Source organism: Phaseolus vulgaris, chromosome 1, assembly GCF_051622355.1.
Source record: "Phaseolus vulgaris cultivar YP4 chromosome 1, ASM5162235v1, whole genome shotgun sequence".
Classification (NCBI taxonomy): Eukaryota; Viridiplantae; Streptophyta; class Magnoliopsida; order Fabales; family Fabaceae; genus Phaseolus; species Phaseolus vulgaris.
In genome coordinates, this window is record NC_143498.1 from 3,337,723 (window position 1) to 3,409,811 (window position 72,089).

The 72,089-nt window shown below is 31.7% G+C and overlaps 7 protein-coding genes across 11 annotated transcripts; 4 read left to right on the forward strand and 3 right to left on the reverse strand.

Annotated features, from left to right (window-relative positions):
* Positions 1-5,237: 5,237 nt before the first annotated feature.
* LOC137816520 (kinesin-like protein KIN-4A) lies at positions 5,238-15,893 on the forward strand. 4 transcript variants are annotated; one of them, XM_068619691.1, is made up of 26 exons: positions 5,238-5,590; positions 6,685-6,831; positions 6,912-7,061; positions 7,200-7,453; positions 7,970-8,151; positions 8,237-8,361; positions 8,838-8,874; positions 9,402-9,493; positions 9,608-9,715; positions 9,927-10,040; positions 10,239-10,326; positions 10,486-10,598; positions 10,846-10,944; positions 11,024-11,137; positions 11,236-11,352; positions 11,431-11,511; positions 11,860-11,931; positions 12,288-12,381; positions 12,605-12,636; positions 12,713-12,810; positions 12,891-12,989; positions 13,137-13,358; positions 14,106-14,268; positions 14,630-14,785; positions 14,867-15,193; positions 15,399-15,893. In XM_068619691.1, exons 1-25 carry the CDS (start codon positions 5,471-5,473, stop codon positions 15,080-15,082), a joined length of 3,093 nt encoding a protein of 1,030 aa, XP_068475792.1. In that variant the 5' UTR covers positions 5,238-5,470; the 3' UTR covers positions 15,083-15,193; positions 15,399-15,893. The 4 variants fall into 4 exon arrangements, with proteins under 4 accessions (XP_068475792.1, XP_068475793.1, XP_068475794.1 ...); XM_068619692.1 differs by having other exon boundaries at positions 15,405-15,893; XM_068619693.1 differs by having other exon boundaries at positions 10,489-10,598.
* A 793-nt stretch (positions 15,894-16,686) lies between these two features.
* Positions 16,687-19,511, reverse strand: LOC137816521 (uncharacterized). Its single transcript, XM_068619696.2, has 2 exons — positions 19,108-19,511; positions 16,687-17,418 (listed from the first exon to the last, which is right to left on the reverse strand). The coding sequence occupies exons 1-2, from the start codon at positions 19,264-19,266 to the stop codon at positions 17,053-17,055; spliced, it is 525 nt and encodes a 174-aa protein (XP_068475797.1). The 5' UTR covers positions 19,267-19,511; the 3' UTR covers positions 16,687-17,052.
* Positions 19,512-22,371: 2,860 nt separating this feature from the next.
* On the reverse strand, positions 22,372-23,906 carry LOC137816522 (uncharacterized protein At4g06744). The gene has a single exon (XM_068619697.2). It carries the CDS (start codon positions 23,766-23,768, stop codon positions 22,485-22,487), a length of 1,284 nt encoding a protein of 427 aa, XP_068475798.1. The 5' UTR covers positions 23,769-23,906; the 3' UTR covers positions 22,372-22,484.
* Positions 23,907-41,953: 18,047 nt separating this feature from the next.
* On the forward strand, positions 41,954-45,788 carry LOC137816524 (cysteine proteinase mucunain). The gene is made up of 5 exons (XM_068619699.2): positions 41,954-42,466; positions 43,545-43,780; positions 43,888-44,028; positions 44,479-44,931; positions 45,387-45,788. Exons 1-5 carry the CDS (start codon positions 41,989-41,991, stop codon positions 45,477-45,479), a joined length of 1,401 nt encoding a protein of 466 aa, XP_068475800.1. The 5' UTR covers positions 41,954-41,988; the 3' UTR covers positions 45,480-45,788.
* A 1,578-nt stretch (positions 45,789-47,366) lies between these two features.
* Positions 47,367-53,252, forward strand: LOC137816525 (mannose-P-dolichol utilization defect 1 protein homolog 2-like). Its single transcript, XM_068619700.1, is given in 9 exon segments — positions 47,367-47,720; positions 47,938-48,091; positions 49,482-49,554; positions 49,652-49,718; positions 50,485-50,544; positions 51,018-51,078; positions 51,161-51,202; positions 52,866-52,873; positions 52,875-53,252. Coding segments are annotated over 9 exon segments (651 nt in total). The 5' UTR covers positions 47,367-47,573; the 3' UTR covers positions 52,914-53,252.
* Positions 53,253-56,573: 3,321 nt separating this feature from the next.
* Positions 56,574-58,882, reverse strand: LOC137816526 (F-box protein At1g47056). The gene has a single exon (XM_068619701.2). It carries the CDS (start codon positions 58,392-58,394, stop codon positions 56,727-56,729), a length of 1,668 nt encoding a protein of 555 aa, XP_068475802.1. The 5' UTR covers positions 58,395-58,882; the 3' UTR covers positions 56,574-56,726.
* Positions 58,883-64,008: 5,126 nt separating this feature from the next.
* LOC137816527 (protein DCL homolog, chloroplastic) lies at positions 64,009-68,753 on the forward strand. Of its 2 annotated transcripts, none has more exons than XM_068619702.2 (3): positions 64,009-64,414; positions 64,509-64,623; positions 68,346-68,753. In XM_068619702.2, the coding sequence occupies exons 1-3, from the start codon at positions 64,152-64,154 to the stop codon at positions 68,529-68,531; spliced, it is 564 nt and encodes a 187-aa protein (XP_068475803.1). In that variant the 5' UTR covers positions 64,009-64,151; the 3' UTR covers positions 68,532-68,753. The 2 variants fall into 2 exon arrangements, with proteins under 2 accessions (XP_068475803.1, XP_068475805.1); XM_068619704.2 differs by lacking the exon at positions 68,346-68,753 and adding an exon at positions 67,044-67,666 and having other exon boundaries at positions 64,039-64,414.
* Positions 68,754-72,089: the final 3,336 nt, after the last annotated feature.

The window sequence follows — 72,089 nt, forward strand, 5'->3', positions numbered from 1 at the left end:
TGTGTTCTTATTTTTCGAATTAAAAGTTAACTATTCAATAAAAATGGTAATTAGAAGTAAGTATTTGACTTTTGAAAAAAATAGATACCCATGATCTTGCAAAGAGTGAAATTATGCATATATATATATATATATATATATATACACTTTGAATGTGACAAATCTTAATGGTAAAGATATTATAAATTAAAATTTTGTTGTGTAGTTAACATTTTCATACATTAAAAAATCAAAGAAATAAAAGGAAACATATAATTGAGTGACGTGTATGTAAAATATAAAAGAAAAGGGAATTTCTATTAATTATTATTTTAAATTAAAACTAAAGTATTCTTATCTAGTAGATCATGGGATTTTAAAATTCATTTGATGTACAAAATATGATAAAATAATTATCATATCTTATTGTAATATATTTGTTGATTGTGTGAAGATGATATATATGAATGATGATGTTATTTTATCATTTATAATATCTTTTAGTCTAATGTATTTTATTTATTTTAATAATACGAAGTTCAGTTAAATTCAAATAAGATAAAATATATGTATATACAATGTCAATATTTATATTTAAACTATTAGGACAATTAAAATTAAAATTTTCTTATCCAGATATTTAGAAAAATACTTGATTCATAATACTAAATTTACAACAAAAAGTTATATTTATAACTTTAAAAATAATTAATCATATAAACAAAATGTATTTTTGTTAATATTAATTTATATAATAGCTTATATTAGCATGTTTTTACTTAATATAATATATTATATCATCTGTATTTATATTTACAATTATCGTGACACATAAATTTAAATAATTTTATTTACTAAAATATTAAAAATAAATAATAACTATTTAAATATTAATTCCAATTTTAAAACCTTATATAGATGTTTTTTAATATAAAAAGTAGTTTTATAAATAAAATATAATTTTCATAATTTAGTTAAAATTCATTTTTTCATAATTGAGTCGAGTTTCGTATTAAAAGTCAAAGAAAGAAACAATTGGTTGAACCCTTTTTAATATAATTTTAGGATCAAAATGGATTCTTTTAGAGAGTTTTTAAAGAGATTTCTGATTACTGACACACATGTGACAGAAAATAACTGAGTGTTCGTGCATAGAAGTTGATCTGTATTCCAATGTACTGTACATTAAATACTAACACTATGGTCCTTTTTCATATGAATGCTGCCACTCTTATCTTATGGTACAAAATTTATTTCCATAACCCTGTACTTTTAAACCAACCTTTGTATCAACCAACGAAATAAATTGTTTTTAATGGAACTTAATTTATTGCACCCAACATATACCCAACAAAACTCAGTGGATCAAAGAGTAAATTTTGCAGAGAGATTGTAAGCTGCACTTGTATCTATTAAGGTCTCAACAGTTGACTTTAACTCTATAGGTGGTACTGTTTCTTTCTATTTAATAGTTTTTTTTACTGTTTATGAATCTCATATTGACGGTTGAAGATCCACACATCTACCATATATTAAGATATATATTTCATAATTTATATAAAAATTGAGTTAGGTTTAAAGTTCACTTCTTAATATGATATCAAATATAATAAATGTTTGTTAACTTTATCAAGGCCACCTACTATCAGACTGTTATTGTCTCACGCACGAGTTGATGGTCTCATTGTGAGAGAAGTGTGCTGGAGATATCACATCAACTAGAAATTATGACATTTTATAATCTACAAGTCAGTGCAAATCTTACCTTATAAATCTGATTTTATAAAGTTGAGTTAGACTTAAAATTTACTTCTTATTATTTTTATCAGGGTTACCAAAAACATTTGGAATTCCTCTCAACGAGGAGTACTACTTTAGTTCAACAATGAACCCAAGTGTTTCAAATTTTTCCAATATTCAAATTGTTACATAACACAAGAAATTTTTTCTAATATAAAAGGTGGTAGTGTACGGTCCCATAACCTTTGGTAGGAATAAAACCGAGTTGTTTGACCCATTAGGTATACTATATGGCCGATCGAGCATTCCTGACCTTGAGCATGGGTTCGACCGAGCTCTATTGACCATGAAAACAAGCATGGATCCAACCAAAGCTGGTCTAACATATGACAGATTAGCGACCATAATAACAGGAGGGATCCCACATTGTCACCGAAGTAACTTAACTTTCACATGCCACAAATACTTGCATAAGTATTATTGATTATGTCTCATAAATACTCTAATTTACTTGCATGATGATTAGTCATTACTTTTTTTTTAATAATTTTATTATTTTTTATATTATATATATATATTATGTGTGTTTACAAATGTATTTAATTACATATAGTTAATAATTTAAATGATAATATTAATATATATTTGTGTTTTCCGAACAACATAGTACAAAAATCTTAATATGAATCTAAATGAATGTTCTTTAATAAGACAATTTAAATTTATTGGATTTTAATTTTTTTAGATAAAATATTTCAATTACTATTTTATAATTTTATTTTAATGTTAAATGTATTTGTATGGACAAAATGAGTCTAGATAGTACATGAATTTGTCTATAACAATTGTTGTGGTGTTGATCGTTTGATCACTCCATTGATCTTCCGTGCTTTAAAGTTACGAGTTGCATACTGCATTATTTATTTGTCCTATAGATTAGGGATGACAGTGAGGAACATCTGGTTATCTTATAATAAAATTCTATTCATATCCCTATTTCATATTCAATAAGTACGAATTTTTTATATCATCTCTATCCATATCGAACAACATGTATATCCATACTTCCTTACTCTTTTAAATGTTAATTAAATATTTTTTTTATAAAAATAAAAATTACAGTGAAAAATATGATATTATAATATATATATATAATACACATTTTCTTTTATAATATATATAAAAAAATTATAACTAAAAAAATATTAAATGAAAATCGATTAAATAAATGTCAAATAATTATAAAAAATTAAATAAATTAAATATATAACCTATAAAAAATTATAAAAAAATATTATAATTTTTTTAAATTATATAATAAATTAAAAATATTTTAGTAATTTAAAACAAAAATAAATATGAAAACAATAGATATATACTTAACTATCTACATGCCCACCCCATTTAAAAAATCTATATCCATACTTATATTAAGGGAAATTCTCAAACAAATTAAAATAAATTCAAACAATATTTTAGATTATGAATCCACCCTAAATATATTTCTGGAGAGAATTAGAATGACGCATTTTGATTCGTAACGCTCCTATAAAAACTGCACACGTTTTTTCAATGAAAATGACATGGATATTCCACTTTTCAAGGTCACGTCACTCAATTACATTTCAAATATATCAAAAGAATTATGGGATATATGTATAGTTATTTTCACTTTATAATTATCAAATAATGTCATTCCATGCTGGTTAACTCCATTTACATATTTTAATAATTAAAAGATGAAATTAGTATCAGATTAATAAAAATATCTGATTATAGAGTGTAAATATAAAAGGTTTTACATAAAAGTCATGCACATGTTATAAAAAGTAATTAAAAAAAACTAAAGTGTGTATGTATATTATAAAAGAGATGGGTTCCACCATATGATGGAAACTAAGTTGCATTTGCATGTGAAGTAAGAGAGCAACCAGCTGGATATGTCCAGTGGAGACAAAGTGGGTCTCTATACTAATTTTCTTTTAGCCTTAGTTTATCCAATGCCATAAACTCTTTTTTAATTATTAATTTTCAATTCTATGAATTACTTATTTCAACACTCTCATTTTGGTTTCTTAAGTATTTATGCAAATTTGAGGTAAAATTTACCACTAATTTGTGAAATGTTAGAAAATAATTTGTATATAATCTCACGTTTAGGTTAATGATAATTTCAAATGCATCTTATTCTTATAATTTACTGAGATGTTTTTTAAGGATTTTCAAAACAGACAATACTTCAGATACAATGATTAATCCTAATTATGCTAGTTATTAGATTTGAGGTCGAAATAATTTACTAGGTTAATTTATTAAAATAATTGGATTAAGAACCATTTTTTTGATTGATTCAGTTTTTTCATCTTTGAGGGACTTTTTTACTTTGTACAAATTGGGTAAAGTGTGAATGGGATGTTAAAAGTATGAATGAAAATTGAGTAGTATTAGAAGGAAATGTGCATGGGGAAGTGGCATATTACATAAGCATATGATAGAGAAGAGGAGTGTGTTGGTGAAGATAGCATGAAAAGTGGTATGGCACCTGTGAAATGTGAACGTGTGTGATAAGGACGGTGTAACTTCAAAGCTTCCCTCCCTCCCATAATGCTCTATCACGTGGCTTTCTGCGCTGTCTCTTATTCCTTCTTTTCTTCTTCTCAAATCTACACTCCATTCTCACACCTCCTATTTCTCTTTCACTTTTGCTTCTTTATTTAATTAAAATATATATATTTCCATCTCAAATTTCTTAATAAGTTTTGGAGTTTGAAATTCTCTCTCAATTTTATCTTTCAAAGAGTTTTTTTATGAATTAAGAGAGAAAAATATATTTAAACTGTCATTAATCTAGTCTTTTAAGCTTCGAAATTATGTAAGAGTTTTTTCTTTAAAAATGTTTCTTAATAAATTAAGGTAAAAAAGTATATTTAAATTCTTATTGACTTCGATTCCTAAACTTCGAAATTCTGTCACAATTTTATCTTTAAAAGGATTCTTCATGGATTAAGGAAATAATGCATATTTAAACTATAATTAATCTCGTAAGTGATGTAAGACTTTATTGATGAAACAGAAAAGAAATATTTTGAGATAAATTATATTTAGATTTGAGATGTGTACTAATTCTAAAGAAATATTGTCTAAGATTATCTAGTGTGATTGAATATATGGTCTCTCATGAGGAATACATGATTGTCTTTGGAAGAATTTTGGTGCCTAAAATTGTATTGAAGTAAGGAGGTAAATGTTTTTTTAAAGAAAAATAAATGTTGGGGGCAGAGTGGTAATTAAGCAGGAAGTAGAGGTTTTTATGGTGAAGCAGGTGGCCGTTGTGAAAAAGAGAGGGGCAAAATGGTAAACGGAGATTATAAGAAAAAGGGTAGAGAATGGAAAGGGGAAATGATAATAGTTGTTGTCCTTACAGTTACCTCCAATACCTTAGTTGAAATTTCCCAAACTACCCTTCCCTCTCTCTCTCCTCCTCCAACTATAACTACTCTCTCTCCTGCTCCTGTTCTACTCACTCACTGCATCAACACCAACAAAGACAACTACAACAACAGGCTTTCTTTTTCTTTCTCTTTCTGTTTACTCCGCACACAATGTGCGAATGAACACAATGCGCGAAAGAGCCAATTGAATTGAATTGAATTGAATTGAAAAATTGAATTGATCTCTTTCGCATTCAGCTCGAAAACACCACGCACTACTCTGAGTTGAGGTGTGTTCGGTGTTTCGTTTGTTTGCTGTGATGGTGGAAGCAGGTGAGGATTGTTGCGTGAAGGTGGCGGTCCACGTGCGACCGCTCATCGGCGAGGAGAAGGTTCAGGGATGCAAGGACTGCGTGAGCGTCGTTGCAGGGAAGCCTCAGGTGCATTTACTCAACGCAATGTGTCACTGATCACTGTGTAATTATGAGCAACAGCTTCCAGTTGTTGCTTGCATTGTTTGTTTTCCTTTTCCTTTTTAAGAATTGGTGAATCTTGCAATCGGAGATCTGGATCCGAGATTGCTTTGCAGAATTAATTTAGAGAGAGTTTGTTTGCCAATTTGAAGTTGCTTTCATGATCTGATTATATGCTTGCTTGATTGGGAAGTGTTTGTTTCACGTCTTTCTATTTCGGACTTCACCAGCACATTTTGCGAACTGGCTCGGTTTGTAAAATCTGAGTCAATCTTGTTTAAACACTCTAAGGCACCAATTATGGACACCTTTTTCAGTAGGATTCGAGTCTTGGTTTGTCACGTTATGGGAGAGTTACTCCTTCTGCTAGACCACTCCTGTTGGTTGCGAAACATTATTTGTGAACTTAGTTATTGATGGAATCCTTAAACTCGTATCCTTATTGAAGATAGTAACTCTTTGTCTGTGTGTTTCGTTTTACTGGTTACATTTTACATTGGTGATGTGAAGTGTGAACATCTTGATAAAAATGGGGGACGATGAGCTAGTGAAGGGTTGAACCTCCGACTTAGAGAGACTGCAAGCTGGTCTCAATTGAGCTACAAGCTCGTTGGCTGAATGATTTTTTTTTTCTAGAGATTGTGAGCGCGTTCTGAATGATATGATGGTGTTAGTGAATTAACGCAGTGGTTTTTCTTGTGCCATTTAGACTATGGCTTATTTGGTTTGTGCATTAGTGGGAAAACACTTACTTTTGAATCATGTCAATGTTCTACTTCTGTATTTGGTAAGGATATAACAGACGACTTTATTTTTATTTTTAAATTGTAGTAGGTTAAAGTGACGAACATATCTCATATCTGTATATGTTGTTGGTTCAAAAGTATTACTCATTTTCTCACTTTAAGGAAATTTATCACACCGTATATTTTTCTATGTAGATTAATGCGTGGATGAACATTATTTAGTTAGATACTCCCTCTCAGATAGCATAGTGCAGTAGTATCCTAAGTAACTTCAAAATTTTGGTCGAGTTATATGCTACTGTGACTATGATACAGGTACAAATTGGTGCCCATTCCTTTACATTTGATCATGTTTATGGGAGCACTGGTTCTCCCTCATCTGCCATGTTCGGTGAATGTGTTGCTTCCCTTGTCGATGGTTTGTTCCAAGGATATAATGCTACTGTTCTCGCATATGGTCAGGTATAGTTACAGTTCCAAGTTACATGCCATTACATTACACCTGTTCCTCTTTGGTATGTGACATTTTCACTCCATTGCAGACAGGTTCTGGGAAAACCTACACCATGGGAACTGGCATTAAAGATGGTTGCCAAGAGGGAATAATACCCCTAGTTATGAGTTCCTTGTTTGACAAAATTGAGACCTTAAAGCATCAGATCGAATTTCAGTTGCATGTTTCCTTTATCGAGGTCAGTTGATCGCTTTGATAAGATGTACAGCCTAGGTTGTCAAAGTTAAATTCTGCCGTAATATCTGAAATTAAAATTTTTCATATTTGTGAAATTGTTTAGATTAAGCATCTAACAAAGAATTTTAATTGTTAAAAGATTCTTAAAGAAGAAGTAAGGGACTTGCTGGACCCATCATCTATGAACAAACCAGAAACTGCAAATGGACATGCAGGGAAAGTGACTATTCCTGGGAAACCACCAATACAAATTCGTGAGTCATCAAATGGAGTAATTACTCTAGCAGGATCTACTGAAGTCAGTGTTACAACTCTAAAAGAAATGGCTGCTTGCCTAGAACAAGGATCATTGAGTAGAGCAACTGGGAGCACAAATATGAACAACCAATCCAGGTTGCTTATAGATTTCCTTCTCATCTTTTAAATGCATAAATTCATTTCTGATTAAATATTTGTTTTATCTCTTTTTGGATCTTTAAACTAATTTTGGATAAATATGCTCGAAAAATATCATTGGAGCATGAGCTGTACACTGACATTTAGATTATAAAGCAAGAGCTAACAGAATACATGGTTTGTAAATTACTTGTTGATTTTAAACTCTTCATATGGCTTAAATCAATCTGAGCTTTCAATTGTTTCCTTTAAAGCAGTTCCATATCAAATATATTGTATTTCTTTGTAGTTAAGGGAATGACTAATAATTGAAACTTTTGGCATTGCAATCTGTAAGAATGCTTGCAGTCAGCTACACTAGTAATATTTTCCAATGAATCATTCAGAAATTTATCAGTTGGCATCAATTCAGCCTCCATAGTTTAAATCCGTGCGTCAAAATGCTGTTATATTTATTTTTCTGGAGTGCACTTCTATTACTTTATTCTTCTTATGTGTTATGTGTTCAACCAGTCGTTCACATGCTATCTTCACCATCACTTTAGAGCAAATGCGGAAGTTCAGTAGTCCCGGTGAGGTCAGTTTAAGTGATACAATGAATGAAGAATATCTTTGTGCCAAGTTGCACTTGGTAGATCTGGCTGGATCAGAACGAGCTAAAAGAACAGGGTCTGATGGTCTGCGTTTTAAGGAAGGTTAGGCAGTGACATTTTCACTAGTATCTTCTAAACTTGCTTCTGATCATCATGAATTCTCTAATAATATCTTTCTTTCAAACAGGAGTTCACATTAACAAAGGCCTTCTAGCACTTGGTAATGTTATTAGTGCACTTGGTGATGAAAAGAAGAGAAAAGAAGGAGTTCATGTTCCTTATCGGGACAGTAAACTTACTAGGCTTTTGCAGGTTTGAGATCTATATATATTCCGTCTTGCATTATGTTGACTAAATTTTCACACAGGCCTTTATGTAAATTACGATTTATTTTGATAGTTACTGTTTCCTAGAAGAAGAAATTTATGATTTATTTTGATAGTTACTGTTTCCTAGAAGAAAAGAAACAAATATTATTGTATAAGAAGAAAAAGGGTTAAATTATTAAGTAGGCCCGAATTATTTGTGAATTTTCAAATGGTAGTGTTAATAAACCTAGGGAGTCAATTAAAAAAAATCACATGATCAAAGACCGATTAAAAAAAATAGTTCAGACCTATTTGAAATTTTCCAAACAATTTAGGGACCTACATAGTAATTTAACCAAGAAAAACAGATAAAACAGAAACATGCTTATAAGAATTTATATTCAAGTTTTCTTTCTTTGATTTTTTTAATTTAATTATTTTTTATTTTTTATTTATGGATGAAGTTAAATTGTTTTGCAGGATTCACTTGGCGGTAACAGCAGAACCGTCATGATAGGTTGGCTGTTTTCCCTGCATCTATACCAATCAATTTTACTTTTCCCCCTCTCTCTATCATTGGCCTTCAAACGATAAGCTTCAAATAAACATTTCTAACATGGAGCTCATGCTTAATATTTCATATGGTTTTTTCTAATTTCTTCCTGTATTCGATATTCAAGTTCATAAACTCAGTTGTGTCTTCGGTCTGAACATTATGTACCAGGGAAGAAATATTAGAAACCAATTAAACCATGCCTAGAAGTTCAGAGTGTGTGGATTTTGTATTCTCAAATACTTTTTTTTCCAATCTCTGGGAATGATTTTAAGAAGATTTGAACCTCTGGTAGCTTCTCAGTTAATGATTGATGACAAATATTGAAATGCTGTACAATGTGTTCTGGTTCCCTCCCCCATCTTTGTCGGGGTGCATATTAGAGAAACTGTTGTTAAATGTATAACTTTTCTTCTTACTAAAGAAGTATTTTTGTCCAAGATGTTAACTTTATAATTTTTCTTATTACTTGAAAAATATTTTTGTCCCAGCCTGCATAAGTCCTGCTGATATTAATGCCGAGGAAACCCTCAACACTTTGAAGTATGCAAATCGTGCACGCAACATCCAAAACAAGCCTGTTGTAAGTCTCTGTCTAACCTTTATGTTCATTTTCATTCATCTCACAAAATTGAGAAAATTATTGGTTGCCTTTACAAAAGACACTGATGGTCATCTTTGGTTTATTCTTCTATAGGTCAATAGAGATCCCATGTCCAATGAAATGTTAAAAATGCGACAACAACTTGAGTATTTGCAAGCAGAACTTTGTGCTCGCTCTGGTGGCTCTTCTGAGGAAGTTCAGGTAGTTCGTTTGTGTTAATTTTAATTTATTTCCTATGATGGGGTAGTGGTAAGTAACATTGACTGGACATAATTTATGGTGCACAGTTGGAGACCAATCAATGCTCATCATATTGGTCTTTTAAAAGAAAAAATACTATCCTTAACTGTACCTGGGTGATGGGCTTCGTTGTACATGCACTTCAATATATAATCATTTTATAATTGATTAGGTCCTCAAGGAAAGGATTTCTTGGCTTGAAGCAGCTAATGAGGATCTTCGTTGTGAACTTCATGAACACCGCAGTAGATGCTCTGTTGTAGAACAATGTGAAAAGGATGCTTATGTATGCCTCTGATTCTTCTGTTGATAATCTTACTCAATAATTTCCTCACAAATTTTCAGTGTTTAAATGTGTTCTTCATCTTGGTATTTGCATTCCACTACTTCAAATTATTTCTGTTATCAATAGCCACGAGCGAAAGTAAATTCAGGATATGAGCTGTTATGGCCGTACGTTAATTTTTAAAATTTCATATTTCAGGATAATAGCACATGTAATGCAAAGGCGGATGGTCTTAAGAGGGGCTTACCTATAACAACCTCTGATTATCCAATGAGTGAAACAACAGGTCAGCATCTTCTTTGGCCAGGATTTAATAATGTTAATATTGCCTATTTTGAAGCTGCAACTTCCTTCATCCTGTTCTGTAACACTGTCTACTACTTTTTAAATTTAGCCAAGTGTGATTATTAAACTTCTATGATCCGGATTACAATTGCCAATTTAGCAGGCGATTCAAGGGAAATCGAAGAAGTAGCAAAAGAGTGGGAGCATACTCTTCTCCAAAATAGTATGGATAGAGAGTTACATGAATTGAATAAACGCTTGGAGCAAAAAGAGGTAGTAACACTACTTATATATAATTAAAGACACAGTGTGACATATTATGCATCAATAAATGATGACATTTAAATCAACTGAATTATGGGGGGTAACTTCTGTCATGTAATTTTATTAAATTAAATTAACCGCGAGAAGTTTTTTTCTTGGATTGATCCAAAGTCAAATAGTAATCATGACAGAAGCATTGAATGGTTTTCTTCTCTCTTTTGTATATTAATCTACGTATTGGGATTGATGTTCACAGTCTGAGATGAAGCTTTTTGGAATATCCGATGCTGAAGCACTCAAGCATCACTTTGGAAAGAAGATAGTGGAACTGGAGGATGAGAAAAGAGCTGTTCAGGTTCAATAGGAGTTCTGCAAAGTTATTTTGCTCCTACATAAAATTCACATTTATATATGCACCTGATTTATGTATGCAGCGAGAGAGGGACCATCTTCTGGCCGAAGTTGAAAATCTTGCTGCCAATTCTGATGGACAAATGCAGAAATCAGAGGATATCCATGCCCAAAAATTGAAAACACTTGAAGCCCAGGTGAGGAGACTTTTCTATTTCCATTTATTTTTCATTTAAAATATTAGGATTCAAACAGTTCTAAATCGCTAATATAATTTCAAAACATTTATTGCTAGATTCTTGATCTGAAGAAGAAACAGGAGAGTCAGGTCCAGCTTCTGAAGCAAAAGCAAAAAAGTGATGAAGCAACGAAGCGATTGCAAGATGAAATACAATCCATAAAGGCCCAGAAGGTTGACTTTTCTACTTTTTCATACCATAGTTTGGATCACTCAATATACTCTTTATTATACATTGAATAATGATTGCAGGTTCAACTGCAACATAGGATAAAACAAGAGGCTGAACAGTTTAGACAATGGAAGGCTTCTAGAGAAAAAGAGCTCCTGCAAGTATGTCGAGCCCTCTTTTTTATTTTTTATTTAATATGTCATTTACCTCACCTTTATTTTATGGTATAGAAAGTTTGGCAGTTACTATTTCTCCTAAATGAAATATTACTTATAGTTCAATCTTTCTTTATGAAAATGTAAACATGAAATAATATTTAACTTATTAGTTTAAGTCCAAATGGTGTGTGCTGCTTCAAGATTTTGAATGACTTCAAATTCAAGAGGTAGAATTAGTGATAGGCAGTGTGATGGTTGATCATGACTAATCAATCTCTTAAACATGATTTACTCATCTGTACTGCACTTGTATTCTATGATTTTGTATTAAATATATGTTTGCAAATACAGTTAAAGAAGGAAGGAAGGAGAAATGAGTTTGAACGGCATAAGCTGCAAGCTTTAAATCAGCGCCAGAAAATGGTGAGTATTGATAAGTTGTTTTACAAATTACTTGTTTATCAAGATTAATCGTACAGGTTTATTTGTGTTGGGTTAAGCAGTTTAATCACCAGTGCATAACTATGTGGAAAATATCAATGAATATGGAACGAATGATGCCTTCATTATTTAGATATTCCTTTAGAGATTAATATTCATTCATGCTCATGCAATGAACTAAAACAGTGTTTTATGATGAGGTTTTAAAAAGCCAAATGAAAATGAAATCTCATTATTGCATTTGTTTTATTTAATTGCTACCCAACACGCATAACCATCAATGCTGTGATAATTTTCTTAATGAATTGTTATATTTAACAACTGCATATTTCCTTTAGGTCCTTCAGAGGAAGACTGAAGAAGCAGCAATGGCCACCAAGAGGTTAAAGGAGTTGCTAGAAGCTCGTAAATCTTCTGGCCGAGACACTTTGGGTATGATTTGCTTTTGGCACAGAATATGCTCATTTTTAATGATTTGCAATTTGGCATGTCTTCCATGAGACATGGAAAATTTTACCAGGTCGTTTCAAATGGATATATCTTTTAAAATGCCTCAAGTATAGGAAACTCTCTTTTAGTTAAGAGCGTGTGGATTTTAGTGCAATAACTCTTCCCTTTTACTCTTATCAAATTCTAATCACATTTCATTTTCCAGTTGCATTGAATGGAAGTGGAATGAATGGACAGGTAATAAACTTTCATCTCCTTAAATTTGCTTGATTATCTATTCCATTCATAAAGTAAGTTTGAGTTTATTGTTTAGAGCAATGAGAAGCCCTTACAACGGTGGCTTGATCAAGAGCTGGAGGTCATGGTAAAAGAGCATGAAGTTCGATTTGAGTATGAGAAGCAAAGTGAAGTGTAAGCAATCTATATTCCTAAATTATCTTTCTTATTGATTGATCTGCATTGTAATATTTAATATCGTGATATTGCTACAGGCGAGCTGCCCTTGCGGAGGAGTTGGCCATGTTAAAGCAAGTAAACGGGTTTGCTGCCAAGGGTCTCAGTCCTCCAAGAGGAAAGAACGGATTTGCTAGGTCTGATTCTTAAATAAATATTATTAAGTTTATTAATGCTTATCTCGTTAGTTTTGATTTTTTTTGGCTCTTCCAAATGGTAACATGCATTATAAAAGGACTATTTCTCTCTTCATGATTTCTTTTAACACCTGTCATTCTTCTCAGAGCATCCTCCATGTCACCAAATGCAAGAATGGCCAGAATAGCTTCACTTGAGAGCATGTTAAGCATATCATCTAATTCACTAGTGGCAATGGCTTCTCAACTTTCTGAGGCAGAAGAACGTGAACGGGCCTTCACTAACCGAGGACGCTGGAACCAGTTGCGCTCAATGGGAGAAGCCAAGAATTTGCTTCAGTATTTGTTCAATTCTGTTGGAGATGCTAGGTGCTTTGTTTAACCCAAACACTTTTAATATTTTATCTCTCAAAGAAGAGAAATGTAAATGTCAGTGGCCGAAATTTGCATGTTTTATGTCCACATCTGATTTAATTCATCAAACACTAGGATCAGTAATTCATGTAAAAAAAATAACAACAAAAGCCTTTTCCCACAAGGATCAGAAATTCATGTAAAACACTAGAAAAATAATCTGCCATCTTTTGTCCACTTTTTTTATTAATGGAATAAAGCAGAGATAGAGGAGATAAACTCCAAGATGCACATACAATTTTTTTTTAACGATGTGTACCATATATGTGAGTTTCTTCTTTTGCATATGCATATATCTGGCTCTGTTATCTTGCTAATTCGATGATTCTTTTGCACTAAATATTTACGTGATAGAATTGAAACGATACCTTTAATGACAAGATTCCCTTAGCGCCTGGAATCTTGTTGCTGGTTTGATACTTTGATCTCCATTAACATGATTTTTACTAGAGCTTGATAAGCAATAAACTAGCAGGAAAATAATTGTTTTGAATGGTCTATGGTCGTTTTCCCTTTCCTGCTGAAGGTCTGAATATTTAACATGTGAGGTGTGATTTATTTTACATAAAGCTACAAAATGAGTGGAATGTATATGAATATTGGTCAGGTTAAATTACAATATACAATCACTTGTTTTACTGTGTTTCATATGACATTATTTTCTATACTGTGGAAAATTGAAGTGTTAGATGCTAACTACAGGTGCCAACTGTGGGAGAAAGACACCGAGATCAGGGAAATGAAAGATCAAATCAAAGAACTTGTAGGTCTATTACGGCAAAGTGAAATCAAGAGAAAGGAAGCTGAGAAGGAACTAAGAGTGAGAGAGCAAGCTATTGCAACCACATTGGCTACGCAAATTTCTGTAAGATCTTATCTGCTTAAGATTCATGCTAAAAACAACTAAAAATTTAAAAAATAAAAATAGCTGTAGTGCTGCTGCCGAAAAGGTCAGATTAGTCTCTTGTTTTAGACAAAAGTTAGGCTTCTAAACAGAAGAAATTGGCTTTCTTCTCGCTTAAATCATAAAAAGCTTATGATTCTATGGTTTTATATAGCTTTATAGTGATTATCTCCTTTAATGGGGATTTTGTATATTATTGTCTTCGTGTGATCTATGTGACTAACTTTTGATAGGATATCTTTACTTTTGTGAGTCATTGTAATTGTCAACAATTTATAACTTTCATTTTCAGTTGTTAATTATCATCGCTCTCTGCCAACAGGAAAACTCTCCAAATTCGTTGAAACACTGTGCAGAAGACATCAAGGAACCTTTATCTCCGGAGTCTGTGCCAGTACAGAAACAGCGCAAATATATGCCAGGCATCACTAATGGCCAAGTGAGGGAGTCGGCAGCATTTATAGATCAGAGTAGAAGGGTAATTTATTCATTCTCCATTTACATTAAATTTATACCCATTTTCATTGGGCTAACGATGTGAGATTTGCTGCCAATGCAGATGGTACCCATTGGGCAACTGTCAATGAAAAAACTAGCAATTGTAGGACAAAGTTCTGGCAAGCTATGGAGGTGGAAAAGAAGCCACCATCAGTGGCTACTACAATTCAAATGGAAGTGGCAGAAACCATGGAAACTTTCTGAATGGATTCGACACAGCGATGAGACAATCATGAGAGCAAGGCCACGCTCACAGGCTTTGCCGTATATCATGTGAATCTGAAAGCTATGCATTGATCATCCATTTGCTGTTGGCTCAGTTCATTTTTTAACCTACAAGAATAATCCTAGACATAAGGCATTGCAAAAAGCCAAAATCTAGGTGCAGGTAATTACCCTTCATACTTTTTTTACACAACATCAAACCAACCCCTGTGCTATACAACCTTCCAAAATTATATATAATTTATTTGTTGGTTAATTTTATGCTAATTATCATGGATGACTTCATTGTAACTATACAAAAAATTTCTTAGTTTCTTTTACCACTAAATAGAGATGCATTGATCTGAGATTACTTGTTTTGTTTGTAGTTGCAGGGTAATAATTAATGGTTGCTGACAATAACATTATATATACTGCCCGAATGTTGGAAATGTTTCCGTTGTTTGCTGCATATGGAGCATCTTGTGAGGTGTGTAAAAATGTTGCCGAAGGCCTCCCAAATAATCAAGAATAGGATATGAGTTGCTTGCTTCGAGGCATTTGCGAAGATCTTGGAATATTGTGTGTGTAACCTGTCTTGGAAAAGGAAGGGGAGAAAAGGAAATATTATTTTGTCCAGTATTCGAAATGTGCATTGAGGGCCTTCTATTTCTTACTTATATAAGTTGTAAGTTACCATGGTCTTACTGTGTTTGTCAGTCATTGATTTTTTGTTGATAGATATACTGTAGTCTTCTCTGTCACAAAGCAACAGAAGGAAACTCTTCTGTTTTACCTAGGTCTTGTGTGTAAAGAACATTAACTATATTGAAAGAGATTGTAATTTACCATACCAGAGTTTGTAGCAAGGAAATTTTTAATCAGTTTTCCCCCCTTTTAATCATTCGTATATCCCAGGCAATATATTTGTTTTGTACTGCACCTTCAGTACTCGTTTAGAAGAACTTATTTATAAAAACTGTTTTCAACTTACATAAAAACAACTTATTGGTAATTATTCAAAAAGACCTTAATTAAGATATTTGCCCAAACAACAGACACAAGCTGCTTACATATATTTTAGCTTTCTAAATTTTACTGCTAGCAAAATCCAAACTAAGATAACTGATAACTCTTCCCTTATTCTCTATACAAAGGAATAAGTCTTCCCTCATTCTCTATATAAAGGGAATTTATAAGAAAAAAAAAGTAAGCAACTTAGAAGAGTAAAAGAGAGTTGATATCAAGCATAGTATGAGATTAGAAATGCTAGACAGTCATTCTTGTTGGATGATATTGAGTGTTATCCTCATAGAATGAAAGAAACAAATATTGTAATCTTACGTTTATAATATATTGTAATCTTACGTTTATAATTGAGACATTTTCTAAATTAGATCCCGTGTCAAAGAAAATTTTTTCACTTCAAAAATTCTCGTGTAATTATTCTACTTAACTTTATTTTCTATTAAGTACCCAGTAATTTATAACAATTAAATTTTAAGTTACTATCAGTTTATCCATCAGAAAGGCGTCCAACAATTCACTCTTTACGTCTTCAATCGTTCTAAATTTATAAAATATTTAAAACTTGATTAGAACTTTCAATAATTACAACGCATTTCATATTTCCAATATAATGTCAGGAAATGGTGAAAACAGATTACTTTCTCCACATGAAAAAAAAGTATTATTTTTGCTATTATTACTCGAACATACAACTCTAAGTGGTCGCAAAAAATATGTAGTAAAGATTACACAAGGTACTGTTGGGGCAAACAGTAATAGTGAACACGTTGGAGTCAACATAGACATCCCAAGTTTACTGAAGAAAATTCTCTATGGGTATGGTTTACAGCATTGAAGTCTTCAAAAGGACACAGTTTGGCAATTCACTCCACTATGACAGCAGAATGACTTTTCCAAAGATAAAAGATTAAGGCACTCAGAAGTTGGCTCATTCCACCGGTTCCATCTTAAAGATGCACAAAAAAAGTAGCATCAGCATAGCAGACAGCAAACCTTAGCCACAGCACAAAGAGATTAACAACACCAGTATGCATAATGCTCCTCTTTCCTATGGTTACTAACAAGGCCTCCACATTTCAAACAGATGAAGCTGCTTCCATCAGAAACTGCATCCAACACTACTTGCATCCTCCCACTCTCTGCCAGTATGGAAGTCCCATTAGCATCTGGGTCTGCTGTAATTGATGGGCTGGTCATGTTATTAGCAGGTGCTTCATTCACTACTGGTTGAGCTTCGGCAATAGCACACTCAGCAAACAAAGAAGCCAGCTGATCAACTGCAGCATTCTCTTGCAGTCTACTTCTGTACAACTCTCGAGCACGATGCAAGGACTGAAAAACAGCTTCATCACCACCTCTAGTCCTCATTGCTGCAACAACCTGTTCCAGTTATAGTTCAACATCAGTCACCCAAAAGATGAGTGGATTTAGGGAGTGTTTGGTTCGTATCTGTTTTTCACTTACAGTTCATATACGTTCGCTATTTCTTACAAGAATATTACATTGTTATCATTTAGTTTCGTGTTACCTAAATTTTAAATGGGAATACAAGTTAGTCATTTTCACTATTTGCTTTACAAAACTATGAAACAGATAAACTATAAATGAATCAGATAACAAACCTAACACCCTCAACTATTGAAATTGGATAACAACCAAACACCCTCTTAGATTTTGGCCTTTTTTTCACATTTGGCAAGTATATAGCACTTTCTACGAACATGGTTCATGTTTCATGCATCACAACAGGAAAATTCTCTATGCATATGGAATGTTTGATTGAATGGATGATTTCACATCACTTTTTATTATCTAGGTTTTAGAGACATCGGAAACAAAGATGAAACTTTCATGTCACCAAGCCATCATAATATTGGAAAATTGAACTGTGTTTGTTTATATGACCAACACATTATATGAACAGAGACATTTATTGTCCTAAAAGTTTGATAATGTAAAAACTGGAGAGAGTAGGAAATGGAGCGGAAATTTTCTCATTAAGAAAAGCCATGACTTCATTAAACACTCTAAGATGTAACAATAACTCCACTTTGATGATGCAAGCAAAGAAATTTTTAAAAGGTATGAACTTATGTTTCAGTGCTATGTGCCTCACAAAAATCATGTAAATGGCTATTTGGGCCATGCTAACTGAGTACTTTAGGGTAAATTGGGAGTTGGGAGAGGAAGGAAGAAGGAAGAATCTAATCAAACTGAAGGGAGAAAGGAAATGGACACAGATTAAGTTAACTGGCCATTGTTTAGATGTTTAAAATCCTCCAATGTCCTACAAATTGGGGAACTTTAAAATGTTTATAAAATTTAGCAGAGACTTTGGGGAGTTGAATGATAAATTGATAATACCCCATTTTCATCATATCCGTAATTCGGTATACATGGTGAGTTCTTTTGAGATTTAAGCACATGTCACAGATACATAACACTGGTCTTTTCCACTCATACAAGAATTTGAAACGTCCAAGCAGAAGTCCAGAAGGAGAGTAACTAGCACACACAAGTGCAAGAAACACTTTTATTTTTATTCATGAACTCAGACACTATGAACATAAGATTTGATTTTATGATAAAATCTAACACACCCTAAAGCAAAACTTTCAACAGTTATGGCACACAAGACAAGTGAGTTATCCCGGAATCAAAATTCAAAACTCCCCCAAATGCTTGATGCAACAAATTTATAACTCCTTTAGCACCAAACTACCACTTCACAGCAAATTGTGAAAATGTGAATTCAAATCGAGACTATCTTAGTGGAAAACACCAGCTCATAAAATATCCCTAATGTTTTCCACCCCAGAAAAAAAAAATCCCTAATTTTTCTCAATTCCATTCATTTAGCAGCTTATAAAACAGTGAATCATTCCACGGGAAGTTTTCTTTCCAACCCTAGAGCCTTTTTTTCAGAGTTGGTTCAGATGAAAATTTACAGCCCAGAACACAAATTAACAAAGAAAAGAATCAAAGATGAAATCTTGAAAGTGAAGAATTGAAAAGAAGATAAAGAAAGAAAGAAAAATTGAAAAGAAGAAGAAGAAGAAGAAAGATTACAGCTTGGAGGGCCTCGGAAGGTTTGCCTTGAGTGATGAGCTGGCGAGCCAATGTGAGAAAATCTCGAACGACGTCGTTTTGGCCGGAACTGAAAACTTGCGGCTGCGATGATGGCAATGATGATGATGATGCTTCCGCTTCCATCATTTCCGAATCCATCTTATGATCTTTTCTTCCTTTACTCTTTATCTTCAATAATTTTTATTATAATTATTATTATTATTCGGTGTCTCCGTCACATTGATTCTATGTACTTACAGCAAGAACTATTAATGTTTAATATCTAATTTTGAAGCTTTTCATCATAATTGTGTGATGAAAAAAGGAATTGTGAATAAGTGAAGGAAGTGCAGAACTTGTAAAAATGGTGCCAGTTACTTCTAGCACTTTCTGCTCATCTGTCTATTTCTCACAGCAACAACAAGCACATTTATGATTTCGTGTTTCATTCGGGCTTTGTTTGGGCTGGGCCCACATTACTCACTTTCAATATTCGGGTCTTTCTTCCTGCACCCCTATATTTTTCTTCCTGCACCCCTATATTTTTCTTCCTACACCCTTATATTCTTTTGAAATATCCAAATTATTCTTGAAAGTTTTGGCTGTTTCTGGAATAGAGGGTTTTTAGTAAGCAAAAGGTGTTTTTGGAGATATTTCAAAATATCATTTTCAGAACACATGTTTTGAATTTCAGAATATAAATCCGAAATTTATAAAATATATTCCAAAAATATTTCAAAAAGAAATAAGCTACAAATCATTTTTTTAAAAGGGTAAAAGAGTCTTTTTCAAAAAGAATGTGGTGCAGGGGAAAATTTGTTGGGTACAAAAAAAAATACTCCCAATATTCGGATTCTTTCTCATTGGGAAATTACTTTATGCACGGCTATTTTTTAACCTGCACCTTACAATTGTGTGAAATGACTAAATTGTCCCATCCATTCCAGAACATGTGAAATGACTTTTGGAAAGCTCTTTCCACAGTACACGAAATATGTTCCAAAAAACTTTTTATGAAACACTAATTTATAAAACGCATTCCAGTATTATATATGTTCTAAAAAGTTTATTCTGATAAATATTTTTCAAAATATATTTTTTATGAATTCCAAAAGAAAAAATTCGAAAAAAATTCAATACAGATAATTCGAAAGTCACTTTTAAATAATGGTAAAATAGTCTTTTCGAAAGATATGGGGGTGCAGGTTCAAATTGAGGAGATGCAGGAAGCAATTTCCTTCTTCTTGTACCCTTCAAAACCCATTGTACACCTACTTCTCCTTTCTTTTTCTACCTACTTTTTATCTTTTCTTTTCTGATGACACTTTTTCTTAAAAAAAATGAGAGGAGAAAACAATAAAAGAATCTTCACCACCAATAGGTTACACACTAATAATATAAAAACAGTTAACATTATCTTTAATTAAAAATCTTGGGAAAATAAGTTTTGGAATTTTTCTCATTTGCTCAATTTGTTTTTTCTACCTACCTTACAAACAACTTCAAATTAAAAAAGAGAGATAATGGAATAAACATTCAAACATTTGATAAAGAGTGGTAAAAGAATTTGAGGAGAAAGAAGAAAAATTTGGAATTTTACATATTTTCATATTTTAATTGATAAACTGCAAGAGAAAAAAAATTAAGGAAAAATGTAACCAAATTAATTAAAAATTTGGAAACTTTATAGGGATTTTTTAGTTTTTTATTTTATTTTTTTGTTTTGGCTATGTAAATCATAAGGTTAAACTTTTTTTGTTGATTCATTTATAATTTTTCATTAAGCTTTTAGATTTTGGTCAATAAAAGATTTATTTTAAAAATAAATAATTAAAAAATTGAATAGAAAAAAACAAAGATTTGAGAGAAAAGTATTGTATTAATGTTATACTAAATCTCCATTCTATCCAGCTCAATTAATGACATAAGTTGAGTGTTAAGTGGAAAAGGCAAATCCCAAAACTTTTTCCAACCAATAAAAAAAAGCATCACAGAAAAGAAAAGTGTTAAGTTATGGTATTTTGTTTTTTCTGTTTATTTTAAAAAACCATGCCTCTCACCTAACACTACCACTGCCACTGTGCTGCAGTATAATCACTTGCACCCCACAAACATACAAACAAATCATAGCCAACTTCTGCAATATTGCATCAGAAATGCCCATTTTATAGTTAGAAATAACCCTTGAAACCTTTTCTTTAAGATTTGATTTTGCTCTAACCCAATACTATAAGACTAATTTGTAATGTAAAAATTATCTTCATTTATACACTTTAAGTTCAATAACATGATTGGTCTTGTGATTCCAACACCATCATTTAAAAAATGGCCCTAACTGAATGAGGTTTATTGATGCATATGTCAAGTAGTACACAAACATAATCCACTCTCATCTTTGCACACTTCATATATATAATTTGGTTTCCCAAGAAAAAAACAAGGAAAAGGCCTCCCACTTGGTTTATTTGCATGTATCCGTTGACCTTTAAAACCTTAGAAAAACCAAGAACAGTGCCTAGTGACAAGGCTGTTCAGATGAATATCACACCGTTAATAATAAAATTATGCATTGTTGGTCTCTTTTTGAGCTGGAACGCATGGCCATGCATGGCTGAACTACATTCATTACCTATCAATTCCTAATCATGGGAGCAGTTGAGTTAATTTCCCTTAGTTTTTCTCTTCTTTTTCTTTGTCAAAATGAACAGAAAACTGTCTGCATGTCTCATCAATCAGTGCTGTGCAAGATTGCGAAAGTTATGCTGTGTAACAATAAATTAGCATTTATCTAGAAACCATACATGAAATGTTGTAATTTCACTAATTTGTCTTTACTTCACTTGCCATGTGAGTTACTTTTTATGCATGAGGGACCAGGCCATTAGTTATGTTATCATCATATGGAAAGAAGAAAAAAGAAAGATAGTGTGGTAGCTAAGAAAAACAATTGCTTATCCTTGCATTAACACAAATTTTAGGACCATATATGCTTTAGAAAAAGGCCCTTTCTTTGGAAATTTAGATTCTCTGCTTATACAGTTGATGAAGTACCTTTTCTTAGTTTTTGAAATTGTCTCTACTCTACTGTTTAATTTCCTTCCTGATACTATATTGATTAATAGTATTGAGATTAGAAATTACAGAACTAGATTTACTGTTGCCTAGTGTAACCAAAATGAGTCATACAAATATCTGTGGCTATTTGGAAAAAGGGGTTATGAATTATGACTTGGAAGTGATAATGTATCAGGTGAAAACATTGACTTGAAATTTGAAATGCAGAAATTATTAGAACATGGATGGAGCATCACAGAGTTGAGTTACAAGGTAAAGAAAGGAAAACAAGATAAAAATTGCAACCCAAATGCCTTAGGCATCTAAGGAGTGTGATTTTGAAAAGGAAGCTTACAAGGGATGAAGCTATAAAACCACATGAAGGGACACATCCTTGGTGTTGCAAAGAACTCAGCACACTCAATCACTGATCTCTGAAAGGGAAGATCAGGAATACAATTGTTCCTAACATCAAGAACCCCTCTCTGAATCAGAATCCTACACAGTGGCCCCACATGAGTGAAATAGTTATCTGATAATGAAAAGTTGACCAAATTCACCAACCCTGCACACACCACTTCTGGCACCATGCCATACAAAAGATTACCACCCAAATTGAGCACCTCCACCTTCTCAAGACAACTCAAAGATAAAGGCAAAGGACCTGTCAGTTGGTTGTTCCCAGCATCAAACACTGTGGCCTCTTCAAGAAAACCAATCTCATAAGGCAAACAACCTGTTAACTGGTTGTTAAGGAACAACACTTCACTTAGAGTGGCCAAAGCCTTGGGAAGACTTCTTGGGATTGGACCCATGAACTTGTTGTTTGCTAAGGTGAGTAAGAGAATTTGAGTGGTGGCTAAGTTATCAGGCAACCCTTGAGTGAAGATGTTGTTGTTTATGAAAAGGACTTGGAGGTTCTGTATGAATATTTGTGGTGGCACTGGCCCAGAGAAGAAATTGAACCTTAAGTCCAAGAATGTTAAAGTACTCAAGCCTAGAACAGCAGAGGGAAAAGGACCAGATAATTGGTTGTTGCTAACATCAAGCTCATAGAGGTAAGGGAGTTTGGCTATTTGGGGTGAGATGGTGCCACCAAAATTGTTGGAATTTGCATGGAAGAGAGCAATATCAGGGAGGTTATCAATGAAGCCATCAAGGGTGGAAGCAGCAAGTTGAAAACCATTGAAGTCAATAGAAGCCAAAGCAGTGGCAGAAGTGTTGTCAGGGGGAGTGTCACAGTAGAAGCCTTTGTAGCTGCATATGTCTGATCCTACCCAAGTGTTGGTCACTCCTAGAGGATCTGAGGTGATGGTAGATTTGAATTTTTGGATTATTGGATACACTACTTGAAGTCTTTGGTCTGCAAATACAAGGGTAGGAGAAGCTGGAACTGCTTGAATGGTAGTAGATTTTTGACATGGGGTTGTGTTTGTGTCCAATAGATTGTTGTTGTGGTTGCAACCTTTGGTTCCTTTGCTCCTGTGGCCACTGCTACTACTTCTGAGACTTTTTGTGTCTATGTTAACATCACGTGGTGACATGTGCACAGACACCAAGAGGAGGTACAAAATTGAGACCAACAATGTTGCAGGAATGCTACTCATGTTGTCTGCTTTCTCCTCAACTCTACACACTTTCTTTGGTTCTGAAGCAAAGTAGGCACAAAGAGGTGTAGTTTATATTAGGCCAACTTTCAACAAGCACTTCAGCTTCAATAATCCAAACAATTATGTTTCGTCACATGCTCGTCACATTTCATTCTTACACACCATATTTATCAAATCAGTTTCTTCTATTCATTATATATATTTAAAAATACTTTCATGGATTCATATATTATCAGTGAACTCATATTGGGTCACCCACACTCACTATATCACATCCTAATCCAATGAACTAGCAAAATTTGTGTCATAGCAAAAAATATTATATATAGAAAACAACATCCACAAAAACATGATTACTTCAATAGACCTTTTACTTAATTTTGTAGATTTTGTATTTTTTTTAGGAAATATTTAATGTTATACCGATTAGGATAGGAATATTCACTACCGATCGACATGTTTGAAATGTAATAAGATAATATGCCTTAAATCAATGAAAAATCTTAAATCAATGAAAAATCATGTAATATGTCTTTAATTACGATAAACATATTAATTGCAGTCCAACAGATAATTTATAATTTATATAAATTTAAATATATTAGTATATTTGAAAATAAGTTTATATAATAAGTAACGTTACAACAAAATAAATTAGGTTAAGGTTTTAAATAGTAAAAAATGACATTTGAAAGTAGTAAATCAAATACATAGATCAAACTCTTGTTTTTTTAAATTTATATAAAGAAATATTTATTAAATTTGTTCCAACTAGTTTTCGTGCATGTTTGGATATACATTGTGAAATACACACATTATGAAGCTTAGTTATAAAAGTTTTAAAGTTTTAAACGAAAAAACAAACACACCCTTCATCTCTGGCTCCAAGTCTAATTCAAAAATGGTGTTTCTTCACCCCCATCATTTTTCTTCCTGCACCTACCATTTCTCTTTCTGCACCCTATCAAAAATGTGAATGGACTAAAATAACCCTGGTCGGCACCTCCTTCCTTTTCTTTCTACTATTTGCGTTTCACTGAGAATCTTCCAATTTTGGTGCTGCAACGATGCCACCTGCAAACCAACCTCTACCATGAAAGCCACGGAAGTCACACTTTCAAATAAAACTATCAAGGGTAAATTGGGTATTTCAAAAAAAAGATAGGGTACAGGAAGAAGAATGATTCGGTGCAGGAAGAAATACTCTTCTAAAATACATGTGGGTCAGTTGCAAAAACTTCTCTGAGCCCAACAAAATTAGGCTTTCTCGTCAAAAACCCAATGTTCATTTATAATTATATGGGGTTTTTTTTTCATGCTTTCCCATAATTTCTAAACGCACCTACAAAAGTTTTAAACTGTTTTACTCTTGTAGAACTGATTTCTGGATGATCTATTTTAGAAATTTTCTGGAACAAACTTTTCAGAATTTTCGAAATAGAACTTTTACAACAGGATTTTCATAACAGAAATTCTAAAATACTACCTTCTGAAACGAATTTTTCATAACACATCAAATGCATTCTGAAACTAGTTTTCTATAATTGTCAAAGTAATATTTAAAAATTTAACACTCTTATGAAATATTACAATATAATATAAAAACTTTTAGACCGTTAATATATCATGATTGAATTAAATAAAAACTATGATAGATTTTTGTGGCTAATTTTATTCATGTGTTTTTATCTAATTTCTCATTTTTAACAATATAACTTTACTTTTGTATTTTTTTTCAGATGTAATCATTTTGTTAATATTCCCTTAATTTGTGCATTAAGTATATTAAATGGATTAACCTAATTTGTCATAAACTTTAGTTTTTTTATAAGGGACGAAAAACACAAGTAGGTATGTACTAAAGACATGTGAAATATAAAAAAAGAAGTTGGTATATGTTATAGACATGTGAAATATAAAAAAAAATATTCATTCTGATTAGCTGGAAAAAGATATAAAATAAGAGCAAATAATCATATAAGTATTGATATATTTTATTTTTTTAGTACAATAAAAAAATGTTTCAACATAATTGAGCACGTTGTGTTTGCTCTTAGTAGTTGTAACATATATTAAATTAAAAAAAAATAATCTTAATATACAATTAATCTTAAAATAATTATTAAGGATATTAAATTTATAAAAAAATAAAAGATAAAAGACTCGTTTCAAGATTAATTGCAAACTAATATTAATTTGTATCTTTAATAAATATATGTAATAATTATTAAAAACCAAATACATGTTTAATTCCTCAACCACCGTTAATAGAATTCAAACAAAATTAAATTAATTTTTTTTGTATTAAGACTGTAATTTTTTTATCATACTAATACCGAATCAAATATTTATCCTATTAATATTAATGTGTATTTTAAATTAATGTATTGAAAATATAAAAATTATAAACACATATAAAAGTAATTAAAAAAGTTAAATAAAGTATAAGAAATAATGTTCAACCCGTATTCTTAAAATAATTGGAAACTCAGTTAGTTTAGATTATAAATTATATAACAATTTTTGGAAAATGGGGACATACCAACATTTGTTATCGCATATATTATAAAAAAATGATTATTATTAATGGATAGTTTATATTAAGTTAAGTAAGTTTGATTTTTAATTTTGTTCTATAATTCTGAATTTCTTTAAAATAATTAATATAATTTATTTTATTAAATGGATGATAACAACACTATAAGAGCAAATAATAAATAACACAACATTAGCCAAAATTAATTTGCTAACGGAAATTAAAAAAAAAAAAAAAAAAAAAAATCTGTTTAACTTTTATATTAATATTTTGAAGTCATCAAAATATTATATATTTGATGTCGTAAGTGATGTTTTATTAATTTAATATATGAAAAGAAGTTGCAACATGAGGAGGAAGGTTCACTGGAATGCTTGTGGGGTGCAGAAAACAACAAAAAAGAATCTTTGAAATGCAGATAAAGCAGTTGCCACCAAAAACCAAACGATGAATCCAACTTATAACCACACATATCTTAATTGCGTCTAATTCTCAACTTCTTATCCACTTATCACCATGTTACAACTGCTAACAAAAAGAGACCAAGAAGTAAAAAACACCAACCCAAATCTTACAATTAAATAAGAACAAGAAAAAACACGTTTCAGAAGCTTGCTAACTTTTTTGTGAGCTTAATTTAAGCTCAAACACACACAAAATTAATAACACCTGAAGGTTGTTCAGATGTTCACGTCGATGAAATGTCTTAATCTTTAGTCGATGGGAAATATTCAACACACATCTCTCATACCGAGAGTGATAATGTGTGGGATGGTATATTGTGGATGATCCGATAATAGCCTGATAGCATGTAGTTTGATAAGTCCAACAAACACTTTCTTAAAATAGACTCAAAATGATTATGATACCATATTACAGAGTGGACTTTAAGCATTACTCAACCCTATAAAATCGGTTCATGAGTTGAGGTTTGCACTCACTTATATACATTGAAATGTCTTAATCTCTAGTAGATGTGAATCTTCAACAATAACATATATTTTTCTTAAAAATTATGTTTATTTTGTATGTTTGTTACCGTAAATGGAGATTAACATAACTGTGATTAAAATATATTACTTAAATTTTCGAATATATCACACCAACAAGAATAATCCTATGCTACTATAATCAAATTGTGATCATAATTTTGACAGAAGGATTGTACTAACTTATTTTAGAAAAAAAAAAAAAAAACATCCAACATAATTAATTTATTATATATTTCGATTCCCATTTTCGTCGTGCGTAACTTTTTTGTTGTCTTTTTGCTTTTGATGTCTCTGTCTAATGTCAGACCTAGATGCAGTTGGAAACGTGAAGAATGGAAAGTTTCACAATAATTTTATCAATTTGCGTCTTACATGGCCATTCGCAAATTTGGATGCGTATAAACCACAATTCTTTAGAACAATATTATAAACTGTTACAAATACTTAATATTATAAAAAAAAATATCTAAGTTTTTTCTTTTTTAAATTACCATTTTCCTTTGAATGCTTTTATACTAAAAAAACTCATTGTGGAAAAATACTTTTTAAGATTATGGTTCTCTTAAATAGTATCAAAATAACTTTAGAAAATATCGTTGGATATTGAACATGTGGACCTATAATGTCTACAAGTAATTTATGATGAATAAAACTTAGTCAAAGAAAGCTGCATTTACTATTATAAGAAAATTTAATGAAAATTGGAAGAAAAAAAATATAAAATCAGTACCAATTTATTTATGGGGCAAGATCCATTTTTTACGAGACTAAACTTCTTATTGTTTTTAATAAAGGAAACCTTTTACGTGAATTATGAGATATTTTGCTAATAACTTACTAAATTAAACAAACAACTAAATTATTGTTCAATGTAATTATACAAATGACAAGAAATATAATGGTGGTGAACTATTATATTCTTGTGTTAATTTCTTATAAATAAAAAATATTTTATCATAGGTAAAAAAGGTAGTTGGATGTTAATATGGTAGCTAAAATTGAAAGCTTGTATTAAAAGTTGGCGTACGATTAAATTATAAATTCTGTAAAATTATCAATTAAAATAACTTGTAAATGTAAAGGATAAAATGAATATGTTTATATCCTATTTGTATATAAATTAAATTTTTTGATAGAATTTATTTAAGAATATTTTTAATTAATTTTAAACTCTTATAATCTTTTAGCTGAAGATAACTTATTTTCATTATAGTCATTTTACTTTCAATTGTCATATTTTTCATGTTTAATCTTATACTACGTCTTATAATATCTTTGTTCAAAATTAACACGAAAATGACATATGAACACAAGATATTTAAAATAAAGTAAACACAAAGTTAAAATACACAATGTAATATAAAAGTAATAAAATTCAATCATCTATCACTATTAATATATCGAAGTATAATCCTAAAAGAGTGAAATAATTACTGTATATAACATAATAGTTAAAATTAATTATATAACCTTTTTTAACCGTTATATTAGAACTATCACGCAAAAGAATGATTAATATTGCTAAAGACCTTGATTTGAAATATAGATTTTTTGATAAATGACACAATTAGCTACTGCTTATACCGATAATTGTTGGTAAATAAATTATATAACGATATAAAAGTATCTAAATAATAATAAAAATAATAATAAACTTGCTTTCTATTCATGTAAATATGTCTTATTTAATAAAATGTTAAAACTAATAAATGTTTATCTTACATAGGAAAAGGAAAAATAAAATAAAATAATTTTAGAAGTAGAAGGGAAAAAAATACGTCTTATCTAGAGATAGATATTGTACCGATTGGAGTCAAACGAGTCGCATCACTTGACATCAGTGATCGACTGGCCGGATTGATTGGTTACATTAAATATCAAATAAGTAGATATGCGAAAATTAAGTAACATCTTATAAATCCAAATAATACCCCCTATAAATCTGGTAACCATAGGATAAATCAGCTAATATTGTTTTGTTCTATTGAATATATACGCTAGATACGACCTAAAAGCGAGATAGTACACTATTAACACTATAAATAAGTATTGTTACACAAGAGTAAGAGACATTTTTATCAATTTATCGTCAGATAACCTTTTACAGATTTTCTCTTTACCAAGTATTAAAGAGCATACAAGAAGAGAAGGGACGAGCGAACAAACATCAAGGACTGAACACAAAAAGAAAAACAAAGAAGAAAGGACTGAGAATTTCAGAGACAATTATTTTCATCGGTACTATATACTATATAGACTCTATAAGTCTATACAAGTACAAGTACAAACGAAACTTAATATATATTTTTTAATAAAATCTAAATAAATATTTAAAATTATACCTATAGTTAAACCTATAGTAGAATTTCAAAATACATCACAAACTATTAAAACCCAAACTTGTTTACCAAACACAAACTTTTCGGGTAATTACAAAGTTACCTAAAATGGCATGATAAATACAGTATTTGAAGGAATTAAAATATTGTATAACACTGAAAGTATAATATATTGTAAATTTTAGGTTTATTTTATTTACTCAAGCATGTATAATTTTGAAGGTTAATCATATGTTTTTTTTTCAATGATCACAATTTTATAATTTTAAACACCATATATTTTAATGATATCGATTAAGTGTTTAGACGTTGAAAACGTGTAACTTTAAATACTCACATTCCAATGGCGTCAATTAATTTATAAATATTAGAAATGTGTAATCTTACAAGTTTCTTAACTACCATTGACTTATAAACATGTTTAAAGAGTAAAATCCCACAATATAAGGTATATGTTAAGTGTGTAGACTTTGTAAAGGGAATAATACACAAATACATTTATTTAATATATAGCTATGATTTTTTTTCTATTTCTTATTTTATAAAATTATATATCCAAAAAATTTATAAAAAAAATATTAATAAAGATGGTGGCCAAATATCTGAAATTTCACTGTAGAATCGTGTTCGTGTGGGAAACCACAGAGAACCTTCGTACGCCACCATATGTTCCTATCGTACATTTGTTTTTTTTTTATTTGGTCCACTTTTGTCATTCAATCTTCGTGGTGTTATTACAATCATTATAATTTTTTATTTTTTTTAATTAAGTCATTTTTGTAGAATATTTTTACTATTATTTTAAAAGTTTAAATTTTATTCAATTTATAGGAATCTGTCGTTTTTAATAACATTTCTTTCGACCACAAATTTTGTTTTATTTACATTTTTATGTCGTTGTTATTAGTACAATATTTGGGTTCAGAAATTGATTATAGGGAATGTGTTGTGATCACATAGAGTCATAGGATTGATTAATTAAATGAGTAGAAATAATATGATTTATAAAATGTATATTTTTTATAAAAAAATATAAAATAAAATGTACATATAAAATATAAAAAGAATATTCAAAAAAAAAAATTGGATTGACAAAGATTCATTTTATTTCTACATATTTTCATCCATAATGAAAAATTATAATTTACATGTTATTTATAATAGAGATTTTTTTAGACAATATTTGTTTGAAGAAATGTTGTTTATCGTGTGCTCGTACAATGGTGACAAGAGTGATCATAATCACCACCTTCTTATCATGTAGCGATGGTATATTTGAGAAACAATTTTTCTCTCGTTGAACATATTCTTTTAAAGTTTTAACCTACTTCTTAATCATATTTTGCAACTGCAATCTGTTAGGAGGTATATCAACATTGTGCTTATATTATTTTAGAAATACACCTATTGGATGTCTTCGAGAGAAAATGCATGTAGGTTCAAGGTGCATGTACCAATTCAAAGCCATGTTGGTTGGCTATCTTGAAAGAATTACATCAACAACTTCTCATCATAAGCATGGTAAATCATTTTTCTGCAATACATAGTCAAATGGCTTTTTGGACAAGTGATCTCCTTGTACTTTTCAAATTACGACATCTTAAACTTTTGAGGTATCACCATATTCGGGACCAAGCATAATTATGCAACATCGCCAAAAGCATAAAAATGGGGCAAATGTTTAGTTTGAGATCCTTCTCCTGTAATAAAATGTAGAGCTTTCATTTGATCATTTATTTGATGGCCTATGAAGGTAGGCCTTGAACACATTCCCATTACAACAGAAGTAGAGGACATGTGGTTTGCAGACTTGTAAACGCATACTGACATCTGAAGTGGTTCATGAGTGCTTGCTTGAGGAATGGTAACTTTCACATGAGTTGTAGTAAACGAAGAAATCATGCTTAAGGTAGTCCTTACTTGCTGGAGTGTATCCACAAGGGAGACCATTTTGAGGGAAGGATTGTGTCTAGATTGGGTCCCTTGTTGTTGTAAGGGATGGGATATATATACAATGGGGACTACCATATTCCTTTGATTGTTAACATTTTATACTCTCGTTGGATTAGGGTAACAACTTGAAGGGTAGTGAGGAGATCCCTCTTCATTCATAGTAGCAGGTTTTCCATGTTTTTTTTTTATCATATTCAGAGCTTCCATAATCATAGTTATACGCTCTTTCATATAATTATATCAACTTTTAGAGCCTTGTGAGATTACTCTAAATTCTCCATCTTTCTCACTATGCCATAAGTCTTGTATGGGTGTTGTAAAACAAGTTTTTTTGTTTGTCTTTGAGTCATTATTATTTTATCACCAACTATTAAATGTAAATGACATGAGTATGCAAGAAAAATGAGAAAATATGATATTTTTATATTTAAATTGGAATCATATATGCGTAGCTTACGAGATTTCAATAATCTACTTTTATTTAAAACATGCATGAATGAGGTTAACAAATTCCAAAAGAAAGATGATACAAAACAAAACTACAATGATTATCAACACTATAGAAAATAGATGCATGTTAATGTATAAAAGTAACCATGATTTTTTTATGAAATGCTTGCTATATCATGCCATATGCATTTAGATATATAAAAGGTACGACAAACAAACAAACATGATTTCTTTGTGTCCTAAAAGGTGTAGAGAATCGTCGTGAATGGTTGTATGGATATTTATATGAAAACTTTCAAGGGTGTATCTAAATATCTCACATGTCCCTAGAGTTGAATTCTCCTTTTGAACATATTCTACAATGATAGGCAACCTAACATATGTGATATGTTATCAGGAAGCAAATTTCACATGAGATTTTTACAATAGCCAAGTAAGTCTAAGACTTAACATGACAATCATTAAACCTCCATTCTAAGGTACACACAAGTCTGAGTATAAGACCTTAATCTCAAATGCATGAAATATAATAACAAGTGTTCATGGAGGACTATCTGGACATATTCATATTGACGCTCTAACAAGTGTCATGGCTAGAAGATCGGGAAAAAAAAGAGCTTAAAAGACTTTCTTGTTGTGAAGAATTAATTATTGATTATTCTTTCAATTTCTCAAGTCTTGTGAAAATTGTACAAAATAATGTAGGCTTTATTTTGGGCCCATTTTTCTTGGGCCATGTTTTGGGCTTAGTATAATCGGGTGGGAATAAGAGTGGAAAGTCTAACTAGGGTTTCAATTAGGCCTCCTTGAGCCCAATGCAACCCTAGGTCGTTTAGGGTTTTGGAGAGCTTATGAAGAGGGATTGGACAACACCTACATACATGGCAAATGAATGTCCGAGTGCACTCACTCATGGAAGATGTGCCTATACATGTGGCAACACCTCAATGGAGAGTTTTTCTAGCCAATGCCAAGACGCCACTTGTAATAATGGGAATGAAGATTATTTTCTCTACTTAGAGGAGGACACTTGTCAAGCTATAACTAGAGAGTTTTTAGGTTAACTTTCTGAATTTGATTCCTTTTGACACTATAAATACAAATGTTAGTCCTCTTATAAATTAACTTATAATTTACTAAAGAAATGTTGTCTAAGTTTGTGCACACTTGTTTTATTTGTTCATTCTTTCACTACAAGAAAATCGTGAAATAAAAACCAATTTTAGAGACAAAAAATAATTAGTTGTTATAGTGACTAAATTAGAGACCATTTTAGGGACTAAATAAATGTTTGGTTTCTAAATTAGTTTCTATTATTGTTAAATGGTTTCTAAATTGGTATCTAATTAGTAACCAAGGTTTTTGCTACCAAATTTAGAAACTAAATAATTAGATATCAATTTAGAAACTAATAATATAAATTAATTTAGAAACCAATCTTTTTTTTTAGTTTCTAAAATTGTCTCTAATTTAATTATTATTGCAACTAATTATTTTGGTCTCTAAAAATTGATTTATATTTGATAATTTTCTTGTAGTGTTTGTTAGCATTAGTTTTGGGTCTAACTTATAATCATATTTAGGAGTTTGTCTCACCTCTTATAATTCTCTAACTCACCAACCAAAATTTGTACTCTTCATCAATTGAACCCACCAAATACCTCCACCAAACCACAACATACAACAAAATACAAAAAAAAAATTATGTGCATTCAATCTAGAACTACATCATAATGTGTGAAGATAACATAACTCAAGACTACTCAAACCCACAACCAGAAAATTTTCTAGACAAATATAGTAATAATTCTCTACTCTAGGTTTCAATAATTAAAAAATATAATCAATTATAATATTAAAACGAACAAATATAAAAATACATTATAAAAAGGAAAACATAAATACATAAAAAAAAATCACACATATTTTATATACTTAATTAATTATGTTTGAATCTCGATCTCAACGAGAAGATGGAATTTTGTTTAGAAAAAAAAAAATCATCACCATAATTTATTTTAAAAAATAAAAAACCAAAAAAATTGATGTCAACATCATATTTGGATTCCGAAATCAACTTTTTATCTTATCCTGTTGTTCTGATTTTCTGCATTTTTTAGTAATTTTGTGCCATCCACTTTTTTGTTGATTTTTGTACTTATTCTTTTTGCTCTTTTTTTTTTATCTTTCTTTTTAGTTATAACTTTCAGATTAAAAACCTTACTGGATTGGCCTTGAATCTTTTTTTCATTTTAATCTTTAATTTTTGTTCTAAAATATAAAAATTAAAAACAAAGTAAATGATAAAAAAAAAAGTCTAAAGTGTACGTTTTTAAACATTTGATTTTTTTATAAAAGGAAACTAGAATTTTATTTTTACAGTATTGTAATATTAAAAAAATAAATTTAAAGAATTACATTTTTTAATGATTTTTCAAAAAAAAATTATCATATTTTTTTCAAATTTGGTTAATCATATTTTTATTAATTAAGTAAAATCCCTTTTAAAAAAATACTTTTTTCAAACAAAATTGAGTGTTGACATAATAAATTTAAAAAAGATGAATGATTAAACAAAATTATATAAGCAGAATTTTTAAATTCAATTTTCCTTTTGAATTTCAAAGTTCAAATAATATCTAAAAGTAATCCTAAACTTCACACAAAGAAGTTATTTGATCCAATCAACTGTGTTGAGATATTTTATATGGTGGAAGGATAAAAGGGTGACGTGTGTTGTGATTTTTAATATTGAACCAACGTTGAAGATGAGGTTTGCTTGAACAACATCAGATAGGTATAATTAATTTAGTTTTCTGTATTTTTTCTTGGTATTAATATTAAATTATAAGGTAGCACTGAAAAAATAGAGAATTTATCTGGTTGGTATCTAATTTAAAATAGTTAAAATTTTTGTCACGTCATTATTTATTATTTAATAATAGTTTTTCATAAATTAAATTTTAAAGAATTAACAAGAGATGGAAAGTGACAGTATTCTTAATCTGTAAGGAATCTGGTAGTGTTGGCAAAACAAGGCATGTGATTACAACTTTTTTTTCAACTGATGAACCTAACACAACTGAAATAATAAACATGCAGAAGCTACAAGGCAAAGAATATCTCAAATACAAATAACTCAATTGTCTTAGTTAACGTTAGTTGATAACGTGGCGTCTTTATCGTCAATAGTTAACACCTAGAATAAGATGCAAGGTATAAATGTTTGCCCATTAAATGGAAACATCACATCCATTGTGTGAAATTAAATTATGAAGTCGTTATTCCCTAAGAACAAATTATAAATATCTTATTAAACTCATTCTCTTTAACTGTATTATTGTAATATTTTTTAACATTTATATATATATATATAAAGAAAATATAAGTATAATTTTTTTTCTAAATCTATTATGTTGAGATTGTCTCTTTTTATAACATCATTTGTTCGATGATAATAACAAACAAACATCATATATAATAATATAATGAAAGATAAATAAATTTTAATATTTAGAAATATTTAAAAATAAGTTTTTTCAAAGTTTAAAAAATAATTTTTCGGTTAATATTCATCTAAAAAATTTAAGTACATGTTTCAATTCACTCAATCACATTATACTTGCTCAATTAAAGATACTAGATAAAACTTAACAATCAACAAGAATTAACTTGTTCAATAACAAAAATTCTCGAGTTTTCAATTAAATAAATTTTGTTCCGCCAGATTTGAGTTGTTTAACGACGAAATCATTAAGTTCTTATTTAAATACCACGTCCAATGAATACAACTCTCTTAACAACCAAGTTATAGGGTATTAATTAAATGAATTTCGTTTAACTGGTTCAAATCAAGTTTAAACTCTCAATTTCACTATTCTAATAAAAAATCTAATCCTATAATTAGAAAATTGTAATCAATGATCCGAACATACCTTTTATAATTATGGACTAACGATTCATCTTTATAATAAACGGATTACATGCAAACCTCATCCCCAACAAGCATATAAGATTTCTCAAAATTAACTTAATAAATAAGAAACACATGAAATTACTTTAAAATAATTTTTAATCAAACGTACTTACTCTGTTCAATTTTCCACCGATATTCTTAAGACGTGTTATCTACAAAAGGATAAACAAATATTTCAGAAATTTAAAAAGAAAAATAATAAAAATAAAATATTTTTGAAAGATGATGATTTTTTTAAAATAAATTTTAAATAATTAAATTTTTCTAGTTATAAATATTTAGTCTTATTATATCACTTTTACTTTCATACAATTACTTACATCCTTACAATTATAACTAAAAAAATTATTTTTCAACTTAAATATATCTTCAACAAATTTTTTACGCCTCTTTAATAGCTTTCGAAGGTGAAAGAGAACGGAAAATTATTTTTTTTTCAAACACTTTTTTGAACAATATTAATAGAAAAAAGGTAAATAAAAAACTTATAAACATGATTTTTTTAATATGTTTGTATAATATTTAACAAATAAAAGAGACTTTTTTTTGTGCAACTCTGTTGCGAGTTTTATTATTGAAAAAAAAAAAACATTTAACGAACCTTTTTATAATGTGGAATGCGTAAAATTCGTAACAAGGGACTTTTTTTTATAAAAGATATTTGTTATTAGGAAACGAAAGAAAAATTATTTTATGCAGCATTATTTAATTACTGTGTAAATAGAATTATTTGATTTGAATTATATTGTTTGAAGGTGTTTTTGATTAATCATTAAAAGTGACAATGCGACCCTGTTCTGTCTCACTCTACATTAGGCCACCCAAAAAGGTTAGAAGTCACACATGTACAAAAAAATTGCCAAATTTTTTCAACGATGTTATTAACAACTTTTTTTTTATCCCAAATTTAATTCTATAAAAAAACACAAAGATATATTACAACTAATGTTAAATATTTTAAATAAAAACTTAAAATTAATATTTTATTTATTTATTACAAGTAAACAAGAAAGTATATTATACAAGATATACGGATACAACATTACAAGAAAATCATGAAATATAAATCAATTTGAAACTAAAATAATTAGTTGCAATAGTAACTAAATTATAGACTATTATTGGAAATTAATCAAATTTTTGGTTTCTAAATTAATTTATATTATTTTTAAATAGTTTCTAAATTGGTATTTAATTATTAACCAATGTTTTTGCTACCAAATTTAGAAACTAAATAATTGGTAGTTTAAACTTTGGTTGCTAATTGGATAACAATTTAGAAAATATTTAATAATAATATAAATTAATTTAGAAACCAATTTTTTTTAAATGGTCTTTAATTTAGTTACTATTGCAACTAATTATTTTGGTCTCTAAAAATGGATTTTTATTTCATAATTTTCTTGTAGTGCGATATTATTAAAAAATGATAAATAAATATATTTAACATACAAATAATTGTACACTAAAAAAAATATAGCTTAAAATATTTCATAGTATATATATAAATACAAATTTTAATTTATAAAAATAAGTACATATCTCATATTACAAGATAATTTTATAAAATTAAATTAAAATTATTTTTTAAATATTAAGACTAATAAAATACCATATTTTTTAATAATGAGTAACTTTAATACTGAGACTGATGAATATCATATTAAAAAATATTTTTTATTGTATATTTTAAAATATTGACAAAGATTTCATCCTATTATATAAATACAATATGATAATTCTATTTAGAGTAGAACCATAAAACTAGTTATTTGGAAATAGTTATATTTAAATGTCACGATGAGTGCCAAATATCCAAATATTTTTTATGAGAAAGAGAACAAATTATTCAAGGCAAAAAGAATGATGAATTAAGAAATTTGAGTTGAGTATTTCCAAACTCAAAAGTCAAGTTGTTTGCTAAAATTAGAAAAAATTACCTACAAAAGATTTCTCAAATAAGTAAAAACTTTATAAATTTTTTTTAAAAAATATATTAAATATTAAATAATAAGTAAATACTTCGTGTAGCATTATTTTTTTTATTTGTAGTGTTTTATCTTTAACGATTAATTTAAAGATAAAATAAGATAAAAAAAACTAATATTTTTTATCATTTTATAAAATATTACTATATTATTAGTGATAAGTTATAAAAAGAGTTATATAGATAACTGATAAATTAATATTTGAAAAACATCTAAGAAGATAAATAAAACTTTAAATTTTAACTTTTTACTTCTTTTAAAATAATTTGTATTAAACATAAAAAAATGTTTTACGATAACAACTTATATAAATTAATAATATTTAAAATAATATTTTGTAATAAAAATTGAAAATTAAAAAACCTTTATCTATAAAACTATAAACTTTTTTGAAGATTGAAAGCAAAAAAGAATCTTTTTGTGGGTCCTGTTCTTATTACCACACAAAAGTTAGAAAGAAAATTGATTCTTGTTGATGATGCGTATGGAACAGTATCTTGTTTATAACGTTTTGCTTGCGATGCTGTAATTCCCCAAACACACAGAAATAAAAGCAATACTTTAAATAGCATATTATTTATTCACTCTATTTATGGTATTTTAAATAATACACACGAAAAACAAGTTAAATAAATTTTATAAAATAATTATAACATTTTCAACTTTAGTTTTTGTTAAGTTTGTGATTATTCTAGTTATTATGCGTGTATTTTGACTATTCTATTTTAACATTTTAAAAAAATAAATTATTTATAGAGAGGTTTTGACTGATTTTTTTTAACCAAAAAAATCATCCTCACGCAAGAAGCTTAATAAAATTCAGAATTTGAAAACGAAAGATGATTAAAAATATAAAAGTGTAAGATAAGTGCCAAAATTAAAAAGAGAAAAAAATTAGATGACGGATAAATTTATTTATTTTTAATTTCGGACGAAAATTCTTTGCAATTTAAAATTACTCCATTAAAAAATGGACTCTCAAATAATCCAAATTTATCATATCTTTTGTGAAATTAATTGATTTACTTTTACAGCATAATTTAAGTAGTTCTGGTTATATATTTACCATTCAATTGTCATTATTTTGCTATTTTTCTTTCAAAATTTCACTGCATATTTTGATATTATATTTTTAAATTTTTATACATTGATAATAAGACAACATTATTTTTCAAAATATATATTTAATATATTGATAAAATGTATACAAATTAAAATTTATAATGGTAAAGTATACGATAACTTTATATTATAAAATTTGTAAGACTGTGATAATTAAATTGTGAACTGTATAATTATAATATTTGAATTTTAATATAAATATCTTGAATTAATTAAATTGAGATGACAAAAGATAATGTTTTTAATTTGAACAACTTGTTTTGTAAGTAATGTGAGGTAGATATTTTGAGGTCAATGAAGAGGCACAAACATATTTAAAAACACGCGCCAGCGCATCGCGTGAATCGCGAGATGCAATATTATAGATTAATATAGTTCAAGTGTGAACTCACGAACTTGTGGAGTTATATGTACTTTTTGTTTTAGTCATAAACCTTTACCCTTCATAAATTTATTATATTTTTACTAAATTGTGTTAAAAAATGTTGAATAGTTGTTTTTTATTATAAGAATATATTAGCTTTTACTAATATTCTTATACACTAATTTTTATAAAATAATTTACAATTTTTTAAATAAAACTAAATACAAGTTAGTATATTTAATATTTTTTACTCTTGTTAAAATAATTATACTTTTATCTTTACATTTTAATAATTAACGGGGAGTTGGGTGGCAGAGTGACTAATAATGACTCACTTTCAAAATAAATATGTAAAATAATTAAAAAAAATATGGGGAATAGAGACATAAATTAAATTATTATTTTCTTGTAATTAAATTAAAATGCGTAAAGATGTCTATTAACATTACAAATAAAATATATTTTTTTTTCACGGAACTATAGGTTCAAAATATTTGATAAAGTATTTTTTTTCTATCACGTTCCATCCTTTGACATGATGATCATATTATACGTAAAATCCCACTTTAAGATATGATGATAAAAGCCTATTAAAAAATGGTAAAGATATTTTTTTACTTATCATGCTGTGGTCCACTCTATCGTAATGTCACATCAATATATATTTATCAGAAGCCTCAAGACAAGTGTGCGTTTTTTAATGTAAAAAATTAAATTTAATAATGTTTTAACTTTTAATAGTTATAAAATTATTTATATATAAAGAAAATATAGATATAATTCTACAAATTGTTATTGTTATCAGTATATAAAAGTAATTTTATTGACTCGTAAGAATGTACATATTGTATCAAGTACAAGAGTAATTAACACTAGTATGAAATTTCATTACATGACATCAAATTATATAGTTTTTCATCTTCTAGATTGAGATTCCATTCTTTTTATGTGACCAAACATATTCTTACTTGCAACATAATGCATTATAACAGGTCAAATAATTGGTAAATATGTGGTAAGTTAACAATGCAAAATTAACAACTATAAAAAATGTTATTATTATGCAATTATATATATTTACATCATTTTAATTTAATGTATATTTTCAAAATACATGTCATTATGCTGTACTTAAAGACTATCTTTACCAATTAACATTTGATTAGATAGAGTTTAGCTTCGTGCTATTTCTTTTGAATATAAAAACTGAGAGAGTTTCAATCTATTTGTTTTATAAATAACTTAAAGAAGTAGAAATATTATTATTTCTTAAAAATAAACTACAAAACTATTTTATTTATACATTTCAAGGAGCAGTGAAATAATAATATGATATCTTTGTATTATATTAAATATATTTTTCATACTTTAGCATGAAGATGAATCGCGATAATGTATATCTTAATTTCTTATACTCAGTTTACAAAATAATTTTATACTATTTCGTATTAATATTTATAATAAATAGAGATAATAATTAAAAATATAAATTTATTTGTCAGCTTAATTACGATAGACTTTTTAGGTGAAAAAGTAGTTGATTAGAAAAATAATAAATTTTTGAAATAAATATTAATAATAATATGAACAAATAATCATTCACACTTTAGCAGTAAGTTTTGTTTTACTAATTTAAAGGATACAAAAAGAGCACAATTTAAACACGAGTAAAAAAGTAGGTATAGATTTATAAAACTAGAAACATATTTTGTTCAGTAGACAATGAGTGTGAACGTTGGTGTTGTGCGCGTGGGACAAGTCACCCAATTCTATGCCCTTATTGTTTCAATTGGGTATCCCCATATATCTACCTCCTTGTATTTTCAATATTCCCATAACCAAACACTTTCTCCACGTGAAATTATTAAAATCTTAATCTATGTTTTTAATATTATTAAATTCTACTGGTTGGGATCGAAGTCCAATGTCTGATAAACTGATCGATACTATCATATTTTTGAAAAGATTAATGAGATTAATTAAAAATTAAATATTAGATAATTTTTAATTATAATTCATATTCTTAATCCGAATTATTAATAAAATAATTATATAAATAGATACATATTACAAGAATTAAGTACTTCATTATTCTATACTATATACAAATTATTATTCCATAAAAGTGTTGAATATCGATACCTCATTTATATGCAAAGAATTCATTAAAAAAGGAAAAGATTGGAAAGATAATCGTTATCTTAATTTTAAATCCATGTAAAAATATTATTTATTATTTAAAAGTCAGCAATTTAGTACTTTAAAGGTTAAAATGGTCATTTAGTCTAATTACTTATCAATAATTACCCGTTCAGCTCCACGCCCTTGGCGATATTATTCGCTACCTAATCTTCGTGAATTATTATTTTATTTTAAATAAATAATTTTTTATCCAATTATTATCCAACCCCTCTCACCTCTTTTTTTTCTTTATAAGGTCAAGTTCCCTGCACCTTTTCTCCACTCTCAACACCTTTCTTTCTCTTCTTCAACAAACATGGCTTCTTCTACTTCCGCCAACATGGCGATTATGCTGTTGTTCGCGCTCTTCGCGCTTTCTTCAGCCTTGGACATGTCCATTATCTCCTACGACAACGCTCACCAGGACAAGGCCACGTGGCGCACCGACGAGGAGGTCAACTCCTTGTACGAGGAGTGGCTCGTCAAGCACGGCAAACTGTACAACGCGCTCGGGGAGAAGGATAAGAGGTTTCAGATCTTCAAAGACAACCTGCGATTCATCGACCAGCAAAACGCCGAGAACCGAACCTACAAGTTGGGACTGAACCGGTTTGCGGATCTGACCAACGAGGAGTACAGGGCTAGGTACTTGGGAACGAAGATCGACCCGAACCGGAGGTTGGGAAGGACCCCGAGCAACCGTTACGCGCCACGTGTCGGGGAAACACTACCCGATTCCGTTGATTGGAGGAAGGAAGGTGCTGTTGTCCCAGTCAAAGACCAAGCAAGTTGCGGTAAGAACTGTGCCACTCTCTACTGTCACTTATCTCTTAGGTTTTTTTTTTCCAATTAAAAACAATAAAATAAAGTTAAATTCGTTACTTTTTTTTTTTAATTTATCGTCGTCGATCCATATTTAATCTATATTTTTACAATTATTTTTTTAATTGTTTTGTTTGGTAGATTAATGGGTACCAAATTGTATCTTAGTCAATGCTTTGAGGTTTTTTTCTCCTGTCACGCTTTTTCCTTAATCCACTCGATCCTGGATCCTTCATCGAATGTGATTTACTATATTTTTTTTTATGAAAAAAATCAATTTGAATCAAGTAGCGCAGGGGTTTGTTCTCTGTTGACTTTGAGTTGGAATTCTGATATTGAGAAGAATACATCTGAGTCCAAAATAATTTTTTGTGTGTCAATGATTGTTAGTGATTTTGGATGTGTGTATACGATTTATTGTTTAATCGTCTACCTGTTTGTAGAAATGTTTACGGTGACAAAAAATAACAGCTCCTATTTCTTTACATTGGAAAAGGATAACAGTTACGATTTTTCAGCTTTCTCTTTAACTAATAATTATTGATATTTTTGTGTGGTCATCTTTGATTGACTGCTTTGCTGTTGCTTGAACATCCACCTGATCTACTGATTAATATCTGGAATAAAAATATCTAAAGATTAAATTAAATTTTTTTTACCTTTAAAACATCAATTCATGGTTTTAATGGAGACCCACCTACCCTACCCTTTGTCCCCAGTATTACATACTTTGGACCGCATTACAAAAGTAGCATGATGGCCCGTGACATCTGATAACAACTTGATGTGATAAAATTGTTTGTGCCAATGCACCTTACGCAGATTTGTCAGGACCCATGAATACTTAACCTACCAATCACTAATATAGTTCTTTGTCTTTGTGTACCATTCCATTTTTTTACCTTTTGATGTCAAAGGATAGTGAATTATAACAGACTAAGGAGCAGGCTAGTGCTTCAGTTTTTGTAGTTGTATTCTGATAAATGAGTTTCTTGTAGTGATCTTTGTCTTGACAACTTATAATTTATTTTTAAACATCTTTTAATGTAGGGAGCTGTTGGGCATTCTCGGCAATTGGTGCAGTGGAAGGAATTAATAAGATAGTGACCGGCGATCTGATTTCATTATCAGAACAAGAATTGGTGGATTGCGATACAGGATATAACATGGGATGCAATGGAGGTCTTATGGACTATGCATTTGAGTTCATCATAAAAAATGGAGGCATTGATTCCGAGGAGGATTATCCTTACAAGGGTGTTGATGGTAGATGTGATGAGTATAGGGTAAGTAATTTGGTCTTGATTTTTTATGAAAATAAACGCTTTTAAAATTTAGTTACCAATCAAATTCTTGTGTTCATTTGTTTTGTTTTTTTTTTGTTAATATACAGAAAAATGCTAAAGTTGTTTCTATTGATGGTTACGAAGATGTTAATACCTATGATGAGTTAGCACTGAAAAAGGCTGTTGCAAATCAGCCCGTGAGCGTAGCTGTTGAAGGAGGAGGCAGGGAATTTCAATTATATTCATCTGTAAGTTTCTAAATTGATTCTGTTAATCACTTAGAAAAGGAAGGTGTGTGTCTATTGCATAGAAGTAGAATGGGAATATCCAAAGTTATAACACCACCAAACCATATTTGTCTAATAATAAACATTCATGGTTGATTTCTTATATAAAATTCTCTAGGGTATTTCATCTTCAAAGCCTGAGTCTAGGGCACATGATTGTGATTGTGCAACAGTAAATTATGTTTTGAATGTTTTAATTCAAAATCAAGTTTGGAACTACAAGCCATTTTTGATAAAAACGAAAGTTTCTTAACATAATACTCTTTCTCCCTATCCAATTTTATCCAAAATTAGTTTTGTAATATTAATTTATGGTTCCAACCAAAATGCCTTATTAGTATTTTTTTCATTTATTGTCATTGTTACTTGATACAAATACTAGATGTTCATCAATCATGTATCTTTTGTCAGGGTGTCTTCACTGGAAGATGTGGAACAGCTCTAGATCATGGTGTTGTGGCTGTTGGATATGGTACAGACAATGGTCATGATTTTTGGATTGTGAGGAATTCATGGGGTGCTGATTGGGGAGAGGAAGGGTACATCAGATTGGAAAGAAATCTGGGTAACAGCAGATCAGGAAAGTGTGGAATTGCGATCGAGCCATCTTATCCCATTAAGACTGGTCAAAACCCACCCAATCCTGGACCATCACCCCCTTCACCCGTGAAGCCACCAAATGTTTGTGACAATTACTACAGCTGTTCAGATTCTGCCACTTGCTGCTGCATTTTCGAGTTTGGAAAAACCTGTTTTGAGTGGGGTTGCTGTCCTCTTGAAGGTGCTACCTGCTGTGATGACCACTACAGTTGCTGCCCCCATGACTATCCCATCTGCAACACTTATGCTGGAACTTGTCTCAGGGTATGATTAAGACCATCTAATGTTTTCTTACATGCTTGTATTTTGAACTGAGTTTTCAGGTTGAACTAACCATTTGCATTTACTACTCAATCATTTGTACTAGGAGAAAAAATTGAAACAAACTTTTCCATAAACTAATTATAGTTTTTGAAAAGTTTTTTTTTTTTTTTCATTTTTTCTTAATTTTTCCTACCATGCATACATAAGAAAAAGCTTTTGCCCACATGTTCTTGCACTCTTGAGGTTTCTTTCTTCAGATTGCATTAACTGAGTATGGTTTCTTGAGACTGCACCATTTGAGTTTTTTTTGGATTGCATCTGATCTTCTTTTTTAACATTTGTTACAACTTTAATACAATCTAAGATAAATTTGATGAAACCTGAAGGAATGCGTTGTTGTAATTTACTCATTATTGTATCATGTACTTATCATCTGAATTTTTTGTGAATGACAGAGCAAGAACAACCCATTTGGAGTGAAGGCATTGAGGCGTACTCCAGCCAAACCCCATGGGGCCTTTGCAGGCAACAAGGTCAGCAATGCTTAAGCTGTTAAGGGGAATGCATACGTGCATAAGTAAAGGGAAGAAGAGGACTGAAACACCAACTATTACACTTCTCCTTTTACTTTCACATAATATTGCACGTAGCATGCAAATCTGTATCATTTTATTGTGATACAGAAACAGATTTATCCTCACCAAATTTCAGTCAAACATTGGCTGTGTACATAGGGCTATATTATTTATGCTCTTGTATTTGTATTCAAACTCCAAATGGCGAACACATTTGATTGCTGTCAGTTTCCAAGTTCTGTAGATTATGTTACAATGAAGTTATTTCCGCATTATGGAATACACTGGACCCATGTATGTGCATGCTTTTGTTGCATTTTGCTTAGGTTAGTTGCTTATGGTGTGAGAGGATATTGGTTGATAGAAATCATGCCCCTTTTGAATATCTGAACTAAAGCGATGAAGTTATTACTAAGAGGCAAAACTATCATCCAACCAACAACTTAGTCGCTGTGTGTTAAGACCACATCAACAAGGTCTTTTCACTAGAAAGGTGAGATGTAACGTACAAATGAAAATATAATCATCTGTCACGAATACCAGATTATTAAACTACCAAGTTACAATATCTCATTAATCAACAAAATTATGATTTTTATTAAACTTTGACCACATCAAACAACTTGGTGTTCTAAACAGTGTTGCTAAGACACTTTTATTTATGTAGGACCACCTTTTGTTGTGTTGTTCCATTCTAGGGTGGTGGAATATTCCTATCCAAGTTCATAGCTATTATGGAAAAGAAGTTGAATCTTTCCTCTTGCAATCCATTCACTCTTGTTACTTTGTAGCTTAACTCCCTTTGAATGTTGAACATTAACTTGAGATCTTCAGCTATCTGAAAAAGAAGAAAAACCATTGAATTATAAATGGTTAATTGGAATGTTGAACAAAATTGTAGAATCAATATACTGAGGGAGATAGAAATCAGAAAGAGCAAGACCTTGTTAAATGAATCAAGTTTAGCTTCCTCCTTCAACAGCTGCGCTCACGGACTAATTTGCAACGAACTTTTTCAGTGCTAACTCATCATAAGCATTAAAATGTTGTAACCATCAATAAAAACAATTTCAAATTTTTTTTACATGTTAGCAAAATAACTCAACAAAACAAATGAACATAACAAATTTTGGTGATAGTGGAAAGTGTGAAATTGCAATTAAGCCATCTTATCCTGTTAAGAATGGTCCAAACCCACCCAATTCTAGACCATTATTATTATAATGCGACACTTATATAATAAATCGTAATAGTATTCTTTAGTCTACATTTCTATATATAAGATAATGATTTGGACTTAAAACATTGTGATTATTAACATTATAGTATATATTTAAATGATTCATTCTTAGGAATGATTTTTGTTGATGGTACAAACAATTTTATCTTCACAAAGTAGGATAATTGTGAAAATATTTTTTTTTATAGTTTTATCGTAGTAAATAATATCAAGTATTCATAAACTAATAACTTTATTTTAAGTGTGCTAATTTAAAAAAATATAAGATCATTAAGTGAAAAAAATAGTTTTTATTAAGCTATGAGATCATTAAAACTTAAAATATATTTATTATATAATAAATCATTTTTTAATATATATATATATAAGGAATTATAGATTATACTAAATATGTGCAAGCTAACCCAACCTATTTTTAACATGAAAAATCAAAATCAATCTAACTCTTCTATTTTTGTCAAGTGCGAATTATTACTTAATATTTTGTTCAATATCATAAATAAAATTGTCACATAATATTAAGAGCAATATAAAAATACAGATATAATATAAAAACTCATTTTATTGAAAACAGTTTTTGTTAAGATGTACAAAGTATTAAAAAAAACTAATGGGATTTTAAGATAGTTCAAACAAAGATAAAAGAAAATAAAAACGAAAAAAATAAAAACACCGAGCAACAGAAAGCGCGTAATACACTTCTTCTTGGCAGACACTTGATCGAACCTGAAAATTCAGAAAGTGTGGTTTGAGTTTACAATTGATTCACATAAAGAGAATTGGTAGGTGAAAGAAGCGTTTTCTTCAGATCTTGCAGGTGGAGAGCGATGAAGTATCTAGGGATTGATTTTAGCTGCGCCGTGGAATCGCTCCGCCACGGCCACTTCCCGGAGAAGAATTGCTTGCTTCCTCTCATTTCCAAACTCCTTGGCTACGCCATCGTCGCCGCCTCCACAACCGTCAAACTCCCCCAGGCACTAATCGTTAACCGTTTCATTGTTTGTTTCTTCGATTCACATGTTCCGTATTTTGCTACTAAATTCTACTGCTCCGTTAGTGTCAGGGTTAGGGTTTTGTTCGGTAAATGTTTCTCTAAGCATGTTTAACCTCTTTTAGCTTATTAGTAATTTAACGAGGATTCTCAATTCGGAAGCACCGTGTTCCTGATGCTATTATCGTGTTAATGTTCAGATTCTGAAAATTCTGAAGCATAAGAGTGTGAGAGGCCTTAGCATGATTTCCTTTGAGCTCGAAGTAATCGGATACACCATCGCGTTGGCTTACTGTCTCTACAAAGGCATGGCATTCTCAGCTTACGGAGAGTTGCTGTTTCTTTTGATCCAAGGTGTGCTAACAGTTTTTGCTTAATTTTTGGTCTCTGTACATTCTTTGTGCAGAACTTATGTGTCATGTGAAATTGCCTTGTGTGAATTGCGCGAGATTATGGTGTGTTTAGGTTTAGAGAGTAACAATCTTATGCAATGGTGTTTTAGAGTTTGACATGAAAACAAGCGACGGATAAATGTATGAGGAGTGCTAGCTAGTAACACACACTTCACCAATGGTTGAAAATTACAAAATCAGAAGATAAATTCATTAAATTAGGAAACCCATTAAAATTTGTGATTTTTAATATATTTCAGTTCGAAGTATTCAAAATAGTGTTTTGTTAGCTTTTCTTTTAATATAGTTAATAACCTATCAGATTGTGTGTTATTTAGCTTTTGTGTTCTTCATCATACCTCCAATCAATGATTATTTTATATCATGCTCTTTTGACTGGTCATGAGATCAGGCTGGATTTGTTGGCGTTTGTACTCAATTTTGGCCTATAAACTAGATTATATTGGTGATATATTCACATTTCTGAGTTTTTTCTTAAATCCAATTTCCAACATACGGACTGAATTGTGATATTGTTTATTAATTATAACTATTATCTTGGCAGGTTAAAGTAAAATAACTGATTTCCATAGCCTACTACACCATTGCGTTTGCTTTGTCAAACGTATTTCTTTTAGACCCTATTCCAGCTTGGCATCATTTGATACTAATAAATTAGCATTTTCACAAGTTTCTCTATTTGAGTCTAACAGGGCCCGGGATAAATAAAACCATCATGTTAGTTTCAAAAATATGTTATTTACCCTTATTTTGAGATGCAGGGCCAGTAGGAAAGAAAATAATTAGTAGCTGGTTTATGGTTGTATCCCTAGATATTTTATTTTAGTGTCAAGGATTACATTTTGAGAATTGGCTTTTTACTAGTTGTCATTAGGAAGTTATATTTTTATAATTGTAATTAGGAATTCCTAATAGATGTAGGCTGGAAGATCACATAATGTGAAAGGCTTTGGTTTGTACTATAAATCTAAAGTTGCCTTTGTCTGAATATCTTTTTCTTAAATATTAAATACAAAATCATTTTGAACCTTTTCTTTCTTGGTTTGGTACACCACAAGAGCCAGTCCATTGATTACATTTGAATCTTTCTTAAGCTTTCTTTATTGCTTTGTGGAACCCTATCTAGACTTTTTTGTCCTACATCATTTTGTTAGTGATTCTGACTAATTTTACTCACTAATAATATTGTGTTCTGAAATTAGTACTTGCACAGGTATCATAGACTTATATCATGCAAGTTGTACTGATCTATCTATTGTTGGTATAGCTATGTTGTTCTTCAATTTTCTTGAAGTTATCTAACTGCTTCTTCCTCTATTTTTTTGAAACAGCTATAATACTGGTTGCCATAATCTACTATTATTCTCGACCTTTGAATACATTTACATGGATCCGGGCATTGCTGTATCCTACTTGCTTGCTGAAGAACTAGGTTTTTATTCTTGTGTTATGTAATACAATTGGATATTCTTGATCATGTCCTTGATGCATTGGTTTTCAGATATTGTGCTGTAGCACCAACTATCTTAGCTGGTCAAATTGATCCTTTCCTCTTTGAAGCTCTGTATGTGAGTGACAACTTTATGTTTGTTAAAATAGTTTTTAATTATGTTGTTGTACAACTTTTATAAAGCTGCTTTCGGGTGTACCTAGCTTAAGGTTAAGAGTCATAGGCTGAAGCCTTTATCTTTCATATATGCTTGTACTCATCGTATTCATATACATACATACCTACATATATTCATATACATATACATATATTCAAATACATATAAATCTCAGTTGCAAAAGCTTGACTTTCAACTATGTGTTGTCCAATGTTCTAGAGATACTTAGATCCTTCAATACATGTTCTTTTTGGAAAAGGCTCAAGATATCTTTTCTAATGACATTCATCATCTCTTTGATGCAACCCAAAGAGTAGTCTCCCTCAAACCGACCAACCTATGGTCTCACATGTAGCAAAAGTTTGGGTTGCAGTAGAAGAAATGACCAGATTTTGAGAAGTGTACATTCAAATTTTGACCATATATGTGATCAAATTGTAGTAGGTGATCCAATTCCTTTTGGACAGCCTAGTTATTAGACTTCTTCGTGTGCCTACCTTGGTGAAAGATGAAAATTCAGCCAAAGTTATCAAAACTTTAGTAATGGTATTAGTAACTGTGTCTTGAATGAAGTATTCTTGAAGCTTTAATTGTTGGCTGAATATAGACAAAGTGTTATTTATTTATTTCTGTTGAACATTTTAGCATTTATTTTATATTCTGCTGGTTACAAGGTTCTCATCACTTAATATTTCTGGAATTGAGATGTGGATATGATCTTTTCCAGGCATCCCAGCATGCAATTTTTCTCTTTGCCAGGATCCCACAGATATGGCAAAACTTTTCTGTAAGTTGAAACATATTGCCTGTTCTATGTTCCTACTATATTGGACAAAAATTCCTAGTTGTCATCAAAGTTATGGACTTATTTTTTTAAATACTTGCACTCAATACAATATTTGATTTTCCAGTCAGAATGTCTGCTTATTTCCTCTTTAGTAATGAATAAATGGGTTCTTTCACTCTATACTTCATGATGGTGTACTAGACACTAATTACATGAAAGAAAATTTGTTTCTGTGTATATCCTATAATTGCCATTGTTTTTAAGAGAACTAGTAGCTTTTGCTGCCTGCCTGTGTGTAAGGAGAGGCAAGGATGCTTTGCACTCTGTTGATTCAGTAGGCTGAATTTTTTTTCACATTATGCTTCTACAATCCTTAAAGTTGTTTCTTTTTTTGTCTACAATTGTTCGTTTGATTATGTTGACTCTGTTTCACCAGCCTTATTCTTCATTGGTAACTTACTATGTTTGAGCAGAATAAAAGTACTGGGGAACTCAGCTTCTTAACTTCTTTTATGAACTTTGCTGGTTCAAATGGTAAGCCATTATGACTTTAATAAAGTTTTGGTTAAAGTTGTCGTTTGTTTGCAGACTAATATATTAGTTTTATTTGTTGCAGTTAGAGTATTCACAACTATCCAAGAAAATGCACCATACAGTGGTAGGTTTCTTCTTACTTTGTTTTCATCTTCATGACTTTTGTTGTTGCCGTCATTGTCTTTGAATGTCAACTTAGTTTTTTGGTGCTAAAAATTGTGTTTATTTGTTTTATTTTTTAGAATCTAAGAGCTTGTTCTATACAAATCTTAAAATAAGAAAAAATAAAAAAGGTGTCATGTTTTTAATTAGTTGTAAGAAGTTGAAAAATAGAAAATGCTTTCTCAGGCCTAATAATCCCTTAGGATTTAGATTTAGGACCTGTTCTATTTCTGATTTTAGAAATATTTGTTTTAGAAACCAGAACATGTTTGGATTTTGTAGGATGTCTGTCTCGAATTTTGACAATAGCAATGATTTCAAAGTAGCAATCTTGTAATCAACCAAATTTATTTAGTAGCAACCTCAATATTTACTATAAAACATCCTCTTCAATATAGCTTCATTGAAAATTTAACAAGGATCACCAGCTAATGTGTATTTCTGTCTGCACTTCTGCTGAAAAATATCATTAACAGATAGAATAGCTATATTTCCCTTTGCCTCATTTTCTACCTTAATCTCTGGCATTGCTCTCATAAACTGAATAGCCATCATCCCATTATTGGCTTCATAAATAGCATGAAAATCAGAGTTTTTCCTTTTATATTGGTTTCCACGGCTTCTGAGATGTTAACATTCTTTAACTTCTCCTAGCTGTAATTTTGTGATTTTGTATTTGGAGTTTATAGTATATGTTAAAAGTCGGAGTTAAGCCAAAGGCTAATTGGCACGGGGAAGAACAGTTTTTATTTTCGTGCTTTGATATTTTTTGGGGTAGCGGTTGTAGTTTTCACGGTTTGATGTTTTGGCTATAGAGAAAGATGGTATATGTTATTAAGTGGTCTACATTAAAACAAGTATTTAAACATTGTTTTTTTTTTAAATTAGTTCAAAAACATCTCCCATGAGTGTATTTTCCCCCTTATCTGAAACTGTTAATTTTGCTTTTGAAAATCAGCGATAAAAGCAACTAAACTACTGTTTGTAGCTAAAGACTACATTGAATGGAGTTCTAGGATTTGAATCTTCTTTTTCTTAGAAATATGACACTTATTTTCAGAGAAACACTTACAATTATGTTAAGTTTTATGGTTCTTTGTAAGCAACACGATACGTTAATTTTCCTAAGGATGATGGCACGTCATAATTGATAATACTATATTATATGAAGACATATAGTTCACAGGTCTCTTGGATGTCTAGTGAATATGAAGAGTAGAGCTCTCGAGATCTCGAGCACTCTATAGACTTGCTTTTCTTAAGCCTTAAGGAGAGGTAGATTCAGATTCCATGTTCTAAATCTTGTATGTACTTGTGTAAATATTTTCTTTGTGATGTAAAGTCCTAATACTACAAAGACAATGGTGACTTTTCAAGAGTTTCCTTTTTAAATAAGTTTTTAATATTGAAGCCCCGTATGAATTGTTTCCCATTATTTTGTATATGAAATCGAACATATCTTTCTTTTAGAAATCATGTCTTCCATCTCCTTGACTTGATACTAACAAAACTCTATGTCCATTTCCAAGTCATTGACTTTTTTTGTCTGTATAGCAGTGTTCCCAATTTCAAATGTCTGTCTGTACTATTTCTATTATTGTGACTTTTTCCTACTTTTTTTGAAGTTCTCTTGGGCTATGCAATTGGTTGCGCAACAAATTTTGCCATCCTAAGTCAGATAGTATTATACCAAAAACCCCAGGTTGAAAAGGAGAAGAAGACGAAATAATAGAACCGTATCGAGTTATGTATATCTCTTCATCATGGGCAACGGCAGGTGCCACTGCGTCGTATCCACCCGTATAATTTTGTCGCACTCTTCAATCTACTCATCAAACGTCTTATTTCAAATTTCTACTGCTGATAGGTGGACCATGTTAAGGTAAACATTAGTTCCAAAAGTAACAGCTGATTATTATATCTTATTTTGAATCCTGAGACAGTGTAGCTTAATTATTTTATTGTTATTTATCAAACTAAAGTTTAAAGGATACCAGGTTCTTTTTAAGAAACTTAGTATGATTTGTTAGAGTGAGTTCTACTTTTCTTTAGTCATAAAATCTTAAGAATGTCGTCATGATTGTTCTCGGTTCTGCTTTTTTTTAAATGATAAAATGTTCGGTGAAACATAACCGTCGATGGTTTTTCACCAAGGTTTTAGTGTGCGACATTAATTTGCCTGGAGATTTCATATAGTTTCCATTTCCCCGTATTTGAAAGGTATATGAATTCGGGTGAAGTACCTTCAAATTAAAACTGCCTGGGCCAAATCGCCTTGAGAATTAGCATTTACTGGGCTGTCACAAGTGGTGCGTTAGCACACAAAATATTTAATTTTCTTTGCAGAAATTTCTCTATTCCAAGCCAATCTATCTGGAAGTTGATGCAGAGTAACTTCTCCTCATTTAAGCTTTTTCCCTTTATTATGCGTCAATTTTGTGATTGAAACGTTTAATACGCACTTTAAGAGCATATCCGATTGAATTCTGTTTATATCAAAAAACTTTTTTTTAAGCGATTCTTATTAGTATTTTCCAAAGATGTTCATAACGCTACCTTTTGGAACTCAAAAGTTCTGTGATTCACTTCTTGTTTATCAATTCTTTTTTGCTAGTCTAATTATTAAGCATTTTTAATTAGTAGTGATGTCTTCGGTGTAGTCTTCCACATCTTATAATGGGAGGTTTGTTTGTGTTGATTTATAATAATACGTATTTTTTTAATAAATTAGGCAGATTTTTTTTTTCTTTTATGTTTGTTTTATATGCTTATTTTAAAAAGTAATTTAAAGCTTATTTTAAGATGTAAATCAGGTTATTTGTTTTAAATTGAAATTAGTGTTTCTAAAATGAGTCGGACTAAAACAATTTATTTTAGCATATAGGATTGCTTAGTAAAAGGAATAGAAAATTATTTATTTTATGAATAGACTGTACTAATACATAAAAATAATTATAAATGTTTATTTTTTTAGAAAGAAGAGTAAATAATAGGTTCAATACCACAACATATTTCGCTTTAGTATAATAAAAGAATTATAATTTTAATATAATAGATTTAATTTTATTTAAATTTTATTAATAATTAATACAATTAAGCATGTATTTGATTTTTAATAATTAATTTTGTAGGAACCAATAAAGATTTTATATTTACGAAGCAAAAGGTAAAATCTGAAATGCTTCTTTTAAGAATAATTGCATAATAATATTAATTTTTCTTAATCAAATATACATGACAATGACTTAAGATCATGTTATTATATGAGAAAGTAATAATATATAAATGAATTTGATAACATCATGATACGAATACAAGCAACTTAGCAATTTGCACGAAAAAAATATTTGAAATTTGGAGTGTGAATGGAATAAACTGAAGAAAGACAACGCTTTACCATAATCTAAAAACAATTCAACCTAATAGTTACGGAATATTATTTATACCAATAACATCCACCCATTTAGAATGAAAGGATTTTCACTAATAAAGAAAGCGATTGGCCTCTCAATAATGCCTATAAAAAAATAAGAATCAACGTGTCGAATGGTTTTGATTTTCTTCAATTTTACGAGCCATAAACTTTAATATCGTTTTAACGAGTCAGAGATTAAATGCTTGAAAATAGAAAATGGGAATTGACATTATTGGAGCACAGCATCAAGTTTATCTGGTGCTGTCGTGCTCCAGTTAAGAACAAAAGCTATGATTCAAGACTATTCATATCACTTTCCTTTTCTTTTTTTCACTGAAACTAATTGCATCAATATTTCCGAACCATTATTTTGACCACACCAAATGCCAAGTCAATTCACAATCTCTGAGTTTTGTGAGTAGGCTTAATCGCAACTGGTAATGGCTTTCACGACGCGCTTCTGAAAAATGGACCACTTTTACTTTTCTCCCATCGTCGCTATCGTGTTCTGGCCTTCAAAGAATTCCTTGTTCAAGAGTGACATCAAAACAAACTTCATACACGTGTGTGCTTTTATACTTTAAAGAATCGCAACTAAGAGTAAACCTTTCTCTCACTTTCATGTAATAGGTAAATCTAGGTACCTGTTTACATCATAACACAAATAGGGTGTATTGGCACAGACACATGCATGAATCACATTCTGCAGAAGAATTTATGAATTGAAAAGAATGTTCAAGTTTGAATTAAAGTCAGAAAAATTGAAGAGCAATTTTATTCCAACAGCATCTTTCCTTTTCAATTTATGCATTGGAATGCTCAATTTTACATTGAGAATAACAAAAACATTTCTATAACTTTAACAAAAACGCTTGTATTTTGTTGGCAGCAAAAAAAATAGTCCATGGCCATATCAAGGTAAGAAAATATGATCAAGCAGTTCACTGCAAGAACATACTGAAGTACCTATTTTGCCACAGAAGAATGGCAACAAAATGCACAAGATAAATATGGGTGAAATAAATCAACATATTCTCCACATAACATGGCAGTTTAATGAAATCAAAGAAACTCTTGAAACATAAATAAAGCCTGCAAGGCATAGAGCCCAATAGACCTTTTTGTTTACCCTTACTATGTGCGAAATCAGGCCCCCCTGGAGAATTTTAATCTCAAATACCATTGATTTTATTATGAAGTGGTATGAACAATTCGCAGTAAAAGCTCATAAGACGCGGTTGATTTGCCTTTGTCTTCCCAAGTGACAAATGGTTACAAATAAAATGTCAACTGCTTGCTGCCAAAGAAATCAAATCATCTCAAACTCATACAGAAGTCTTGGATATATCGATAAGACTGGATATGCTCAGTTGCAACACCAAAATGCCAAACAAATGTCATAAACAAAAATGAAAACATCTAAACACAAGAGATCATTTTCTACATGCGAGCTTCCATTGCGTAATCATCCAAGACATGCAGAGAAAATGAAGCATATCTTCTGCTATCCACTGTCAAAAATCTGACACAATACAATAGTTTACAACATAGAAACACCAATCATGATCAGTTAACCACATAGAAGCCAGTCCAACTCCTCCAGGAAACTGCACTTGCTAACATGCGACAATTTTTTCCAATTTAAAATTAAATCCAGGAATCTAGGTTGAGTTGACACACTACTGTGGTATGCTAGGACGTATGAATATGAATCAGACAAAATTTAAAAGAGAAATACTGTTCAAAAGATTCAAACTAGCAAACAAAGTGACAGGTTTTTATAATTCTAGTTTTTTAATAGGTATAGCATTACCTAGTGTGTATGTATAAATGATATGGATCTTATGATATGCCCAGATGAGGATGAGGACACGCAACAGAGTTTACCAGACAAAGTATGATTGGAGAGAGAAAGTGAGACCATCACTTCAACCGTGAAGCTTCAATTGCAAAAGCCAATAAACATCACACGGCATAAATTTCAAATTTAAGTCCAGGACACATAACAATGAAATGATACAGCACAAAATAATGAAAATGGTCAAAGGCTAAGGTTTGCTTTGGCCTGACCCTAACCATGCCGTGCACTAGTGCTGCCACCCGACCATCTCCTCAAAGTGCTAGCCACTAAGCTCCTCCCAGATAAAAGTCCTAACCTCGACTTGAACGAACTAGAGCGGGCGGTGCTGGCCGATGCTGCTGATGCCACCGCCGCCGCCGCAGCGATTTGGGCAGGCATTTGAGGGAACTCTAAACCATTTTCCTGTGCCCCTCCATCACTAGCACTAGCACTAGCTTCCTGAAGTTCGGCCTCACCAGTATCTAAATTAACAGCAATTGATCCCCTAGTCCTCCTCAACCAATCCCCGCCCTCAGGGGTAACCCCCTTACACTTCTTAACCTTCACTTTCACCAAATTGGGACACCCATTCGCCAATGCCTCCATCCCTTGGTCCGAAACAGGACAACTCTTAATACACAGTTTCTTCAAAGCGACACACTTAGCAGCAATACAAGAAATTTCAGGATCACCCACCGAATCACTTCCACACAAAGCCAACCGCTCAAGATTCTGGCAATTAGATGCCAACATTTCCAAACTCGCTTTAGTAGGGTTAACCCCAATTAGCACTAATTCAAGCAAATTAGGGCAACCTTTAGCAACACCTATCAACCCCTCATCGCCAATTCTATTCGCCTTCCATCCATCAATGTGAAGCTTCCGCAAAAGCTTGCACCTGTCTGCAATGGCAACAAGTCCAATATCAGAACATTCAGGAGTCTTAACAAGATGCAAAATCTCCAAATTCGAGTAATTTGAGATTGCTTGCAATCCAATGTCGCTAATCTGAAGCCTCTCCAGGTGAACCTCAACCATTTTAGTAATTCGATCAGCCATTAGTTGAAAGAGCCGGTCCCAATCCCCGGAGCACCGGAAAAGTTTCAAGGTCTTTAGATTCTTTGCGCCGAGAATCAGCGTTCCGAAACACTGTCCGTTGTAGAGCTCCTTCAGGCAAATGGTCTTCAGCGACGCCCCCGCGACACCAGGTCCGATCGGTTCCGCCGCCGCCGCGTCAGTGATTCCGCGGAGGCGCTTCACGGAGAGCTCCTCCAGCGAGGCGCAGTTGTCGAGCACAGCGTTCATTCCTTTGGATCCAAAGGTGCACGATCCACATGAAAGTTTCTTCAATCCCTTGCAGTTCTTGGCAAACGCTTCCATTCCGGCGTCGGTTAGCTCCCTGCACGCCCGGAGCTTGAGGCGCGTGAGGTTAGGGCACCGCTGCGAGATCAGCACGAGCGAGTCGTCGCGTATGCTCACGGATCTACGGTTGCACTTCAGCGCGAGCTTCGTGACCGAGTCGAACCGAGAGAAGAGTGATGAAATCGCCGATAACAGGTCTGCTTCTGCGTTAAGCGAGAGACGGTGTCGGCTCTGTCCTTCGATCTGTAGCCACCGCTGGCAAACGAGCGAACAGCGGTTCCGATCGGCGGAGCTGAGAAACTGAAACACTGAAGCCAAACACTCGTTCGGGAGATCGGATATGTAGTCGGTGGTTCCATCGCTTACCACCTCAACGCGGCGGTTATCGCTGTCGCCTTCGCCTGTACTGCATGAATAACCGACCATCGGCAAAACCGAGGCTGTGGATCTGGTGTTGGAGATGTTGACAGAGCGGTTGCCTTGGTCCCTCTCGCGACGACAAGCAACAGCGGCAGCGGAGGACGCAGATTGGCCCATCCACGGCAGTTAGTGAAACAACAGAGAAACAAACGGTTGAGATTGAAGTCTCTCACCGTTACTATCGTGGACTCTTCCTCGGAGGAACACTGAATCACTCACTCACTCACCACTACCTAACTCTTCCACGCCCCTAATCTTCTTCTCCGTTGGAATGACTTTTTGGGTTCTGAGTTCAGTGGCGGAATTGAAATCAATATTCATTTCACCTTTTTTTTTTCTGCGCTCTGTTTGGTGTCACCCGATAAAGTGAACATTTTTTTTAAAACGGTACTACCGCGACCAGTCATATACAATTCAATACCCTGCGGACAACCTCACCGGGTTACCCTGGGCTCTCGCACTCGCTTTTGCCACACGTGCGAATCAATCACATTAAGCGAGCGTGTTTGCAGGCGCTGCCGCTGGCTTTCTGCTCTTGGCTTCTTTCTTCCACGTGACGATGGAGACTTATACTTATAAATCTTTCTAATACAAAATAATTTTTTAATGTCATTTATTATCATTATTTAGTACCAACTATATACAAGGATCGTAAAATATATATATATATATATATATATATATATTTAATAATTTAATTGTTCTAAAATTGAGTTGAAATCAATACAATAATTATAATCTTTCATTTTTTTTCTTAACGATCTGGGTATTTTCATATTTATCTTTAAAGTTCGGATGATATTTGTAAAAGATACTTCAAAGCTCAAGTGAGAATTTGATGTTCAATACTTGGTGGTATTAGTAATGAATTATGACGTACTTGATTTTTAAAATTTATGTCTATTTATATGATTATCATGGATCATTTGTTATTGGAATGAAATATGAATTTTAATCGAGATTAAGAGTGTATTACATTGTGTGTTTGATCATTGGTTAGTCTCGTTAATTCTTTGTTTAGACGTAATGATTTTAGTTGTATCAATCGATGTTGATCTCCAAGTGTCGTGGGACCCGATATCAATAATACTAAAATTATTTTTTGAGAAGATTTGAAATAGTTTGTTTTAGTTTTAATTGAATTTAATACTATTTTTAAATAGAAAGTGGTAGAGTAAAAGTCAATGGGCAATGAAGTTTGAACAGATCGTTAAATTAAGGGAAAAGATTCGAAGATTCTAATTTGAAGTTTCAAATACAAACACGATTTTGGTCTTTGCATAGGCTTAGTAGACCATGGACCAAGACTGCTCAATAGGCTGACTTTGGAAAATGATTTGGTTTTATAACTAACTTTTAAAATAATTCGATATTATTTTAGGCATTAATTTTTCATTTTAAATTTATTAAAACTTGAGAATTAAGTGTTTTCAAAACTAAAATAAAATCAAGATATACTGTTTCACTCATTTTTAAAAAACAATTTCTTTGAAAATATAAATTTATTTGATAAATATTCCAAAGATAATCAAGTACAAACAAATTTTAAAAATTTATAGACTTATTCTAAAAATCATAAACAAACCGATCTCAGATTTTATTTTACATCCTTCTCAATTCTCTGTCAACAATTCTGACTAGTTATTTTTAATCAAAAGAATAAAAAAATCATTGAAAAAAAATATAAGACGTAACAAACATGTATATACATACTCATAGGTGTATAATTACGTTCAATAAATATAATAACACTTAAGAGATTCGCATATGAAAGAATAAATTTGACTAATGGGTGTACCGGTAGGCTTCGGACGAACACACATGGCCGACCGACCGAGTGGATAATAAATGTAAGGGCACTTATGTGATAAGTTAAGGTGGTTAAGATACATCTCCGAAGAATAAGGAATACGCGTTTAAAGAAGATATGTTACCTGGGTATTCCGGAGCACGACTGGTAAGACCTATCCATAACCACCCTGAGTCCAGGAGATAGAAAGCCCATTAGACAACCCTATAAATACTGTGCTCAAGCTAGAGAAAGGTACGTTTTCATTCACTTGCTAAATCACACTTGGAATTTCATACTTACTTGAGCGTCGGAGTGCCTTCGCAGGTACCCTCCCCCGCCCGACCGAAGGAGCAATCAAGAAGGAACGACCGACCGAAGGAGAAGAAGATCGACACGTCAGCAATTATACTACGTCAACCGACCGTGCCTGGGTTGGATCTATGGCTGTGAAGTCGTCGTCAGTGAAAGTGATCGGAGGTATGTGTGGACGCCTCCTTGTGGTAGCATGAGCGGACTAAATGTCCCGGAGATGTTTCTTTCGAGCGGAATTTGAGCATCCGCCACGGGCAAAGCCTCTGGCTATATAATTTACTTCGTAGTTAGGTTCGCCCAAGTTAACGGGTCCAGCGATCATGTTTATGACTTCGCGGACTCGTTGGCGAGGGCGGGCGTTCCGGTCGGGACTTGTGCTGCGGGCGCGTGTACGCCGAACGGGGCTTACTCTGCGTTTCCGCGAAGCCTGGCTATGGTCAATTCGGCGTTTGTAATCATTACGGTATGACCGGTCGACACCACGGGATGGACGGTCGGTATTCCGTGGTGGGGATCTTGAATTCCTTGTCCTCTTGACGAACTGCCGCAAATGGCCAGCCTGGATGAGCTCTTCGATTTTTTCTTTCAACGCCTGACATCCTTCGGTCGTATGGCCGAAGTTTCGATGGTATTGACAATGTTTAGCGGTATCTGCATTCGGTGGCGTTTGGTATTGCTTCAATATCGGGATTAAGTCCGTTTGTAGTGCTTCATCCAGGGCTCGTCCCCTCGGCACAGTTAAGGGGGTGTAACTGTTAAACCTGGGGATTCGGCCTCCTCTATTCCGGTCAGACCTTGGAGTGGTCCGGACGGTTCGTTCAGTCTCGACTTCTCTTTCTTTATTCGGGGTTTGGTCTTTGAGGACTCCGGATCTGACGGCTTTGAACCGTTGGTGGTAATCAATGTGTTCCTCGATTTGCATGAACTTGGTTGCTCGAGTTCGAAGATCTTCCATGTCTTGAGGCGGCTTCTTGATGAGACTTTCAGTAAAACGGCTTGGCCGGATGGCCGAGACCAAATGGTGCAATGCAACTTCCTGCTTGAGCCCTCGGATATTCATACATGCCTTGTTGAATCTATCTAAAAAGGTTCTGAGAGATTCACCTTTCTCTTGTTGTACCGCTAGGAGAGACATGGAGGACAAGTGATGCGGTCGGCTGGTGGCATATTGAGTGAAGAATTTCACGGCTAGGATGTCAAAGTCATCAATGGAGTTCGGAGGCAGCTCTGTAAACCAGGTAAGAGGTTCTCCCTGGAGGGACGTAGGGAATACTTTACACCACACATTATTATCTGTGGTATACAAAGTCATTTGTGTTTTATAAACATTTAAATGCTCGTCCGGGTCCGTTGAGCCGTCATAGAGTTTAATAGCGAGGCCTCTCCATTTGTCAGGAAGTGGTGTGGTGATGATTTCGTCTGTAAAAGGATGACCATTTTTACTTGACTTTCTTTCGACTGTTTCAGCTCGGGAAGCAGGATTGGTATCGGCCGGTGTAGGTATGCGAGAGGCGGTTCGGTCGGCCATATGGGATTTTATTCACCTCGAGCCTGGGGAGCAAGTGTACCGGTGAAGGAGCAATCAAGAAGGAACGACCGACCGAAGGAGAAGAAGATCGACACGTCAGCAATTATACTACGTCAACCGACCGTGTCTGGGCCCCACCTCTCCACTCAGGTACAATGGGTATTTAAGTATCTAATAATTCCATATTTCCATAAATTTAACTACTAGATATTTAAATATATTTGCACTTCGTATGTTCCTTTAATTGAGGAATAATGTTGAATAAATAATTCTCTATACAAATTTAATTGGTGTTGAGTTTTGTAGTATTAACGTCACAACAAATTCAAAGTACTCTAATAAATATAAAAGCACAATAAAATATAAAGTCACACATGTTAAAAAAAATTCCATAAGTGTCAAAGGTCTTTTTGAATCCTAAGGTGTCTCATTAGCCCTTATTCACTTTCTAAAATTTCACAATGGAACATTTAGGCACACAAAATCTTTTCTCTTTAAATAAATAATCATTGTTCCTAAAATACCAATTGGTGCTAAAATTTGTGCAAGCATGAAAATTTTCACAAATTTATAATCATTTGGATTCATTTCTTTTAAAAATTCAAGACCAAACAATTTTGTATCAAGAGTATAAATTAACACATGTCTTATAGACAAAGCATCACTCACAATATTTCCTTTCCTTTTTTTACACTTTATGACATACAAAAATTGTTTTGGCATGTATTTTATTTAATTTTCATTTGTCTTTTGAGTAATTTGAAAACTCAAGATCACTATGAATAAAATATTCTTTAGATAAAAGATAGTTTTGCAAGTTTGTAATGCTCTCACTAAATCCCTATCATAAGTGGGATAGTTTAGGGTCACTAGATTTAACTTCTCATTAAAATAAGCAATTTGATTATATTCTTGCATCAAAATAGCCCCTATGTATCGACATTAGATGCATCACATTCAATTTCAAAAGGCTTTGCAAACTTTGGTAATGCAAGATTGGGGCATTAGACAATTCATGCTTAAGGATAGCAAAAAGTTTTTTCTTATTTTTCCTCCTATTTAAACCTAACATGTTTTTTAATAATCTCATTCCGCCAAAGTGTAAAAATTCTTTGAAAATCTTTTATAAAAATTAGTTAAGGCATACAAGCTCCTAACCTTACTCAAAATTTCAGTGGTAGGTCATTTTTGGATAACCTTCGATTTTTCTTAATCTACTTGAACCCATTTTTGCACTTACCACAAAACCCAAAACTGCATTTTGTTAAGTAAAAAATGTGCATTTCTCAATATTAACATACAACTTTTCCTTTCTAAACACGTTCAAAACAACACAAAAATGTTCCACATGCAATTATAGACCAGTGTTATGGATCAAGATGTCATCAAAATACACCGCAATAATTTTGTCTGGAAATTCTCTCAAAATATGGTTCATTAACATCATAAAAGTGTTTGGAGTATTAGTTAATCCAAATGACATCACAAGTCACTCATATAATCCATATTTTTTTTAAAGACACTTTTCTATTCATCCTCCTTCCTAATCCTAATTTGATGGTAACCACTTCTTAAATAAAAACTTGATGGTGACGTTATTGTTTTATAATACGTGTAGATCCTCAAAGAACCATTCTAAATATTGTTTGTGTCAATAACTATCTAGAATAGTGTACAATCTTTGTATATGTTGTAAGACATAAGTTTTATTTATAGTGAACAATCCTACGGTCTTTTAGATCATTTTCTTCGTAAACCTGTGTTTTAGCTTGAAGTGACTAGGTCTAAAGAATACTCAAGTTTAGTCAAGAGTAGTGCGTTCTAAACAATACTCAATGGTTTAACAAGGATTAATTACATTCCAAATTATACTTAAAATTTATATAAGAGTGGTTGTATGTTCAAATAATACTCGAATTGTCTTAACTAAGAGTGACCAATGTCCAAATAATATTCATGTATATTCGCAATGTGTATACTTAGTGAAACTATTTTTTAATTTTAAAAAATTATATTATTAATATAAATATGTGAATAATAAAATTATTCCTACTAATATTTTATAAAAGAATTACGTGTACAGTGTAAACAATAATAATTGATTTTTATAACATAATATTTCTTATTGGGGTTGATGAGCTTGTGTGCAAGTTTTTGGTACATGTTCTTTGCACAGACACACGAACCCTCCAAATTCCAAAACTAAGGAACAAAACTCACGCACCAACTGACACCAACAGTAATGACCGCTAGGCATTTTCTGCTTCGCCGACTTCGGCTCTGTAGCTTCCAAGGCCTCACGGTGGCGCCGCCTCAGAGCCACCTTCTGTGGTGCAGTACCACCTCATCGCCGGCAGAAGCTACCGATAACGCATCAGGCGGGACCCACACCCGCGGCTCCGACGTCGAGGTGGATGATCCTGAATGGATGGACAAAGAAGAGAAGATTGTGAGAGACATTGAACCGATCGTTAAGCTAACTAGACATATTCTCTTCTCACCAAGGTATTTTGAGATTCAGTCAGTTCACTAGGGTTAAGATTACGAGTTTCGGATGTTGTGTGTGAACCGAGAAACGACGTCGTTTATGTATTTGCAGGTACAAGAATGGGGAGCTATTGACTATGGAGGATGAAAGAGCCATAGCAGAGAACGTTCTTATTCATCATCCAGATTATGAAGATAAAATCGGGAGTGGTTTGGGTGCCATTATGGTAAGTGGAGTGAATAATATGCATGATTAATTTGATGTATATGTTCTTATTCTTTCGTGATAATGTTATTTGAAGTGAATTACACGATTATTTTAATGTTTAGTATGTATTTATGTATGGTACCAGTTGGTTGCTTTACCTAGGCATGTTTATATCAATTTGTGACTTCTGATTGAATTTCTCCTAAATTACGTGAACTCTAACCAGCAACTGCTTGTAAAAAGGTTTTAGTAAAATGTCCTCATCCGGAATGTCAATGTTTTTTAACTCTTCCTGGCTACCATTTGTGACAACAGAGTTTCAAGTTTATGCCTCTAATGCTGACGGTAACTAACTAAATACTCAAATTTAGTTGCAAGTTTTTCTTTAGCAGAGTCTACATCTCCAAGATCTTCCAAAACTTTTTATTCATAGTCACTTCACGGCTGCTAACTTTGAAGATTTATCCTCCTTTTCAATTCTTTATTCATCTATAACTTCCGTCACTTCCTTTACCCCTAGAGTTTGATGACGTGGAAGGAGCTGCCACCTTCAATCTCTTGCTTCTTAGTGTATCTTAAACGCTCACCAGTCCTTATTACATTGGCAAGAAAGAACACCCCAAGTATCATCATGAAAAACCGACTTATCTTCAGCAGCTTCTCTCAACCATATTTCAACTATCAAAATGTTTTTTTGAGAGCTTGGTTAATTTAATAATAACTGATTCTTGCAACTTTTGTTGCTCAAGTGTGAAGCCTCCTTCTCTTAGTGCGTGTGTTTTTGTAATGTGTTCTAGATTTCAATGAGTTAATAAGGTTACTTTAACAATCATTGTATGGAACTATAAAATTAGTCATTTAACATTCTAAATGATATAAAAAATGTCTCTGTACTTTACTTTATTTCCGTTGAAACCTTTTTGAATAGCTGCCCTGTTCCTATCAATTGCTTCATATATGTTGCATATTCCTGGTCTTTTAATTATCAACAAGCATAAGAATATGCGCAAGGACTCCATGGGCTTAAGGAAAGTACACCGTTTCAAAAGGTTGACTTAAGTATAGTGTCAATTATCCTTTTATACCCTTACTGTCATTTGCTCGTGTAGACTTGAAACACTCATTCGAAGTAGACATCTATCTACAGTTTCTCCAATGCCATTATGTGGTGTCAAATCAAGGTTAGCACTGGTAGTTTTACTACTGCACAAAATACTGAAGCAGAAGTGCTCTATGGAGCTGTTCCCTGTGGCTGAGTGGATGGTATCATGACTTGTGGTGACCCATAAGAAGTTAAGTCTTCAGAACTCTAAACACACAAAAGAAAAGAAAATAAAAAAATGAGCAACGAAACAGAACAGAGACCTGTCCTGCAACTAAGATGATGAGTGAGTACTACACCAAAATGAAAGTCAAGGCTACAGCTCAAAGGACATGCAAGACTAAGAACTCAGGAAATGAAAACTGAAAATGCCTTGCAGAACATGAAACACATTTGTGTGCTGTACAGAGCAATTGGGTGAAGAGCTTAGCTGGAAAATGCCTCGCTTGGCTGGAACTCTACTAGAGAGCAGTGGTTTGAAGGGCTTTCAAAAGAAATATTGCCACCTGGTATTGGAAATCGCCAGGTGATATGGTAGAAAGCTCCAGATTGGTATAATGTTTCAAAATGACCCCCTTTTCTTTATTAACAGTTTGTAATTCTGCACCAGTATGATCAGTCAACCCCAATTTCATATATTACTGTTCACTTCTACCAAACAGGCTAGTAGAGACACCAGTCTAGTTCTTAAAATACATCTCATGGTTTCAAAATACCCTTACCCATTCCCTACTAGGAAAATCCCCTCCTCAAGTACATCGACTAAACCTTCAACTAACCTATTCTCTATATTGATTTCACATGAAAATCATTATCTTATATTGCTGTCCGACTCAGTTTTTTTATTGCTTGTGAAGTCAATCTCTTGAAAATATGGAGCTGCTTTAAAATTATAATTAAGCCATTCGTTTGATTTTGTTCAACTGGCTTTTGCTAACTCCAAAGTTTCTAACGTGTTCAGTGTTGTGTTGTCCATGAAAACAGATTGGAAGATCCAAGAAACAGTTAGTAATTTTTAGTCTTGATTAATCAACAAAGATTTTCTGTAAAATCCATGACTGTTAAGTCTCTTAATGTAAAACAATTTAATAACCTATGTCAAAGGGATGTTCTCTTGCTTGCTCCTTGACGCATGGCCTCAAACTACAAATATGCAGAATGCTATTTGTTTCATTTTTGTTTTTTTATGTGTTGATAGGATAGGAGGGCTATGCTTGTAGTTTGAGTTAATACTATATACTTTTAAGTTTATGCGGTAAGGTAAATCTTCAAAATGACGTTCAAATTAATTTGCGTAAAACTTGTTATGTTCAATTGTGACATTAATTTCCCTGTAGGTTTCAAACCAGGGAAATCAAATATCTGTGGTCAGATGTAATCAACTTGATGCTCTTTTTGAGGATGTGGCATTGTGACACCTCATTTTTCTGTAACCAAAGTCAACGAAAAGATCTACAATCATAAACGATTGCTTTGTTATAAATGACAGTTACACCAGCCTCAAACTGACAGGATACTTGATCTAATCAAGTAGATGACTGTAGCAAATAAAACCTGGAAGAAGATATGAAACACGTGAGTGATTGTAGAGGAGTTTGGGTGTAATTAAGCTAAAATGTTAACCCTTAGAAATTGATTATCTTCTACTCGTACAGAGGAATTGGAGTGCATTGGTTCACCAATTCCCACTCTTGCATCCTGAAACAGTAGTAGCTACATTGCCTTTGATGCATTTTAAAGTAACACTTAATTTCTATTGCCATCTAGATTATCTGCAATCTGACAAAATGTACTAGAATATTATGCAGCTGAGAACATTAGGTGTACATAAGTATTGCGCTGGAAGCTTATGAATCTTTAGTTAGCTCAACTAAATTTATACACGTTTGATCTCCAATGCCTTTGTTGGTTTGTGAATACAATTTATCGATTCAGATGAAATCTGTGCTGATTGGTACAATGACATGAGAATAACGTAAACACCCTTGCTTTGACGATACTCAAAAGTTTGTCTCCCAAGTCCCAACTACCAAGGAATATAGGACCTCCGAAAATAGATTGCATTTTACCCTTCGTTGCTTGACTTCGGATATAGATATTTGACAGGGTAATACTTGAAAGAAATCCAGTCGGATGATTTTTTTAGAGTAAATTAAATGACACCATTTCACACCCTATTAAGATTTTTTTAAAATTACACTTACACTTAATTTTTTCATCATTACAATGGTCTCCCTTACTGAGGCTTACCATGACATGTAAGTAATGATTTTAACGTAAAGGGGTGCTTGTGTAATGTGAAAATGGGTGACAATGTATGTTTTTAAAACAAAAGAGGTTTGTGTAGAACTTTAAAAAGACTGAGGTCTCGATGTAATTTGAGAAAACCTCAATGAGTGCTATTTTAATTGTAAGCTTGTGTTTCAAAAGCATTTAATTTTAATTGTAAGTTTGTGCGTTTCAAAAGCATTTAATTGTAATTGTAAGCTTCTGTGTTTCAAATGCATATCCTATTAAACTGAGATTAACATGATTGGTACCGGAACTATTAAACTTCGCCTGCTATTATTTATTTACTAGGTATATTCTTTCTCAAAGTTGGCAGTAAGTGCAACCTGTGTTACTTTATTTTCTTGTAGGTTGATCAACATCCTCTATATCTATTTCCAAGGTGCCTTTTTGTGGTAAGAACTGATGGTAGCTGGATCGACTTCTCCTATCGGGTGTGCCTTGAGGAATACATTAAAAATAAGTACCAAATAAGTGCTGAAAGGTTTGTTAATAAAAGGTTTCTTAAAGATCTTACTAAACGATGGGGTGTTTGAAATGGATGTATTGGAACTTACAATTTGTGAAGTAAATGGTAGAAGATGACAATTGACCGGGACGTGTAGCTTATTTCTCAAGGGAGCGTAGAAAATTATTGAAGGTAGCTTGCAGAACACTTTTCTTTGTAGAAGTTCATGATTAGGTAACTCGCAGACAGTAACGAATGATGTTTTGTGGATTGGTTGCCTTTAATACAGTTACAATTTTATTAGGATTCAGCCTCGTCTTACATAATCTTTTAAAAGGGGGTTATCAGTACACTCTCTAACTACTATTTCTAACATTCTTTATTATTGGTAAAAAATAGTTAAAAAGTACTAAATCAGGTGATTCATTAACTAATAAGTGCGATTACCATAATTATGAATTTCAGTCAATTTTAATAATAGCCAGTATTGTGTTAGAGGTGTTGTTAGGATTTATCTTTTAAATGTTTCTCTGCATTTGCATGGAATGTTGAGCTGCTGAGATTTGGAGGATATTTTCACCATGAACGTGGCCTCAATCCTCTGGCAATTAATGGAACTACGCAGGAGGTAAAGAATAGAGCTACCACATCAACTCACATTTGAATTGTTACCACGTCACATTCTGCAAATGTACACTCTGATTTCACCACACACACTCCTATATTATATGAGGCATGGGATGTGAGACTAGACCTTTTTGTTGACTACGGACACAACACAAGTTTACAAAATTTTCGGAAGATGAGTTGGAATTGGGAAGCCTACAATTGTACTGATTCGTGATTGTGTCCAGCTATATTGTTCACGGGTTATTTTGGGAGTGGTTGATGACAGAAAAAATGAAAGTCAAAAGGGTCGAACTCAGCTGGGGCCTCGAGCAGGTTGTCCAACTAGGTTCAGTGTTACATTGCACAAGTCAAAATTGGGGAAAACAATTCTAGTTTGGTTTTTAGATATTTAGTTGCATGTGTTTCTAAATCCAAAGACAGAGGTGCCTTTCTTTCCATATATTGGTTTGATGATTGCTGATAAATCTAACAATTTGCCATCATCACATCATCATCATTCTCTAGTGTCAAAGTGTGAGACGTTAATCACCCATTTCCTTTTGTTTGATCTGATGTTTTTCTTATCTACAGGATGTAGAGGTAGAAAAGTGTCGTCTGAAAAAACAGCTGATTCTTTATTTCTTATTTGGAATGGCTATTCTTTTTATTTTCTGTCAATGACACTACATCCTTATTGGCTCCATTTTTCTTTTTCGATGGTCCAACTATTGGAACTATTGGTTCTTCGGCACCATAAGTTTCTAAGATTTCTTTGCATATCTAACTGTACCCTAGCCTGTTCTATAACATACACACAAATTTCTGTCTCCAAATACCAGGAGCGTGTTTGTTTGATTTAGAAATTTTTGGGAACGAGGTTGATTAAAAATAGGGGACCGCAGAATGGTAGACACTTTTTGGGTTGATTTTGGTCACAAATTTGTGGCTCTTGAATAATTTCCTATCTTGTGTTAGCTGAGTTTCAGTTCAGAATCTAACAATTTACACCAACCAACAAAATCTAGATGCTGAGGAACATTTAATTACCCCAACATCAGAGCCAATTTTTTTGAAATGACCTTGTCTTTCATTCTGTAGCTTTGGCGCAATATTTTGTGTTTAAATAAATGATTATGTATCAGAAGTTATAGTTTTTTTACGTATAAAAAAATCGCAATGTAGTACATTCTCCCCCTTATTTTTCCCAATGTCGCCATTGAATTCTGGTCGAGATACAACTCGGATTCACACCATTTTTTTCTTTTTCATCTTTTACAGGTGTGTTAATAACAGAATTAGCTATAAAAATATTAACTTAACTAATTAATAAATATTTTAATAATTACCATTCATATTTATTAAATTATAAATATTTAATTAATAACTTCTTAACAATTTAAAAAATTAAAAGCAATTGAAGTAATTTATAAATTACTATTAAAATAAATATTAGTTTTTTTCGAATGTTTTTAATAAATTTAAATATTTTTTCTAAATAATTGTAAGCATACGAGAATGAGTAATGATTTTACGTATTTTTTTTAGTAAATGTGTAAAATTATGTAGTTCAAGAACCCACTTTCATTAGTTAACAGTAAAAAGAAATGTCGAATTAAAATAATCTTTTTGATAACAGTGTAGAATATTAACTTTTGATCACGAATAATATTATTTACAGTGAAGGTATTATTAAATAATTAAAATAGTATATTAATATATATTTTTAGACGTGGTATATCAGTGTAATGTACTGTGTTTTCCACAATTATCCTTGCTTGTTTTCATAGATCTGTGAGTGTTTTGATTTTTTTTTTAATTAATAGACAAACAATATTTTTGAATAATTGCAATCTGGATCGCTAATTTTGTTTGAACGAGTGGAATTTGGGTCAGTAATTTGGTATGGCACGAAGTACAAGAGCCTACAGAACTGCAGCATTTTAGCAAATCAATTCAATCTCCATCGTTCATTTTTTACAACACCTCTGCAGGATTCATAATCATGAACACTGCTTTTTACAAAATCAGAGGAATGTGGATGGTTCATTTTTTGGTGCAATCTGATTTGTTCATTTCACACAACACTTGGTAAGGAATCCTGACACATCAACAATGCTTTTTGCAACATCGATGAAATCTGAATCGTTAGATTTTTTAGTATAACCTAACTCCTTCATTTTTCACAGTACCACAAACAACAATGTGTATTTTGACCAGTCATTTTCTAATGCCTTTAAATAACTGCCAATAATTTAAAAATGACCTCTAATGGTAGTTAGTTTCAAAAAACTTTACCTATTGTAAATGGTGATAGAGTGATGAAGCATGCTGAGAACTTTCATTTTCTTTACCTTAACTTTATCTCTGAAAAGGAAAACGAATTCCATAGGTTTCTTCATTCAAACACTGAATCCAATTGGGCAAGTGTGTTTGAATCTGTTGTTATAGAAAGAAATTGTGAAGATGAAGGGTGAAAAGTGGTGAAAAGAAGTGACAAGAAAAGTGAGAAGAGAGAGCAATGTTTAGAAAGGTCAACCCTTGGCTATGATTAAATTTTACTATATGTTGTTTTATGATTACGCCCAAAACATTATCATTAACCTCCGAATATGTTTTGTGGGGCCTCTTTCGATCGATGTGGACCAATATTCCACAACTCATCTTTTCATCATCACATTTCTTTGAATCATGGTTTGGTAAGGAGGAAGAAGAAAAAATATAAATTTTTTTATTTATTGTTTTAATTATATAAAACTTAAAATATTTTGTTATTGTTAAAATAAATTCAATCAATCTAATATAATTTCACATTGTTTAATAATTAAAGTAAAAAGTAGTTTATATTTTTTTTTCTAATCGGTTGAGACGTATTTTAAAAATAAAATTATGACGAAATATTTTGGTAGATAAGTAGTTATGTATATGTCTTCTTTATTTAATTTATTTTGGTATTTTTTAAAAATAAAATTGCGATGAGGTTCCAAGTTTTATCTTAATGAAATTAAATCAAAATAAAAATTATTTTTATTTTCATTGT

Bases quoted from the DNA above. Each gene is read 5' to 3' on its own strand.
- LOC137816527 (XM_068619702.2), top strand. From the start codon at position 64,152: ATGACCGCTAGGCATTTTCTGCTTCGCCGACTTCGGCTCTGTAGCTTC. The intron at 64,415-64,508 runs GTATTTTGAGAT...ATGTATTTGCAG, and splicing joins CATATTCTCTTCTCACCAAG to GTACAAGAATGGGGAGCTAT. The intron at 64,624-68,345 runs GTAAGTGGAGTG...ATTTTCTTGTAG, and splicing joins GTGGTTTGGGTGCCATTATG to GTTGATCAACATCCTCTATA.
- LOC137816526 (XM_068619701.2), bottom strand. From the start codon at position 58,394: ATGGGCCAATCTGCGTCCTCCGCTGCCGCTGTTGCTTGTCGTCGCGAG.
- LOC137816521 (XM_068619696.2), bottom strand. From the start codon at position 19,266: ATGGATTCGGAAATGATGGAAGCGGAAGCATCATCATCATCATTGCCA. The intron at 17,419-19,107 runs GTAATCTTTCTT...TAACTGGAACAG, and splicing joins CTTCCGAGGCCCTCCAAGCT to GTTGTTGCAGCAATGAGGAC.
- LOC137816524 (XM_068619699.2), top strand. From the start codon at position 41,989: ATGGCTTCTTCTACTTCCGCCAACATGGCGATTATGCTGTTGTTCGCG. The intron at 43,781-43,887 runs GTAAGTAATTTG...GTTAATATACAG, and splicing joins GTAGATGTGATGAGTATAGG to AAAAATGCTAAAGTTGTTTC. The intron at 44,029-44,478 runs GTAAGTTTCTAA...ATCTTTTGTCAG, and splicing joins AATTTCAATTATATTCATCT to GGTGTCTTCACTGGAAGATG.
- LOC137816520 (XM_068619691.1), top strand. From the start codon at position 5,471: ATGGTGGAAGCAGGTGAGGATTGTTGCGTGAAGGTGGCGGTCCACGTG. The intron at 8,362-8,837 runs GTTTGAGATCTA...ATTGTTTTGCAG, and splicing joins AACTTACTAGGCTTTTGCAG to GATTCACTTGGCGGTAACAG. The intron at 11,932-12,287 runs GTGAGTATTGAT...TATTTCCTTTAG, and splicing joins TAAATCAGCGCCAGAAAATG to GTCCTTCAGAGGAAGACTGA.
- LOC137816522 (XM_068619697.2), bottom strand. From the start codon at position 23,768: ATGAGTAGCATTCCTGCAACATTGTTGGTCTCAATTTTGTACCTCCTC.